This window comes from Numida meleagris, chromosome 3, assembly GCF_002078875.1.
Source record: "Numida meleagris isolate 19003 breed g44 Domestic line chromosome 3, NumMel1.0, whole genome shotgun sequence".
Classification (NCBI taxonomy): Eukaryota; Metazoa; Chordata; class Aves; order Galliformes; family Numididae; genus Numida; species Numida meleagris.
Window position 1 is genome coordinate 101,249,824 of NC_034411.1, and position 55,785 is coordinate 101,305,608.

General features: G+C 38.5%; 1 long non-coding RNA gene across 1 annotated transcript; it reads right to left on the reverse strand.

Annotated features, from left to right (window-relative positions):
- LOC110397146 lies at nt 24,070-36,023 on the reverse strand. The gene is made up of 2 exons (XR_002437564.1): nt 35,423-36,023; nt 24,070-24,518 (listed from the first exon to the last, which is right to left on the reverse strand). It is a non-coding gene; the product is annotated as an uncharacterized LOC110397146 (long non-coding RNA).

The following is a 55,785-nucleotide window of genomic DNA, read 5'->3' on the forward strand; positions in this document are numbered from 1 at the left end:
GCTGCCCACCTTGCCCCTGCAAGGAGATGCAAGCAGTGAGCAGGCAACTGTTCTCCTCCCCAGCACAGAAGAGATGTCCATGAGCTCATTTTGAGAGACACATTTATTGGGAGATCTGCTCCTTGGTGGTCCTGGCAGGGATCTGCTGCTCGCAGGGTCCATGTTCCCCACTGGGTCTTGCTGCAACTGACAAGGGGAAGAGCAGAGTCACACTGGGGTGGTGTTGTGATACAGGGAAGAGGGTGCAGCATATGTTTCAACTTCCAAGCAGCGGCACCCGGACTCTCTCCCCATGAGTCAGCGTCCCCCGGTGTCCGGTGCCCCTCCCACTCTGATTCAGTCCCTTGCTGTCCCCTTGCTTGCCTGGCACCTTGTCTTGATGTCACCTGATGCTCCTGCTGAGAAAGTCGCAGCCCAAAATACAACTAAGTCCTTCCCCATTCCCTCCTGAGATGGTTGCAGCCTTTCCCCAGGAGTCATGAGCAATCCCCTTTTCGCAAGGTGAGACTCTGTTTTCCATGGTTGGTCCTCTCCTCTTGGGGCTCCTCACCTCACTTCTACCATATTTTGGAATACCGGGCTTTGCCTGTGCCTAGGAGCTTGGCCCATGCCCTCTATAGGCTGAGGAGGATGGGGATGAGACAACCACAGAAGCAGCTTGGCAGTGATGTCTCACTGTGCATGGCTGATAAATGCGGACTCCTGTGCATGGCTGATAAATGTGGGCAGCCACCATGTTTGTGACGGCTGGGTCGTAGCAGGGGCCTGCTGGGACAGAAGCCTCCTCTGCTTGACTGCAGGGATTGCTGCTGAATATTGGTACATACGGACTGCCTCTGGCTGCTGCAGCACAGCAGCAGTCTGTTTCTGGCCTTGCCAGGCACACTGTGCCATGGGTCTTTGCTGCACTTGGGGCAGCACCTCCTGGAGACAGCTCTGTCCTGCCTGAGTCCCTTGCCCTTCTGTGCTGCTTTCTGTGCTCTGCACAGTGTTGCAGTGGGATGCGCTGCAGCCAACCTTGGGTGCCCCGCATTGTCCTGAGATTGCTCCAGCCACGAAGCCATCAGCTGGTTCTGCAGGTGCTCAGCCATTGTGCTGATCCTGTAGAAGTCTGTGAGTGCTCTGAGCATCTCTTCCAGGCTGGGCATCTGAATGCTGGTCCCTGCAGGTCTTGAAGGTTATGAGAGTGTCCTTACTGGAAGAATCTTCTAATGTGCTGGGAATTATTTCGTGAAGGAGCTGTCCTGCCTTGTGACAGCTCCGGGACCCCTGTGTTGCCCGTGGTGGACACACTGGTGGTCTCATCATGCTATCCTGCTTTCTGCTGAGGAGCTCCCTCACTCTGTGGCACTGTCTGCTCTTCCTGGATGAAAGGGCTGGGACCAGGATCACCCCCTTGTGTCCCAGGGCCCTGCTCCTTTGTGGCTGCCAGGTGGGGTCTTCTTTCCGGCCTGGCTGCTGCTGCTGGCTGTTCTCCTGTACTTCCTTTTCCACTGGGGTCTCTCCAAATCTTCACGAGGTTCCTCTTTTCCTACTCTCACAAAAGCTGCTGGCTCAGAGTGGACAGACATCTGTGTTCCTCGTGTGCGTGTTTCCACAGGGGCTGTGGAAATGGCCCATAAACCATCACACCCCCTCCATCCCTTTTTTGGGCCGGTGGGTCTGTGGGCCTACTGCCCCCCTGTCATGGAGACAGATAGATGTAGAGATAACTCCGTGACACCAGGCACTTGTTGATGAACATTGCATGAACTTATCAGAAGAGGGTCCGTGTCCTCCCCTGGGTTTTCCTGCTTCCAAGTAGCAGTGCACACAAGTGGGAGTTGTTGCTCCAGGAGGACAGAGAGGCCCATGAGGAGCACCCAGCTCCCATTACCTCAACGGGAGTGAGGGACTCATCACTCCCAGAGGACTGGGAAGCCTTTGAGGAGCTGCTGGCTCCCACTGCCATGTTGGAAGTGAGAGTTGTAAAAATCTGCATGGCCATCCAGAATGTGGATTGTCTTTCACATCACTTTTGCCTCTGCAGAAACACACCACCCACTGCCTCATTGTGCTCACACCCACTGTTTGATCTCCATACATGTTCAGCAAGCACTGATGAATGTGAGTGGGTGCCGTTTTTTTTCTGTATGGAGGAATTCAGTAACACGTTTTTGCTTCATATGCACTTCAGTGTCAGATGCCATTTTTTCAGACTGCATCACTGTTGCCATCTGTCACACACAATGAAATGTAATGTAATATTGGTGGGAATGTTCAGCCTCTACTACCTTACCACCACCATCAGCTTCTAATGTCCTGCACCACCAAAAAAAAAAAAAAAATAGGAGGTGTTGCTTTCAGAAGAACCCTTGTAGTAAGTATAAAATCAAATATAGATGTATGTGTGACCATTCGGAAAAGTATCACTTACTTTCTTATGTTGAGGGACATAAAATTTTAATGAAGGCTCAAGTTTTCTAAATGTTGGCTGGGAGACTGAGAAAATTACATTCCAGAACAGGACAGATTTGTCAGATATGCTCAAATATTGAACCATATTTTGAAGATGTGAAAAGGTGAGTGCTGAGTTTCTAGCTTTGTGCTCAGATTGATGACTATCTGGTAATTGCTAGGAATTAATCTATACCATATGGTAAAATCAAGGTCACAGTGCATTATTGTTAAGCATTAATTCAATACTTAGCATTGTGAATGCAGCTGTATTTAGCTTGTTCTATAAATATTACCCTTAGATAACTTTCTGCAGAGTTTACTTTAGCGATGCCTTGAGATATATATGATTTGAAAAGTAATCCACAAATCAGGGAAGAAACTAAGCTATTTTTGTCATTAATAGAGAACTTTAATGAAATCTTTCTGGATAAGTTACCAGGATGTTAACATCTTTGATTGCATAATACAGAGAATATAAGACATCAATTTGACATTGTCAGTAATTGTCCTCTGATTTCTTTACTGTTACTACCTGATGAAGACACAAAAATGCATTCTCTACGTAAGTGAGTGAAATTTGCTTTTCTGGTCAAGACTTACGCTTAGTTTACAGAAATATGTGTTATCTAGAAAGAGCATCTGCTATAGATTAATGGATGCACCCAGATATTAGTGAACCAAAAGACTGGGCAGATGTTTTGTTTCTCAAGAGAGAACATTGCTGCAGTAATTTCACAGCAAAAAAATTATTTAGGAAAAAAAAATGAATCCATTAATGATATAGGCTTTTAAAAACTTACGAATTTTTCTGCACCAGCTCTTATGGCTTTCTAAGTTAATAATCTGAAAGCAATGAAGAGTAGAAATAAATGCTGTAATGCTTTATAGTCTTTCTCTTAGCAGGTCGTAATTATGTTCCTTCATTACTTCAAGTAAATTCTGAACACTTTCTATGGCTAATACAAAGGCACCATTTTTTTCCTCACATAAAACTCTAAACTAAAGCTAATTCAATTCACTTTGGAAAGCAAAGACCATAAAATTAAATAATTGGATGAAAAATCAGGGACTGATGAGTGATGAGTTCCTCCTTGCATTAGCATCCATTTTCTGGCTTGTAAATTCTTTCCTCTTTCAATCTTGTAATTTTATTGGAGTTATTCAGATTTGGTAATCAGGTTTTTGAATATCACTTTATATATTGATCTTCAAACCAAAATAGATTTTTAGCATGTTAGCTACCCAGTGTGATCTCTGAGTGATTTTTGGATACAAGTATTTGTAAAAAGCTGCCACTTAAAAAGCTAATGTGGGAGTATTAGCTCTAAATTCTGTTAGAATTTTTTATTCTCATCAATTCAGTGAAACATAAAAGTAAACGTGAATTTTGACAATCATAAAAATTAAAAATGATCAAAATTTTGCTAATGAAGGAGTGTTCTTGAGTCAGAAGTTGATCCAGAATTACAATATTCTGTTTTCCCAGAAGTTTCCTTAGGACACCCTCTTAAGAGAGAGTATGTGGAGGAGGGTTGAGAATAGGATTAAAATATGTGAGATTTAATTTATATATTAAAATATAGTGAGATTTAGATACATGTATTGTAGATTCATTTTAGAATATCATGCAAGTCACTCAGCCAGTCTTTTTATGAGCACAAAGTACTGTTTGTTTTTTTTGGTAAAAGATGCATTTCACTGCTGTATATTTACGATGGTGTCGATACATTGAGTTTCCATACCATCTGTGATGTGGTCACTCTTCCATATATTCATTTTGCATACCTTCATGAGGAAAACCTAATGAATAATAATTTTTTTCAAAGGATCCTTACAACGTTTTGATTATTTCACAGATGCTTCAATAAATAAAGCGTCTTAATTCTTACTCCTTTTTGCTCAGATTCTTTGCTATACGTAGACAATTCCTTCACCATTTTTGAGTCTGCTTTACAAAAGTTTGTTTTTCTGATTCTGAGACATAATGCAATGGAGTACAATATTAATTAGAAACAGGGATGCTGTACTATTCCTTGGCACAGGAAGATCTTTTTTAATGTAGTGATGATATCATCAGTATGTTTCAGTACCAAAACTGATTATTGCTTCCCTGTTTCTTATTGTAAAAAACTTTTTTCTTATATCCTGTCTAAATCTCCCCCATTTACATTTGAAACCATTTCCCCTTGTCCTGTCCCAGCAGACTCTTTATATTAAAGAGTCTGTCCCCTTCTTTCTCGTAGCCCCCCTTTATATACTGAAAGCCTCTATCCGGTCTCCCCGGAGCCTTCTCTTCTCCAGGCTGAACAGCCCCAGCTCTCTCAGCCTGTCCTCACAGGGGAGGTGTTCCATCCCATGGATCATTTCTCTGGATGTGCTCCAGCAGGTCCGCATCTCTCCTGTACTGGAGTCTCCACATACGGATGGATTACTTGAGGTGAAGTATCACCAGCGCAGAGTAGAGGGGCAGGATCACCTCCCTCGAGGGATTCTGAAGAAGAGAATACTCAGGGAAGACCTTCTTGCTCTCTCCAACTACCTGAGAGAAGGTTGTAGTGAGGTGGGGGTCTGCCTCTTCTCCCACATAATAGGACAAGAGGGGTGGCCTTATGTTAGCTGGGGGAGGTTCAGGTTGGATATTGGGAAACATTTCTTCTCAGAAAGAGTGGTGAGGCATTGGCACAGGCTGCCCAGGGAACTGGTGGAGTCAGCATGCCCTATCTCATCGGATATCTGGTATCTGTTTCTCCAACGTATCATCACTATTTGAGGGGTTTTACTCATAATGCAGCTAAACCTCTTTAGCTGCCACTTTAAATACAATTTTGTATGACATTTTTTTATTTATGAATTTTTTAAATAACTTCTTTTAATAGATTTCTAATATTTTGTTTATTTATTACAGTATTTTTCTACAATCTGAATTTATAATTCTCCTATTAGGTATCATTTTAAAATCAGGCACTGTATTCACTTCGTTTAAGGTGTATGAAACCTTGTTTATTACCTAGGACCTTCAAAAACAACCATTAATATCACAGAGATCCATTTGTTGTGTACTAAGTACTGTGCTAAAACAGTATCAAGTCTAACCATGAACTGCACTAAAACAGTTGTGAGAGTGCAGATACCAAATACTTTTGTGAGATGTTAATATCACTTAATTATTTCATCACAAATTAGACTTGATCAGGTGTTAACAAAAAATATGTATAAGACATAAAATATACCTTAATGAGACGTAAGTAGCAGCAGGGAAGCACATGACTAGCCTTAAGAAGAAAACCTGTCATAAACTGTATTAACCACTGCTTTGTGGTTGTAGGCTGCTAAAGAAAATTACATATTCCAGTAATGTATGTAATGCAAAATGATTTCATGTGTGGCTTACGCTTGCCATTGGTCTTCTTTTATTTTACCACTATAAGCCTTTAATGGTGCCTTATTCTTGGCCAGAAGTTAAATAAGAACAAATACAAATTATCTGATTTTTTTTCTGTTTTATTATTTTTATTTTGTAACTGTTATTTTGTTTGGAAAATAGAACGAAAAGAGAGATCATTTCACATCAGTATTTACAGGCAATTTTTTTGATCAGCCAGTTTTACATAAAGTTGCAATGCAGGCTTGACAGGTGCGTATTTTACTCCAAAATTCCATGGGGAATTGAGATTGGGATTTTCCAGACGCTGCTGCAAGCTTTGTAACATTTGTAGCATAATGAAATTAAATGACCTTTGCTAATTGCACTCTGTGGAGCACACCTGGGATTTATAGGACTGAACAAGCACTGCTGATGAACTGCTTTTGGCATTACAGCATGGAATCTGGAATAATGGAAAGCTCTTTCATGAACTCAGAAGAAGCTGTGAGATGATTCCTACTCCTTCCTTCAACTTCCACTGAATCTCCTGTTGCTGAGCTCAGTGTTCTCTTGTCTAATTGTCTAATACGTCTAATTACTTAATACTTCATTAAATAAAGGAAGGACGCCCTCTTTTCCTTCTGGAGCCTTTTGGAGATTTTTGTTTGCTTGTTTGTTTGCTGTGTTTTTTGTTTATTTTGTTTTGCTTTTGATTTATTTTCTTTGTATGTGTGCATGTATGTGTTTGTGTTTAGGAACAGATGCAATCAAAGATTCTTTCGACAAGAATCAAATTTAGAAACAAACAGCACTAACATACTAGGAGCAAACATGAAAAATAAAGCAAATGAAAGAGCCAACAAATAAATAACAAACATCAAAATAGCTGAGAAAGAAATGTTCAGATATCAGAAGGACAGAATCTGGGAAAACAAGTATTTTTACCAGCTAGTAATTAAGTTACTTTCTAAACTTTTCCAAGCTGGTCTAATCTTTGCCTTCCACCATAAGAAATTCTTCAGCATTTGGGAGTATTTTGTGAGCAATCTGTTTCAAAGGGACTGTAGCGGTCTATGGAAAAAGATTTTAAGAGAGATATAAATATATTTTCAAACTTAACTCTTTACAAAGTAAGATTAAATATTTTGAGTTTGCCTGAGCAAGATGGAAGTATTATTTCAAATATGGGCAGGAAGTCTTGTTTATTCTCAGGAAACAAATTTCATGGAAGGATCAAGACAGTACAGATACTGAATATTAGAAAGTAATGAAATCTGTCATAGAGGAAGTTCTCAAGTCAAGGGCAAGTGATAGAAAAAAGGCATTGTTTGAAATTTGGAATTCAAATTTCCTAATATTTACCCTTATATCACTGATCAGAAAGAGGACTTCCACCTGAAAGATTAATTAAGTTGTAGTCTCAATAAAATGTTTCTTAAATTGCTTAATACTTATTAGCATGAAAAACTCCTATGCCAGAAAATGGGTTTTATAATAGTGCTTGAAGTGCTGAATTCTGAGAGGACCCCACTGGGCCAATCCCAACACAAGTTCATGGATGAAGACAGTCCTTGCTTTCATGTATCCAGCAAGGTTTCATCATAGGAGATGATACAGTGCTTAGACACATACTTTAGCTGAATTCAATCTCAGATTGTTCCCACTTCAAACTACTTGGAGAGCACGGCTCTCCAAAGATACTGCATTTGTTCTTGCTCCCCTAGGCAGTGCAGGCAGTACAAACACATTTTATGGTACAAATACATTTCATGGAATCGTAGAATGATAGAATGGTTTAGGTTGGAAGGGACCTTTCAGATCATCTGTTTCCAACCCCCTGCTATAGGTAGGAACACCTCTCTCTAGACCAGGTTGCTCACAGCCCCATCCAGCCTGGCCTTGAATGCTTCCAGGGAGGGGGCATCCACAACCTTGCTGGGCAACCTGTTCCAGTGTCTCACCACCCTCACAGTAAAGAGTTTCTTCCTAATGTCTTGTCTAACTCTACCCTCTTCCTCTTTCTTATCTTAATTTTTAATAAACATGTACATTTCAGATGGCTGGAAAGTACCATCTTTATTTGAATATTCTGAAGGGACAGGAATCATGACCCAGCTTACTTCAGTCATGTCACCCTGGTATCACTAAGGAGGGAACCAGCAAAAATGAGAGAGCTCAATCAGTAAAGATTCAAATGACAAGATACTTCTTGAAAAGTTCTATAGCCTAAAAAGAAAGAACAACAATTAGTAACAGTGTTTTTAAAATTATTTCATTTCATGGGATTAAATCATACACATTTATTGGAAAACAGTCAGAAATGAAAATATCAGTGCAAAAATGTATTTCCAATCTATTGGACTTCATCAGTTATAGGAGCTGAAGAACTGGGAAAGCAGAAAAGGCAGAGAGTCTAGATCATTGATTTAACCTATTTACAAGATCCTATTAGGGCCAGCGTTGTGCAGGATTGCCAGGAATTGCATCCAGTTGGCCTGTATTTTTTCTGTCCACTTTGTTTGAAAGGATTCAAACTTTCACATCACTTTGTGAGTCTGTTTTTTTTCTTCAGAGGGGATTTTAGCATTTAATCAGCATAGGCATTTTAATGTCCAATATCAATATATAAATTATTGTTTTATAGTAACTTTTTAAAATTATATGGATTCGAAGGAATTAAATTGCAGATGAAATGCATATGGTTTTGTGAAGTCTTGTTATGGATTTTTAAAAACGTACTTTTCCTCCTCTTGCTAAAGGTCAGAGAAAAATAAAGTTACAGATGTTTGTTTTCTGTTTCCCGTTCATTGTCACAGAAAGGAACACAATTTCTTCTCCACATTCAAAAGAGGCTCAGTCAGTGGATTGAGGGATTCCCCAGTGGAATGAGCACGTGGTTTCTGTGCATCAGGCACAAAGAGCACATGACTGCATGTGGTTCCAAATTTTACACTCGCGTTTTTATGGCTGCTGTACATTATATTTGATTGGTTATTGCATCTCAAGGCCAATTTGTCAACCAGACATTTCTGGTTGACTGGAGTTTGAAGTACTCAGCCTTCCTTGAAGTCCTGGTCATGCCATTTTCCTTAGGGCATAGGAGAGGAGCTGACTGCGTCATGTTGACTCAACCCAATTGGAAAATCTCCCTGGCTAGAGAGGGTAATGAGATTTCCTTCTCCATTGTGGGCTCCAGACTGAAGGTTAGACTTTGACTAAGGCATCCTATAGAGCCAGATTTCAAGCTGTAAAAAAAAACAATATAAAACAAAGCAACAACAACAAGAAAGAGAAAGAATAAAAAGGAAATGGTGTCTTTAGTATCTTTCTTGAAAGATCTGAACCAAAAAACATTGCTGTTTTAAAAACAAAAATGTGTATTAAATCCCTTGCCATCAGTCATTCATACTGGAATATTACTGAGATACCCTAGAAAGTAAACAGCAATTACACATGTGAAGAGATGCAGAGATCAAGTAACATTCAAATTAACAAAATATTTTTAACTCTCTGAGGACAATTTACCCAGTGATATTGTACATATTTCACATATTATCCCACTTGCTAAATTTGGTTCATTTCAGATGTGAATAAAGGAGAAATCACACATTTATGCTTGTATGAAAAATCTTTTTCATGTCCTAAAGCTTTGAGGTGCAACAGCCTTCACCACTTGGGCTAGGTGCCAACTGAACTTTGCAATGACAGATGTTTTCCAATTTGCTGACCTGTGAACTCTGAGGTTTCCGATGTCCATTTAGGAAGGAGATACAGTGAAAGTTATTATCGCTCTGTTGAAAATTGTGGTTGTTTATTGTGTTTGCAGATTTTTAGCAGGGAAAAAATGAGATCTCTACTCAGTAGAATATAAATGAATTCTGAGTCTTTTCGGTTTCTTTCTTTCTTTGTTTTTGAAGAGTATCTAGTTTTTGGATAGAGAAAGAAAGATTGTGTTTATAAAAAAATTATGCTAATTTACCCAAGTACACATTCCTGGCTCCATTGTCTTAGTGTCTGCTGCAAGTAATAGCGGTGTATATGAAGGTAAAAACTTTATGCTGTTTGAAGGAACATTATATGTCATTCATAATTCAGTAAACTTCTATCTATGCTTTCCAAATGCTGTAATCTCTTCCACTGTTAAAACTGTGCCCATTAGTGCCTCAAGCTCATCAAGCTATCAATATTATGCCCCTTTAATATAATTCACTTATATGCAAACATATATACATGCAATTATTATATATATTATGATATATATTATTATTATTGAAGTATAATAGTGCTGTTTATGTGATAACTGATTTCCTTTTGTGTGCTTATATTCCCTAACCTACTAAAGGAACAGAACAATTGTTTCCAAATACTCCAAACTTGAGCAGTCTTTTTTTTTTCCTTCTTCAAAATTGGTACATAAAAACCAAATAACCCTTCTTCTATCAAAAAAAAAAAAATGTCTAAAATTTATGTTTCCTGAAGTTTTTGAGAGTACTGAAATTCCTGAGTAGTATCTTTCATGTAATGAGAACAGCTGGGTTATTTCCAAGGCTGAAAATAGAAAGACAGAAAAATAGCTTGCTGCTGAGCTTTTGGAATGGTTAGGCATCACAAGTGAATGTGACCATAGCTGCTTAAAGAAGTGTGTGAAGAACTCTCTGTTAAAATATGGAAGGACAATTTGTACGTGTGTGTGAGCATGTGACTGCAGCAGGTTGGACACTCTGAAGTCCCCAGACTTCTTCTGTTGAAGTAGAACTGGAGAAAATAAAATTCTCTTAATCTTGGCAGTCATTTTGATTACTTGATTATAGAGTCCAAAGAAAGAAAAAGGCAGCAGTATGACCCTTTCTACAATGTTTGCTGGAAATGAATGTGAACTTGGGTTAGAAATACCGTAAATGCCACAGGTTGAATTCACAGTTTTGTGAAAAATTAGAAGAGTAGTTACTTTTGTGAATGACAGTGGCAAACACTAAAATCTTAATAACAGTTTGTCGTTGTTGTTATTGCTTTTTTTTCTAGCTAGCTGTCATTTGGACCAAGACTTCCTGAAGAAGTGTTTCTCATACAAATCACTGAAGTCAGCCATACTTGCTACCATCTCCATGCAAATGAAGAAAATGAAGAAAACAAATGAAGAAGTCAAACTAATATTGTGCATTAGTTGCTACAGATATTCACATGGTATATTGAGTACACTTTAGTATCTGTTTTATCTGAGGCTGTGAGTAACATCACCTCACTCTTCCTAGTATTATCTGTGGCCAGCTGTGAAATCTCAAGGCTGTTACCTTCCTGCTTGTACACCTAACTCACTTCAGAGTCACTGCGTTCTGGGGAAGAGCACTGCATCCAATAGCTGTGACTGCATCGTTTTCTTAGCTGCATGCCTTTCAACTGACATAGACAAAAATGCATCCTCTTATTGTTCACAATCTAAAATCCTTTTCTTTTTTCCTCATATTTTATGTCAAGTTTATTTATAGCTGGCTCATCAGGATTGACGTACAAATTGCAGAGCATCAACGCACTTTGAACATTTTGTTATATTCCCAAAATTGTAGGGATTATCAAAACTAAACATGAAAGGTCAGACATTCTCAAGTATTCTGTTACAACTTCTGAATACAATTTGTTTGAGACATTAAAATCTGAAAATAGTTTAAATGTAGCAGATTATGCCAAAAATATTAATGATGTTCTTAAAATATTTGTATTACAGTTATATGTATTTTTTTCTATTTGTTTTTTATTCTTCTAAAATAGAACAAAGAGCATCATAGAACTCCCTTCCCTCCTAGCAGCTTTACCATATTTAATTAACAAAAAGCTATGATTATTAGAATATATACTTTTTGCCTTTTCATTTCCTCCTGCACTTCTGCTCTTTTTCCTTACTCTTTTAAGACAAAGCAGTATGGAATTCCATGCATTTTCTATAGATACCTTCAGCTTGCTGTTTTTTTTATGTATTCTGACTACTTTTTCCAAACCCTTTTCACTGTAACTGAAATATGTTGTATATCTGTTTATTTCAAATTTTCACTTTCATTTTCTTTTTAAAGATGTTTGCATTTTAGGTACACTTTATTTTCTAAAACCCTGACATTTTTTCTTCCTAACTTAACTCCACTTAATACGTTCAATTTTGGCTGACATTTCTATATCCATTGTTTCCCTTTCATTAAATTTTACTTGTAATACTCATTAGCTTTTGAGATATATACATGTAGGACAATTGCATTCATTATAGTTTATAATATATATAATATGTACAATATAAATTATAATATTGTCTCTCCCTCAAGCAAACAACTACTATTAGTTTTATAAGATACAATATTTCGTATTTCTGTTGTTCTTATCTTTTTTAGCAGTTATTAGCTCCCAGAAGATATTTGAAAGAGGATGTCTGATCTGGACCGGCTTAAATTTCATGACTTAGGGCTAAAAAGGCAATTTAATGACAAAGCAGCCATGTGGTGTCTGAGTGGAGATACACATTGCATGCATTTAACACCAGTTTTTTTGCATACAGACTTCGATGTGTTTATTGTTTTCATAATCACGATAAGAGCTTTCTTGCAAGCTGTGTTAAACACTCATGTTTTCTCAATAGATACCATGGCCAGAGGATAATGATGGGGTCACCAAGCCCTTCTGTCATACTTGTACTCTGAACTAGATAACTAGATATACAGATAAAAACAAAATCAATAAAACCATCTTTATGTTTTAGGAGGAAGTCCATATCTTTGGTCTGGTGATACAAGTCTGTTGGTTTTGGGAGATGTGTAAGTGCCTCGGAACACCAGCCCTGAGATTCCTCAGAACAGAACTGTTTGTAGATGCAGAACTCAGCCAAGTCAATAGTACTGCAGAGATGTTCAAACAGCTTCTGAGTTGCATGAATTTTTCAGATAGCATGATTCTTGCCTCCCTGGCACTATCTGTATGATTAATTTCATCAAAAAATGAGACAGCTAGTCTAGATAATAAGTTTCTGAGATGGGGGAAATCTGCACACAGGGAAATTTATCTCATCTTTATGTATTCACCTTCCCTTTTCAGTGGTGTTTGCTTTATGCAGTTCTCAGTAATTGGAAAGCTCTTGGTGTTTAGAGCAGAAAAGAAATCAAAACAAAATACAAAACCACAAAGCCACAAAGACCTCAGACAACTGAAGCACAGACTCCTGATTTTTGGCCAGTTCAGATGTCTCTTTAGGCAAGGAAGTTCTGCCAGAATGAACAACAAATAAATTAATCATGTCAGAAGTTCTTAAGTCAAGAGTAATTTTGAAAACATAATCTAACGAATCAGATCTTCAAACTTAATTTGCAATTATATATCTCTCAAGCAGAAAGCTCTACACTCATTATTTGTCAGATTCCAGGAGTGAGTAGAGGTGCAATTTGGCCTAAAAAGCCGTTGGCTGGCAAACTGAGCAAGAAAGTAAACAAATATGCTGGTCTTGGCTTTGGGAGTTATAGGCACATTTTAAATAGAATTGCCTCTAAACACAGCTGTGGAACTGAATCTCTGATGTAATAAAGCTGTCTGGTTTATGGCAGACATACATCAGCGCTGCTCTGATGGCTCAATCCGTTAGAATCACAGAATGACAATAACTTCTTTGTGTATTACAAATAAATCATTGCTATCACTCAGCGTGTTTAGATAAATTATAAATCATCTGTGTGAGTTTTGCTTGATAAATATAAAGCTATTTGAGTTCAAGAGAATTTAGAATTAACTGAGAAAAAATGTGAAGATTTTATCTATTTCCTCCATCAACATATTTATTTCACTCGAGGGACTTCAATAACCACATGCATTTAGAAAATTAAAGTCAGAAAACTAATACTTTAATAATTTTCTCCTCCTACATCCAAACTCATGAGCAAACCAGTGAACTGTAAGAGACTTTTAAAAGGAGAAAAATATCTCATTTAAAAAGTTTATGCAAGACCCATTTACTGCTGTTTGAATCCAAACAGCCTTACTCCAGGATAGAGTTGAAAACATGAGATTTTTCAAGGCAACAGTTCACCTGCATTTATATTTTTTCAGATATAAAAGTGGAGAATCATTTTACTTCAGTTTGCCAATGCAATTTAGTTCATTTAAATGGCTGTGTCCGTAGTTATTCTCTGAAACTGTCAAAACGGATTTGATGGATGTACTTTTAAGGGCAAAACTTCACTTGGATCCACAGCTCCTGTTCATTCCCTGTTGATATATCTATTGCTATTGATGTATCACTTCCATGTGGTAAACACAAGACAGGAGGCAAAATACGGGGAAAAAAAAAAACTGGAATGGGCTGCCCAGGGAAGTAGTTGAGTCACCGTCCCTGGAGGTGTTCAAGAAACGTTTAGATGTTGTGTTGAGAGACATGGTTTCGTGGGGTTATTGGTTGTAGGTGGATGGTTGGACTGGATGATCTTGTAGGTCTTTTCCAACCTAGCTAATTCTATGATTCTATGATTCTATATGTGATAGATCCAAATATACAGATGCAATAATATGTACATACACAAAAACAGTCTTCTGTCAACTTGCTGGCAAGTAAGAATGGTGGAAGGGGTTCTTGTCATTAGAAATTTAACAACTTCTGCATATTCAAACAAATATAGAGTTTTTATTTGATCATTAGGGCATTCTGTAGCTCCCTGTATGCTATAAAAGCAGAGTCTGAACTGGATGAGATGACTTGAAAGACTCCTCTCAGGTATCTCAAAATACTTAGGGTGGCCGGCAGGGACAGGAAGGTGATTGTCCCTCTCTGCTCTGCCCTCGTGAGTTTCCATCTGGAGTACTGCATCCACGTTTGGAGCCCTCAGTACAGGAAAGGTGTGGAGCTGTTGGAGAGGGTCCAGAAGAGGGTCATGAAGATGACCAGAGGGCTGGAGCACCTCCCAAACGAAGTCAGGCTGAGGGAGCTGGGCTTGTTCAGCCTGGAGAAGAGAAGGCTTCAAGAAGACCTCATTGCAGCCTTCCAGTATTTAAAAGGGGATTATAAACAGGAAGAGAATCAACTTTTTACTCAGGTAGATAGTGATAGGACAAGGGGGAATGATTTTAAGCTCAAGGAGGGAAGGTTTAGATTGGATGTCAGGGGGAAGTTCTTCACAGAGAGAGTGGTAAGGTGCTGGAACAGGCTGCCCAGAGAGGTTGTGGATACTCCGTCCCTGGAGGTGTTCAGGACCAGGTTGGATGAGGCCCTGGGCAGCCTGGTCTAGTACCAGATCTGGAGGTTGCTGGCCCTACCTGTGGCAGGGGGGTTGGAACTTGATGATCTTTGGGGTCCCTTCCAACCCAAGCCATTCTGTGATTCTATGATTTACTGCACCAATGAATCAGATAATATTTTGGGATACCTGTGAACCTTTTTTTTTCTTAAAAACATAGCTATGCCAATTAGATGTTATGCTTACATGATGTGAATTTCTTAGACTGCTAATAATGTAACCAATGGAACTAAGTTAAAGGTACAAAAGTACCAAAACAGGAATTTTATTTCAGAAGTTAGGACTAGATTATGTCAGACAGCACTGAATTAGTGCGTGCTGCAAGTCTATTCCTTTCATCACTGTTTTCTGTCAAAAAACAAGGGTAAAAGCAGCAGGTCAGCATGTGCCTGGTCGCAACTTTAAATGGGCAGAGCTTCCATTCTAGCTGAGAACAGCCAGTAAACAGTTGAAAGTTGTCGTATCAAAGTGGAACTCTCAGCTGGGTAAGTGTGGCTGGTTTCCAGATTAATTTCAATTTGCTTCTCAGAGATTCTGAGATCAAACTGGAGAAGGAGTTGGTGTTGTCAGCATGTTCTGACTTGGACAAGTATGGAAAATTGGTTTAATCAGTTAAAACTTGACTAGAGCCCTCCAAAATTCTTGATACAATCCTGTTGAGCTCCTGTTCCCCAGAAAACAATTACAGGTCGATGAGAACAAAATTCTCAGGAGGCCTACTGAGTGGTGAGCAAAATAAAACTCAATGGTTATCTCCCATTACAGCTGCAGTATCTTACTCACCCCTGAATACTGAAAAAAAAAAGTTTGTATTTATTTATTTGTATTTATGTTAATATTTATTTATTTTTGTATTTACTTATTTATTTATTTTTGGGATGTTGCTGGAGATATTGAGCCCTGTCTTGCATCATTCAATGCTGGATCACCCTGGGCCGTACAAATTCCAGGTAGCAGCCAGGAAAAGTGGAAAGGGATAAATTCCAGCTTCAATTCAAGTGACAGTTGCTGCATTTTACCGATCTGTGGTGGTCAGGACTGGCATCACTACAGTAGCTGCTCTGGAAAGAGTTTTATAGGGACCGATTAGCATCTGTACAACATATATATAGGGACTAATTAGCATCTGTACAACAACTAGATTGTTACTTTCTAGGCTACATCTACTGTCCTGGTCTCAGGCTTTAGGAATAGTGTCTGTAGTGCCATCTGCTGTCCTAATAATGGTCAAAATATTAATGGGAAAGAGAGTTAAACCATGTGGATGTGAATTCTGCTATATCAGCTGGCTGTGGGCCCATGAATGGTACATAGACTGTATTCTAAACAAGTCCAGAACACAATCTGTTCATTTATTTATTTATTTATTAAAATTGGGACTGTGAATATTCCTCATGCTGAGAAATAACTGTCCATGACAGATTCACATTGAAAGAAAATAAAAAGAATGGAAATAACTTTGTGACTATTCGTGTTGTCTTCTGAGTTTCTCTTGATGATCTCAAAATGACAATATTAAAAAAAAAAAAAAAGCAAAAAAAAAACAGCCAACCAGCAGCATTTTCATGACATCCAGCACATATAATTCAGAGACAATTCTTTGACGATAAAAAGGAATACAGATATGGAAAGTATTCAAGTTATTCACTGAAATTTAAGCTAAGATGCTAATTAGTGAACAAGACAGTTTATCTACAGTTATATTCTTGAAAAAATACTTTTGCTGCTGTCAGTTTAGTTTGCTCACTTGGTGTCATAATTTTATGCTCTCTAGTACTGTCTACTCTAACAGCTCATGACAAGGATAATTAGATAAGCAATCATTGCTGGGCTCCATTTCATGCAGTACACCAGTATAGGCTTTATATCCAACATCCAGGACTAAATTGCAGCAGAAATAGAATACCAGATAGCTTTAAAGAAACTAACTAAAAGTGAAAGTCTCTCTGGTGTTACTCGCTGTTTGGGGATTCGGGCAATGCCGCATTACATTGGGTTTTGTATTCTTTTCTGCCCATCCCCAGCTTGCCTCACTTTGAAAAAAACTCTCATTTAGAAGTTTGTTTGTTTTCCTTTTTGTTGTTGTTGCTGGTTTTTATTTTTATTTTTATTTCTTTGTTTAATGATTACATCTAATAGACCTGAATAACATATGGAAACAACATAGGGTACTCACTTTTCCAGTACTAGTTGACAATATTGCAGTTTTTTTTCTGAAGGTCTGTTATTCTGTAGACTCAAGTAAGGCTTCAGATCCCATCTGGTTTTGGGGTAGATAAAAAGGGACTCATAGTTAGGCTGTATTGTAGAAATCCAGGGTAGGCTGTTTGCAACTAGCTGGATAGCTGGATGGATGGTTGCCTTGACCTTTCTTAAGCAGAAACTTAAACTTGAATTCTCCTCTTCAGTATTTATTGAATGTACCCTCTAGAGAGCCTAGAAAGCATGACTCTGTGTCCATAAAATGCAGATAAGATATGACTGTGGACTAAAATTAAGTTCAGGCTTGTAGTGGGAAAATGATGTTGACAGTCTCACTTTTCTTGATGCCTATAAAATGTGCACTTCATTTTTCAAGATTTTCTAGTCTTATTTACTAATGTTATATTTTTGGAGGTTTCGATTACTGTTTATTTATTGGATGTTAATGGTCTTGCCAAGGTTATGAGTGCCTTGGCAGGGGGACTCATAAATTTTGTTCTTGCTATTGCTAGCTTAATGTGGCTTAGTCAAATAAATTTAATCATGATGGTGACATCCGGCAATTTTGCAAAATAGAGCCCATTAGAAGTCACTTGTTTTTATACTCTGTCTCTCCAGTACAAACAATTGTTCTATTTAGATCTTTTTAGCATATTCATAAACAAGATTCATAATAATATTGTAATAATTTATCATAAAATCAGGTGGCATATACATGAATGCATATAGAATATGCATACATTCATAATTTTGTTTGAGGAGTTAGGGTACTTTATTATCTTCTATTTGTGCTGCAAATACTACTTATTATTTCTTGATTTCAGATTTTCAAGACTGGTAAGATCAATGTTATATATTATTTGGATAGATTAATATTTCAAACATCTCTCATCCAGTGTCATATTAAAACAAGACATTCTCCATTCTATCGTAAGTGACGAATAATGCTTGTATTAAACCAACAATAAAAAGAGGAACTTCACAGCTGGTGACATGTATGTGCTATAAACTATGAATTAATATTTTATATAAGGAAATTCATAAGATGCATCAAAACTGGCAAGACACAATCTGAGTATTATGCCAGTATTACTTCTATTTACTTTTATTGATGACATGCTGTTTTGTTTGTTTGTTTGTCTTTTTGTGTGTGTGTGTGTGTGGGCGGGTGAGGTTGGTCTTTTTTATAATTCTATTTTATGATTATTTTTAATTTATTTTTACATCCTGAAATCATCTGTCAGATCTTCCTGTCCCTTGTAATCAGCAGGGCTTCTGTCTTCTCAGAATTTGGCATGTAGTCACTCATCAACATCCTCTGAATATCTTTAGGGTTCTTGACCATGCTGTCTCTTCCAGTGTGAAAGAGGATTGTATCACAGTATATCCAAAACTTTCTTTTTCAAGCATACAATAATGCAGTCAGTACTAAAGAAATGCATAATGGAAGTGTTTGTTACAAGCAGTTCCCGACCAAAGTGAATGATTTTCCTGATCTTGGTAATTCTTACACAGGACCTACTCTATTATCATCTATAAGTTCAAAAAAATTGGTACTTGTTCTGTCCTATTGATAATTGTTCTGTTCTTTATTGATAATGTGGATGAGGGGATTGATTGCACCTTCAGTAAGTTTGCAGATGACACCGAGCTGGGAGGAAGTGTTGATCTGACTGGGGGTTGAAAGGACCTAGAGAGAGATCTGGACAGGCTGAATCTCTGGGCTGAGTCCAATGATGAAGTCAACAAGACCAAGTGCTGAGTCTTGCACTTTGGCTTGGGGCTACAGGTTTGAGGCAGAGTGGCTGGAAGACTGTGCAGGAAACAGATGAGGGGTATTGGTCAGTGCTTGGCTGAACACGAGCCAGCAGTGTACCCAGGTGGCCAAGAAGGCCAGTGGCATCCTGGCTTATATCAGAAATAGTGTAGCTATCAGGAGCAGGGAGGTGATCATCCCCCTGTACTCAGCACTGGTGAGATCGCACTTCAAGTACTGTGTCCAGTTTTGGGCTTCTCATTACAAGAAAGACATTGAGGCCCTGGAGTGTGTCCAGAGAAGGGCAGCGAAGCTGGTGAGGGGTCTGGAGCACAGGCCTTATGAGGAGCGGCTGAGGGATTGTTCAGTCTGGAGAAGAGGAGGCTCAGCGGAGACCTTATCGCTCTCTACAACTGCCTGAAAGGATGTTGTGACAAGATGGAGGTCAGCCTCTTCTCCTGTGTAACTAGTGACAGGACTAGAGGGAATGGCATCAAGTTGCACCAGGGGAGGTTCAGGTTGGATGTTAGGAAAAACTTCTCCAAAAGAGTGGTCAGGCACTGGAACAGGCTGCCCACCACCTCCCAGGTAGTGGAGTCACCATCCCTGGAGGTGTAAGAAATGTTTAGATGTTGTACTGAGGTACACTGGGACATGAGGTACAGTGGTACATGGTTTAGTGGGAAATATTGGTGATAGGTAGACGGTTGGACTGCATGATCTTGGAGGTCTTTTCCAACTTTGGTGATTCTATGATTCTATGTGGTGTTTAGCTGCCTACTTTGAAGCTATAATATCCTTTGGGTCTGTGCATGATAAGAATAATCTCTAAAGTATATAGATATGCTATAAATTAGATATTAGTGCTAGAACTCTATGTTCGCATGAATGCTGTAGATTATCACTTGTCCTCTAATAATATTGACCATAGAACACTGCAGTACCTCTTAGTGAGCTAGCTTTAAAAGTTGTATAGGAGGAAGTGTGCCATGAAATTCTGACCGTGAAAACTAAAACTATCAAAGATAATTGCCCACAGGTTCTAGGCTGTTTTCACAGCATCCCAATGGCTAACTGGAAAGATAGATTTTTCTATATACCTTATGTTAAAATCTTCTCAAAATTCTTAAATGCACTTCCTGATCAAAATGATTCAGCTGCAATTCTCATCTCTTTCTCCTCTCTTCTTGACACTAAAATATGGGAAACAGCACCCAAAATAAAAATTGGCTGGAAATTCTATGCTATTTCTTTTTTAGCAGAAAAATAAAAACTACTTAAAATGCAAAATGTCATGAATTTGAGTGAAACACTGCAATTTTGTGTAAAATTGCAACTTTTCCGGAAATGTATGTAAAACTGTTCAGTCAGATTGATACATCTACTTGTTCTTTTCACTGAGACAAAAATAAATGTTGAAATGCTAGATTTACCACATAATAAAAATAATTTCTGAACAACTGTACTTGTAAATGATTTTTAGCATGAGATTAACAATGCTAACAGCGCTTCCTATAAAGAGCTTATATATTCTCTATGTGCTAGCATGAATTTGTCCACTAGATAAGATAAATGCAAGGAAATATCATAAAAAATAGTATTACTTAGGAGAAAATGAAACTTTTTATAGGAATCCGCATATTAGTTCAACAAAAACAGAGTCATGACCCAAAAGTCTATCAAGAGGAATACTGCCACACAGTAACCAATGCCACAAAAGCTAGATATTCCTTTCAAATAGAATGTTAGGCCTTTGTTCGCTTCATTCAAGTAACATTTTTGACTCTTCATTCTTCTGTCTTTTGGTGGTGTGTAACAGTATGTAAAGAGTTTTGTTTCTGTTAATTCCAGCTGGAAATGCGGCACTAGGTGGTGCTTGGCTTGACCCTATTGCCAGCCAAGCTTGAAACAGTAACCTAAGACAGATTTTTCCTAAGTTCATTTAGTGCTAGATTTTATAACAAGCTGTAACCTGTCTTTTAAAGATTGTCTGCTGTTTCAAACTCAGAATGTATTTGAGTTTATGGCTTAATAAGACACTGGAAAAAGTTGTCTTTAAAAATCATTTTCCTAGGATGCTGATGTAACACTGCAGGTTACCACCTCCAAAAATAATCTTTCAACACAAAAAATTTTCTAGAAATCATCCCACTTCACCAAAGGGATGTGAATCCTCCTTAGGGTGGTGTTATGGTTCCAATAGTGTATTATTATACAAGCACAGCTTGCTGTCATAACCTGAGACAGAAGATGCAGAGCCTGATGTAGAATCATTTTACACTTGGAGTAACTTTACACGGGTTTTCAATATTATTATTAGTGCATACATGAATGTCAGTCTCTGTGGCTCTTTTCAGTTGTGTTTTAGGGACTGATATACTGCTCTGCTATAGTTTTTGAATTATGTAAGAAAGCATTTCAAGAACAAATATAAAAATATTCCTAGGCAGCATTCTGCTAAGCAAGGTTGGAGTTAGTAGAAATGGTGCAAATCACATGATGGCAGGTGAAATCCTACAGTCCTCAAATCTTATGGACAACATATATAGATAGAAGCTAATGCTAAATATGGAATTACTCAGTACAGAACTTTCTTGAAGGACTATGCTATACACAATGTGTATCAGCCTTTATTCGATAGCTTAAATCTAGGCCCTGGAAATCTCTGATGTCCATGCAACAAGAATGAAAAAGTTCCAAATAACATTTCTTCTGTAGATTATAAAACACCCTTTCCATCATTGTGCTTTAAGAGAAAATGGAAGCCATAACAAAAATCCAAAAGTCAGAACTGTAACGTGGTGAAAAAGAATCTCAAAATAAGTGATCATTGTATGTTTTCCTTGTGTTATTGCTAGGTAGCTGCCCTTAACTAATGTCACTGCCCATTCTAAATAATTTCATTCATCCTCCTAAAATCTTATTGAGCCCATTACTACACTCGTAAAATCTTGTTGAGCCTCAGCAATCTGTTTCATCCTTTAAATTCACAGAATGTGGAGTTTTCTTAATGCACTGCAGAGCGTATGGATGACCTTTCTATGTATTCTCTTAGCGTTAGTGGCACACCTTTAATTTTTATTTGAGTACTCTCCTGGGATGAACTGCCTCAAGCCTGCATCTTCATTTAGGCTTTCTGTAAAATGTCACTAGAGAAATATTTGCTTATAGAGACAATCCATATTTCTTGACTTACTCTGAAAGAAGAAGATGAATATAAATTGAGAGGCTTTGACACCTGCATGCTTTCATTTGCAGACCACCATTAGTTCAGAGATTTCCTCAGAATACAGGCATCAGTCACTTCCAAAACCCACTTCCAATAACTATACCTCAAAAAGAAATGTGAAATCCGCAGAAACGGAAAGTCATTTCCAAGTCTGGAAATATATAGTTTAGATTAAAATCATATCTCTAAAATATGTTCTACATATATATGTCCTTCGTATGATTGTGGATGGCACTGCGTGATTACATATGGCATATTTTATCCTACTGGTTAGGTAAAGCCTCATCGCTTTTTGCTCTATGCCTTAAATCCCTCAGACTAGGACTTTTTTTCCCAACAATTGAAGAATTAAATGAACAATTTTAAAATGCTAAAGACAATGGTTTTCTTTTTGTTGCTGTTTTTTTTTCTTTTTGTTATTGCTGTCATTTGCTTATTTGTTGGTTAAGTTTCTTGTTTCCAAATGTGAATCAGAAGAAATTAAAACTGCAGTATCATACCAGATAGCCCATGTTGTGGGGGAAGGAATCTTACATCAGAATTAGAAAGGTAAAATTTCTTTTCAGCAGGAAGTAACAGCTAGCCTGTGCTACCAGCCATGCCAGGAAAATGTCCTACACACAAGTCCATGAGAGGCCCAGATCTAACTTGAGCTTTTCAGTGATAAATGAGATACATGACTTCAATCTGGATCACTCTCAATCCAAGCAATTGCCTTCATCACTTCTTAACTAGGGTCACCCATGAGAAACATTCTTCATTCCATTGCAAAGAAGAAAAATAATGATGCTTCAGAGGATGGGAAAGCCATTTTCTTACAGATCTGCTTTTACAAAGGCTTGATTCTTAATGTTTTTGATAACATTTATTCAAGCTTTGCATTTCTATACAAATACAAATGCAGATACTGTGCTTTTATACAATTTAATCATAGTATTCCTTCTGCTAACCTGCAATCATATATGTGTAAGTGTATCTTTGAACAGAAACGCACCTTCCTCCGGACTAAAGAATGAATGCACACATCTTTCAAATTCACTGTAAACTGGATAATGAAAGAATGTAAACTCAGCAGTTTTCCGTACTAAGATTAATTAAACAAATCTTGAACAGACATTTTCTGGGTTTTTATTAGCCAAGCTATCAAGTCACTGCCTAAAAATGTGTTTTGGAATGTTTCTCAAGAGTTTGCCAGCCAGAATCACATCCGTACAAAAAGTTCAGTCAACGGGTAGCTAAGCAGTTGCTGTAATAAGTATTTATAATGTCATGGAGCTGCATCAGGGGAGATTTAGATTAGACATGAGGAAAAAGTTCTTCACCAGAGGGTGGCAGGCATGGAACAGTCTCCTCAGGGCAGTGGGCACAGCCCCCAGCTGCTGGAGTTCAGGGAGCATTTGGACAATGCTCTCAGTCATAGGGTTTGATTTTTGTGTGGTCCTTTGTGGGCCCAGGAGTTGTGCTCAGTGATCCTTGTGGGTCCCTTCCAGCTCAGGCTATTCTATGACTCTATGATTCTTTGATTCTACGTTTCCCATAATCAGCCTTTTCAAAGGTACTTCAAAGCATTCAGAAACAGTTCAGCAGCCAAAGATTTGCCAGTGTTTTACACTGAATTTATCACTTTCTAATTTTATGACTATTTTGTTTCTCAGGTGAGTCTTGGAATGATAACAAAGGAAAATGTGTCAGCTGGAGTTACAGCATCCGTTCATGCTCCGTATTGTTCTGGTTCATATCCTGGTGCTCCTTTGCTGTTCAGTACCAGGGAGTTAGATTTATGTAGAGAAAAACAAAACAAAAAGAAATGGAGGATACTAAGCACTTTTGAAACTATACCACATTGAATTAATTACCAGATAATTTATTTCCAATGCCAAACTTTTAATATCCAAGTACAAAGCATCTCTCTTTACATACTGACATAAGAAACATTGTCATGGGTAAAATAGACTTGGCTTGGAGAATTTAGCTTAATTTATTGCCAGTTAACATAAATACTAACATAACTGCTGATTCAGATATTGAGAAACAAAGAAGACAGACTCTTATACACATGGGGGAAACACCTTTCCTCTCCCTTCCCCAGGCTCTGCATCACTCTGGACACTCCTCCTCTCCCCTTCCTTGTCTTCACTTCCCTTGTCCTCTCCATAGGCTATGTTCAGGCCCACCAGTGGAGAAGGAGGTGCAGAAAGCTGTAGTCAGTACATATTTCTTCCCCTTTTCTTCCTCTGCTCCTTTCTTCATCCTTCTGCTTTCTAAGTGAATCTCCTTAAATGGGAGAAAATGGGAAGGATTGTTAAGAAGTTGATAACTACAGACTATTTCCAATCTGAAGCTTCTCTTTTAATCCCAGAGAAGCTGCAGGTTAGATATTAGAAATTATCACATTTATATGCCCAAAACTGCACTTGCTAGTCAATATCTTTTGTTGTGCACTTAGAACATTTAACTTACGGTGAACAGGAAAACAAATGATTTTAATAGACTACAGAAGAAGATATCAGATAAGTTACAGTTTGGTCATATTGGAGTGGGAAATAATACTAATATGGTATGCAATGAAGATACTGCTTAGAGGTTAAAGGTTATCTTGAAGTTGTCCTATTGTTAACTGATACCTATTACAAAATATATAATAATTATGAACATTCAAGTTCTGTTCAACTTTTCCCTTTACAAAAAAGAGGTGGAGGGGAAGCAAAACCAACAGGATAATTCTATACAAATCTGAAAATCTGATCATTTTTATTGGTTACATGAATTGGCTAAATACAAGAGAAGAAGAATTTCCCCACTGAGAACTTTAAACTCTCTGAAGTTCCATAAGCAATTTCACAACGTAGTGCATCCTCATGACCCATGAAATAAATTCCCTAACAGCTGATCTGTGGTAGACTGGATGTATGCTTTAGATAAGAAAGGCCAAAGTTTTTATGACAAATCTCAAGTTTTCCAATTGTGGAATAAAAAATACCAAGTTCCCGTGCTTCTAATTAACGACCAATCAAATAATCACCAGTGTTTGCATAGAAAATTCTGAAATGCCAGAAAGTATTAGAAATAAAGCATTCTTTAGCCAAACAGTTTATGCTCTCTGTGGAACTTGCTTTGGCACAGAGTAAACAAGGCTCGCTCCAGTGTAAGCGGTCAAAGTGCTTGTTTGTGCGACTGAGACAGGAGCTGAGGGGGGGCTGCTCCTCCGCCAGAGCAGAGCGGGCAACAGCAGGAGTGAAGGTTTCCTTTGTGTAACGGCAAAGTGCGCAGCCCTTAGCCATGTCAGCTTGCTTTTTATTGTGTTTATTTCCTTATCTTGAGACCACGGGTCCCCTCTAGCAATGATTAGCTGGTTTTTGCCCTCAGAAGTTTTCCCTGCGCACACCAAGAATTAATAAATGGGAAAGTTCTGCTGAGTAGTCACCTAGTAAAGATTTCCGTGAAGACACTTGAGCTGAGGTCATCATGTGTCAAAAGGGACACCACTCAAATGAAGCTTTTTTTCCCCTGGTTAAACTATTCACAGAAAGATTACTTGCAGACATATTTCAGTATTTTCCATCAGCAGCAGCCCAGTGCTGCAGTTTCAGACAGTATTCTTTATGTATATTGCTTGACTTTATTGTACTTCAAGAAGCATTTAAGCTTACGAATGGAGTTTTATTTTATGATGTTCATCATAAAAAGGTGAAAAGTGTGTTGGATAAAGGCATCAAGCAGAACAGAAAGAGAGGAGGAGTAAGAACATATAGCAAGGTATAATCAGGATCATTGCTCAAGCTGATGATGCTTATGAGAAGGTATAATATAATTGCTCAGCAGGCTAAATGTAATAATGTAATAACTCAGCAGACCTAAGCATGGAGATCATAAACTCTTAACCTGCCTGTTTTATATAGCTAATTGTATTCATAGTGCTATCCGCTGTGCCTATTAATGCATCCTGGACTCCACTGATAGACATCTAGCAGCTGTCCAGACGTCCAGGCATAAAGTGTGTATCTTGAATATCATCCATATACAGATGTCCAGGGAAGAGTAAGAACAGAGCAGGCATATATGATATTTCCTGCTATACTTTTCCAACAAAAAATAATTTTAAGCTCAGGTCACTTGTGTGTTTAGGACCTGATTCAAAGACCATCAAGATAAAAAATTTCCACTAATTGGAAATAATACTGCTGAGACTTATGGAGAATTTTAGTCTCCATTTAATTCTCAGATTCCATTAAAGGTGATTTAGTAAGAAATTGTTCATTGCTGAGTAGTTCTTGATAACTGTTTTTGTCCCTGTAGGTCCTGATCCTGTAAGTACTTTGAAGGTCAACATACTTTAAAAGGCTATTTCAAAGTCCTTTCTTTTGAGAAAGGTATTGTTTAAAGAGCGATCCATTCTGTTAGGCTCAGAGACAATTTCATTAGATCCTCTGGCAAAGCAGTCACAGAAATGTAAACTTAAAAATGCAGTGTATCATAATTATCTTTTTATGGGAAACATTTAATTTCGTGTCATTTCAATGTATCTATCACATCATTAGGACAGCTAGTTCCAAAGCCAGCCACATCTAAGCCAAAGGTTTTTAAATCTTCACATACAGTTTAAAGCCATTCCCCTTGCCCTATCACTATCAGACCATGTGAAAAGTTGATCTCTGTCCTCTTTATGAGTTCCTAGGTACTGGAAGGCTGCAATGAGGTATCCCCCGAGCCGAGCCTTCTCTTCCCGAGACTGAATAAGTCCAACCTCCTCAACCTTTCTTCATAGGAGAGGTGCGCCAGCTCTCAGGACATCTCTGTGGCACTCCTCTGGACTCACTCCATCAGCACCGATGCAATAAATGAGAGCCACACATCATCACAGTTCTAGTTTTAGAATCCAGGAATTTAACCAGATGCTTTACAGGACATTCTGGTGGTGTGAAATATGGAGCTGGCTTGGAAGAGGAATTGTCTTGGGCCGCATATAAAATTTATAATATAATTAATGTATATAATTAATGTATATAATTAATGTATATGTATATGTATATGCATATGCATATGCATATATACATTTTATTTTATAATGATTTTATATATATATAATTTATATATATATTATATATATAATATATATATATTTTATAATAATTTATATATACATTTTATTTTATAAATATTTTTTATGAAAACATAAAAAAAGAGGGCAACAGAACATAAAACTAACAGCTTGGACATGTATGCACTACACAGTGTGGCAGACGTAATTATTTTGTATTTATAAAACACTAGCTGTGCATTTAAGTGTTGGTTATTAAGAGCATTATGTTACTTGGTTAAGCATTAAAGCTTTGTTTTTACTTTTGTAAATGCAAAGGAAATTAAAACTCCAAAATATTAAGTATTTCCTTGTACAAAACTTATAACATACCCTTCAGTCATTGCCTTGATAGAAAACATAGATAACACTTGATATAAAGCAGTTGAGAACACTACCAGTCACAGGAAGCAGCAGCAACCTGTGCCATCAATTCTGATATGCTGTCATATTATTATTCCTGTCTGTTTTAGTAACAAAGCTCTCAGATTATAATTTTTTCTTTTGTCCTGTAAGTGCTGTCTTGCAACAAAAATAATTAAGCAGCAGTCTTGTTTGGAACCACTTGTATTATGCTGATTCATTTTCTTCTCAGTATCAATGAAAAGTGAAGATCAGCTGTTATCTTTGTTCTGCAATAGCAACCAGCCAGCTCTGCCATCTTCACCTTAATAATAAAACTTATCTGCCTCCAGGTACTTTTTCACAATGAGAAAAATTCAATTGTGGACTTTTACTGTGTGATATCTAAGTCAGGAAGACTATGACCTCAGACTGGCTTTGAAGGTGCTATTACAATTAAATAACAAATACCATCTTACATCCCCAGTGTACATTTTGCTCAGTAAAACTCAGCCCGATTAGATGGGGCCACAGGCTCTGCCCTGAAGAATTTTCTATCTAGAGACATAAAGTAATCATAGATAAGAAAGATGACAGAAAACTTGAACAGAAATAAGGAAGTGCTGCTGGGATATGATTTCTTTGGATTTTTTCACTTTGATATTTAAATGCAAATACCCTGTGTTTAGTCTCTGCGCTCACCAGATCTAGTCTAACCCACCTGAATGGAATTTCTTAAGGGTAATGGTTCTGGTGCTGGTGGCCGCATAACAGAGTACTTTCCCTTCATTGTCAATCTTCTTTAACATTTCTAGGAAATGTCCTTTGTACAATTTTAGCATTAATGAAGTGGTGGAAAAGAGCAAACATCAAGATTTATATTACTAATTCCATAGGAATGGGATGCTTTTTATACAGTAGGATCAGACGGCTGGTAAGTTATACCAGAATGTCACTAAAATTCACAATTTCAGAAAGAAACAAAATACAAAGAAATACCTCCTCCATTTCTCCACTATGAAGGAGCTGAATTCTTCATGCTACAGATGCATAATAACAAAATTCCAATGTGTAAATGCATGATAATTTTGTTTAGCCAGCTAATGTTTTTTTTTAGTTCATAAATCAAGTGACAGCAGGAGGCAACAACAAATCCCAGAGAAAATGCAGTTGCCATAGACAAATGTTCTCTTGAGAAACTGCCCTTTACCTGTAATGCCAAGACTATATTTGTAAATAGTGACAGCTTAATTAGAAAGGTTGGAGTTGAAATCCTTTGCAAACTTGCATTTTTTCATGTTAACTCAAGCGTGTCTTCAATAGAAATCAATGCACGTTACAAGTCTAAAAAGTGTTTCAGGATACAAATCCAAGTCTCAAACACCATAGAAACTAAACTTTTTCCATTGCCTACTGAATGCTTTCATTTTCACTCCTCTGGCCTAGATGTAATCACACCTACATTTTATATCCCTCCTCTAAAGAAAACTTGTGACAGAACAACCCTGACATGGTCTGCGTGGACAATTTCAGGCTTCTTTTTGCCTCAGCAGTGATAGAGTGCTATTAAGGAAAACGGAAATCTCTAATATCAAGGAAAACACATACTTCTCCTTTGGAACCACCATTTTGTCCGTTCAAATGATCTGTGGATACTGAGGAATAGTTTTTTTTTTTTTTGGTCCTGAGAAGTTTTAAATTTGCTTGTCTTCCGATCGGGTGTTAACAAGACTTAAATAATTTGCTGCTTAAAGTTAGAGCAGAGATGCTCATTTTTTCCCTCAAATGATTTTCCCATGTTCTTGCAACCTTGATCGCTCCTTTTTTTAATAGCTCTGAGATGTAGCTTTCAGCTTTCACTAAGTCCTGTAAAATCATTTATAGCTGGACTATAAGGAACCAGAAAAACATGTATCTAAAAGGTACAGCAGCATAAACCACAGATCTTCAAGACAGGAAATCTACAGGAGTGAAAACAGGTTAAAAGTGCTTTGGTTTCCTTAGCTACTTAAAAGCACAGAATATTTTGTGCTTCCAAGGAACTTCAGAAGTCATCTCATCCAACCTCTCTGCTCAAATGAAGAATAATATTAGACCAGGTTTTTGGGTGTCCTCTCTCTGCTTCTCCCCATTGGCCCTCTAGCCCTTGGACCATATTGTTCTCTATTGGAATCACTCCAGCACACTGATAGGCTTTTTGCACTTCAGAGCCCAGAAATGCTGGGGTTATTTTAACCTCAGTGCTAATCTATGCATCAGATGTTAAGTAATAAATTACTTTCATCGTCTTCTATTAAAAAAATAAATAATTTTATGCCAATTTCTATTATTTGAACAACATATTCATAACATATTCAAAACATATTCATATAACATATTCATAGTTCAAGGAACGTTTAGACATTGTGTTGAGGGACATGGTTTAGTGAGAACTATTGGTGATAGGTGGTTGGTTGGACTGGATGGTCTTGTAGGTCTTTTTCAATCTTGGTGATTCTATGATTCTATGATAAGGAAAATACCCATTTTATTCCATGAAATAGATCCTCTTCGTAGGTGGGAAATGTTCTGTTATCAGTTTTTCCCTCTCTGTGTAAACTACATAGCAGTGGAAATCTGAAGTATTGTTCTAAACAGATATTAGAATTCAAAAGACAAGATTACTAATGAAATAGAAAGACACATAGCATGAGTTAATTTGTAGAACAAATTTTATAGATAGATCACAACAGATGCCAAATTCCTACACGTCTTATAAATCATTCAAGGAGCATTCTTAGACAAATCCAATTACTTTCTAGAAAACAGAAGAAGCATCACTTTTATAAATGCAAATTAGTAAGATTCCTGTAAGCTGAGATCAAATAAAATAATCCCAGTGTAGGAGGTTTCATAAGAAAATCCCACCTAGCAACTGCTTTAAAAAGCATGAATGCAGTACTGGTGAAAGACAGACTGTGCAATGCTGCGCTGCCTACTTGGGTTAACTTCCTTGTTAGCCTCAATTCAAACTATTGTCATGTTCCAAGGCAGCAGTAATCCAAGTAGCTCACCTGGTAATATTTTGCCCACAGATCATTGGATGTGAAACTGTGCTTCAAAAATCTTTCCTTCAAACGTTGTTGAAAGCTATGCACAAAGTGAACAGCGCTGCATATAATGGCATGCAATTCATTCCAATACAGGTAGTCTCAGTGTAGAGACTTTTGTAGTTATCTTAAACAAAATGATCTCTGAAAACTGAAAATTTTGTAACTTGGATTGGTCAACACACTAACTTATCACAGTATGTTGCTGTCACGGAATCTCTTGGTGCATCAATCTAGCTAAGACATACTACATTATTTTATTTATTTATAATCAGTGACAGAACTACTGTCACTTAGTACATTTGGAATTTCTCTGTGCTATTTTATTTGTCCTATCTAGCAGCTTCTCTTAGAATATCCACTGATTATTTTTACTGTTTCAGCCATTTCTTCAGTACTACAACAATTGCTCTGGTTTTGCAGTATTGTAAAATGCTCGTGTTTCCCACAATGTCTTTTCCCCTTGCAATATTCTTTTTCACTACTAGCTCAGACTTGTAAATGACTATATCTAACACATAATTTATCTAGTCTAGCACTATATACTCCCCACTCCCAGAGAAAAGTAATTAATGAAGCGAAAACTAGTGTTTAATTGAGCTGTTGAACCTACATTTGCAAGTGCTGAAATAAACTGTTCTGTACATGGTATGTAGCTAATGCTGTTTTCTACACTTTTATTCCTCCCAGTCTCACTTTCATTGTTGATAATGTGGACAGGGCTCATGAAGAGAACAAGTCCTCTGGAGGGGCTGCTACTGAGGAAATGAGCATGAGGCATTAAAGGCGGGGAGGGAGGGAAGGAGACAAGGAAAGGATGGACATTTGAAAATAAGCTGTGAGACTGAAGGAAGAACTGAGGTTACACACAATGGAGTTCAGCTGAGTTGATGTGGATTCTGGATTTATGCTGGATAATTTGTCTTGCTTCTCTTTTTTGACAAGAGGTTTAAGCTATACATTGAAAATTACGTCACGAGTGGCTGAGATGTTCAAGAAACCAGAAAGTAGACTCATCTTCTGCCAGGATGTTCCCTTCTAATGCTGGAAAGGGAAAACATACTAATTAATAGTGTAATAGGGATCATGTCTGCTAATATATTATTTCCTCTAGTGCTTGTTTGTGTTAAAAATGCTTTGGCAGTCTTTTCTTCAGACTATGAAATTACCTTGGTGATATCCAAGATATCAAGACACAGACAAAATGCATACTGTTCATAAATGTCAGCCAGTAGTCAAGTACTGGTTTTCACTTAAAAATTTCCTTCCTAAATTCACCTGGAACAAATGTGTACCATTGGGAACTGAAAGCTGAACCACCAATACAATTTATATCTTAAAATATATTCTCTGACAAGCTGGAGCAAAATTCACTACCAGTTAAGTCTTTCCATGGGGAGACATAAAAGTCTAGTTCTTCTTTTTACACAACTGGCACCTATTACTATTGCAGATTACTGCGAACTACTGTACCCTTGTCCAATACCAGTAATTTGTGACCACCTCCCGTTGGTCCAAAGACTTTGAAAATGTTGGTTCTTCAAATATCATAAATTAATTCTTCACGATGTAAGGAAAAAAAATCAACAATCCATTCTAGGAAACAAGAACAACAACCAAACCAAACATCAGAAAAATGCATTCAATGCATTCATCTTTCCTTTTCAGACAAACCTGCACAAAATTCGAAGCTTCCATTAATATTGCATTGTTCTTGACTGATTCCACTTAAAATCATAGAATCATAGAATCATAGAATTAGCTAGGTTGGAAAAGACCTAAAGATCACCTAGTCCAACCATCCACCTACCACCAATAACCCCACTAAACCATGTCTCTCAATGCTATATCTAAACGTTTCTTGAACACCTGCCTTGGAACATACTGAATATTTTGTTTTCAGAATAAGCGTTGAGACTATTCTTCAGAAATATTTTTCAATGTTCTTCTTAAAAGTGAGAAAGACATACAGGCAGAGATCATTCTCTCTTTTCTCAGTTTTCTGTTGCTCTTAGAGAACAAACACCCAGGAGAATAATGGGTGTGGACATGATGACTTGAAGCAAAATTGCAATTAAAGCAGCAATGAACTGAGTGCTCTGTTAAGAACCTGAATTTTTTGTTTGCTTGTTGCTTTGTGGATTTGTTTTATTGGTTTTGATTTTTTTTAATTGATATCAAAGGACCAGAAATACACAGTTCTATAAAGTAATTTGAACAGAACAGAGGGTTGGCCTCTTCTCCCTAGTAACTAGAGACAGGACAAGAGGGAATGGCCTCAAGTTGTGCCAGGGGAAGTTCAGGTTGGATATTAGAAAGAATTTATTCTCAGAAAGAGAGGTTGTCTACTGTCTAGACATTAGCCTATCACTCTCTTTGTATTGCGTTTTGCCCAATTCAGTGACAAAAGTCAGAAAAATTATTTGTACCAGGATTTGGTAAAATTCCTTCAATGAAATTTCAATTGAATATTAGACTCTACTTTTCACTTCTGACAAAATAACATTTAAACTAAGTAATATATCATGATACAATAAATTCAAAGGATCAGACATTCTGCTTTTAGGAATTAGAACTATACAAGTTAAAATGTGCATGTAATTGGTAACATCACCTAGATTCTCTTTATTCTCTATGCCCAGTGCCAAATTTTTTTAAAACTAAATTTTTCGAGCACGTAAGTGTTCCATGTAGTGAAGAAAATACCTCACAAGTACCGTATATTGTAAGAAGTTCGATACTAAAATTTCATTTTATTTTAGAAATTTCCATAATAACATCTCTGCATCTCAGAATATCTCTAGTCTGTTTCTCAGATATTTGATGCCTTTATACTCAGCCTTAGCATGGATCTCGTCTTCTCATTCCTCTGGTTTCCCTTCCAGGGACATGGTAAAAGGAGTTAGAGCCCGTGTTTCTCCATTTTTCCAACTGGTCAGATAGGCTTTTTCCTTTTCTGTTTTAAGAGTTTTGCACATTTATTATGTTATCATAAGTTAGTAAAGTAGAAAGGAACTTTCCTGAAGACAAGTGCAAGTTAGATTTATCAATAAGGCAAATAGACTTTTATCCTGTTTGCTTTGAAAATGGCAATCATTAATTCTAGTTATCATAAAATTATATTGCTGAAAATTGATGTCAAGTAATTCCTTAATTGGAACCATAAAGCATCCTCATAAATCTCAGAGAAAATCAAATTGCAGTCATTGATTTCCATCTCTCTGAAACATTATATTGTAATTTAGCAGATCATTTTTTATTGTAGAACAATAGTTAATTTAAATACTATTAAATCTAGGAGTCTTTGTATAGTTAATGTTTCACAAAAGCAAAATCTACTCTAGCAAAGCCATTAACCTCAGAATCATTGTCATTAAGTGATCAAAGCATATAATTGCAAAATCTTTTTAGCTAATTGTAACATTTCTTTTCTATAGATGAAGGGGTACTATTTATAAGACTCCTAGCTGAGGTGAACATGCTATCTGGTTCGGGCTATCTTTTGTTATGTTCCTGTTAAGTCCTTCTAAATAACTGAGAAATATTAATGAATATCCACAATATTTTTCTTTTCTTTCACTGTTGCTTCACCATGTGAAGACTAAAGTAGACTGTAGATTAATGCCTAATTAATTAATGCCTAAATCACAACTGGGCCCATAATTTTGAGCACCTGGGTTAAAAAAAAAAACAACACAACAATAATGATCTGGTAGATCTTCTAGCAGAATTTAGCACTTCATGGAAGATGCATAGGAGAAGAGGGGACAGCATGACTAAATTTAAATCCCCCTGGTGCACAGACCACTGGAGGCTTCACATTGCACTGTGCAGTACTCACCTGCATAGTACAGTCATCTCCTTCCTTCACACTTTGGACATTGTGATGCTTATTTTTCTAGAAGTTTAGAGGTTTGTAGAACTGTAATTTGGCATTTGAGTAATTTTTCAGCCACACAAAAAAGATCCAAACACTTAGCTGACAGAGAGACGTGCTATTTGAGTGAGGTCACTGGTGCCCGTAAGTGGACACCAGCAGAGAACATCTGGACTATCAACAGGTTGAAAAGTTGATGAAAATTCCATCACTGTTTCAGAAGCCCAGCCAGAGTGATTTATGGAGTAACCCATACCTCTTCACCATGGTGATATCCATCACTGCAGCAGGTCACAAAGAGCCATCCAATGTAATTTGGTGAAATGTTGGCTTTGCAAACAACAGAATAAACTGAAAGGCAAATCTGCCTTTCTGCCTTTTTTTTTTTTTTTTTAATATACCAGGAACTAGCCTGCTTGTTTGCCCCATCCTCAGTTTGATAATGGACTGTGATCCACAAAAAGCTACAAATCTTTAGAAGTCATTTATGAAAACTAGAAAATCCCCATTTATCTCAGGTACTCCTGTATTTATGTTCCAGCCTCACTGCTGTTTCATGTTTCATGTTCCACTTGGAGCCTATCAACTGTTCATGAGAATAATTTATAACTGTTTTCTGTGCTTACACACAGCACCTGGATTCTGAAATGTAGTTGATGAACTAGAAATGAGAGAAAAGCAGTTTCAAAAGTACAAAGTAGATCTTACTAATAGTCATTCATGTAATGAACCAAAGAGCCAGGTGGATGGACAGCCTGAATTATTGTAAGAAAAAAGTAATATTTTTTCTTACCTCTTTTCACATTGAGGCCTTAAGTCTTCTATATTTTGCCACGTACTTCTCCATGTTATACCATTGCCAACCAGAAAAAGGAACAATGTTTATGTGACACAGGTAACTGTCATTAGAGGCAACACAGCAATCTGACTTTCAGTAATTTTTATCATTTACACAATTCTGCTGCCTTTTAGTAAGTTAATAACCTTGCGAGCTTTTTAAATTTACCTCTTGCTGTTACCATTGACAGTGAAATGATTCTTCTAACCAGATTTATGAAACTGGGAGCTGCTGCTTACCTATATGTCATTGAAATTCTGGTAGCAAGTTTGGCTGTGTGTCAGTTGGCACAAATAGCATAAGTCATTCATCAGTCAGCAGAGATTAAGAGAAGTGAAAACATAATTTAAATGCTTAGAAATACAGTAAGAGCAGAAAAATGGTCTGCTTTCATATTCCAGAAAAGTGAAAGGTTCAGCATTGTAGGATGGTTATTCATGTTACCCTCTGGTGATTCCCATGAATTCTCTTTCTGCTTCAGAAGCTTTGTGAACAAACCAGGTCCTGTAGGCACACCTGCATGTTCAATACATATAAAGGCTGAGGGGTCCAGTTACTACTCAGATGAGCTCATGTTGCCTTGGCTTCATTGGAGCAGAAAAAGGAGAACTCGTACCTCTATGACAGCCTATTGCAACAGCTTGTTCCCTTATAAATTCTTCTGTCAAGTTGCACAAACAACTATTTTGGCATCAGGGCATCTACTAAAGCTGAGTAAAGGAAACATTGAACTTTAGTGGAAGAAAAAAAGAATTTCTTCAACACAGCCTCTCTTTCTCATTAAAGTGGGATTACACTGGACAGTACTACAGGTAGTGATGCCTGAAAGACAGAGGTGTTTTCCAGCCCTTTGAAGTTTGTTTCTATACAGCTGAGAACCACAGTGAATGAAACTTAGACATAGAAGAAAAATTTCTATTTTGGACTCTTTTCAAAGTCTATCAGAGTTAAGGAAGTACACTGTTATGACACCAGTGAGATACGTTTTCCATAAGACTTTCACAGGGCTTACTCTGTCTACTGGCTGGCAGCTTTATTATTTCAGAAGAACACAGCTTTGATTCTTGTGTGGGAGTGACTAGCATCAGACCATGTTGCTCCCAGGCTCTAAAAATTCTGCTCAGCAGAGCCAGTGGAAATTCAGTGCTGCAAATCAAAGCAATTTGGCCTGAGGGAGTTGGGTAACATGCTGGCATATCTTACCTTTTGATGTAATTAAAAATCACACTTCTGAGAATCCATTAATGACACAACAGAGGTCCCAAAGGACGGAAGTCATTCTGTGTATGAATTATGCTCTGTCATCCTCAACTTCAGCTATCATTAACAAGACTTCTTGGATCTTCAGAAGATTCAGACCACAGTGGGAATCTTTAGTTGCAACCTGCTTCTTGAGCGTGTCCTAAGGAAGGACTTTTCTGCATTAGTCCAAACATAAGTGAACTATCAAGCAATTATTTTGTACTTGGAGAAGCCAAACATTGCCTTGATTTACATCTTATTGAACTAAACTAATTTCTCATTAATTTTCATTATCTCGGAAGAGATTCTTATGGCAAAAGTTGTTGCAGATATACAGTTGGAGAGTAAATAAAAAGGAAGGGAAAATAGGAAATCCTGACACAGCAGTTGAAAGATACATCAATGATTAGGAGAATAGCTCAAGATCAGAGTCCAAAAGTTTATTCTGCATACCTAGTCAAGATGATTGTTCTCAGTTTAAATACACAGAGTTAAATAATGAGCTGAGGAAATACTGCTTGTTGTGACAAAGGGAAAGAAACAACACCTCTGTTAAATATTTGTAGTGTTTTCTTTCTATCCGTATCCCTCTTCAAACAATTCTATATCTAGTAGACAGAAAACCCAAGCATGTATGCATGTTGTGGTTTACTTAACGGTTTTGGGAACTTCAGTAGAAGTTTAGACAAGATTATAAAACAGATTTGCACATAAGTAACAATGTATATAGAAACCACATTTGGCTCAGTAAGATCCTAAAGTGCAAATGTTTGGAGACTGAGTATGAAGAGTACTATATGTCCATCCTTACATTCTTTCTTAGGCAACCACTTTGACCATTATCATTTTTGAATTGACTGATTTTTGTCCTGATCTAATAGAACTCTCCTGTGATAACAGGGAACCCAAATTCACTTTATTAATAAAGCTGTGAACAGTAGTGAATGCCTAAATATTGCCATTTACAGACAGGCCTGTTTTAATCTGTTATCTCACTTCAGCTCCCTTTAAAAGTTGTCTTTGACTTAACACGTATTCAGGCACTGCCTGAGCATGGCCAGAAACTGTATTCCAAAAACATCAAGCAGGAATAATATTTGCCTTAAACTAACATTTACTTAATATCAACCTTTAAATCAAATTGCATTAATATAACATAAAAACATTCTTAAGTAAGCATACAGGCTATAATGCAATGCAACAAATTTAAAATGGCTTCTTCTACATTACTCATCAATAGTACCTGTTCTGGAGAGGCCACAGTAGAGCTATATTGGGAAGGAAAGGTAAAGCATTAGAAGAAGATATTTCACACAGCTCTCTCCCTCCTTATTTTCTTTTTAACTTGGGCTTCAGCTCATACAGACATAGGCTAGTACTGTGGCTGTTGTGTGAACACTGGATATAACCAGACCATACAGTTTCACATCTGCAATCAGCCTGCAGTTTGGTTGTATCTCTCAGACGTGGCAGCCAATGAACTGTGATATGCCAATGTATTCTGCACCATGCCTTTTGGCACTGGCTCTGCCATTCTTCTATGACCTTATGTGTCTTGTGTGACATGATCAGTTGAGGATCACTTTCATACAATTGCAGGAGAACTGTCGCTCCAATTTTACTAGTTACTCATGGTATTTTCCTAGTGTGCCTATTGAATAGCCAAAACCTATTAGCTCATGAGTCCTTTGGTCACCTCCTTTTCACTTCTGTACAAAGGCTTGCATAGCTTCAGACATGTTATGCCTTAATCTTTGCATTTTCAGTCTGTGTAAAGTCATACGTGTAATCTGGATTTACCTCCTTGGCAGCAACAACCTACTATGACAGCCGTCACAACAAGGAAAAGGACCCTTGGTTATTACTTTTGCATTTTTTTAGCCTTAAAATACACTCATGTTTGCTCAGTCCTCTGTTTACAGATCACCTGCTTGTGGACAGATACAATATTGGCTTTAGAAGACTGAACAAAGTGCCAAAGGATGCCACAACATTTCAGGAAATTGATTTTTGCGCTTCTACACCAATTTTTCTCATTCCATCTTGAGTATATGGGCCGACTGATTAATAACGAAGATGTATTGTTTATTTGATTACAACTGTGAATTGTCAGTGACATGCAGTAGAAAAGCTGTTTGTTGTGAAAGCATAACCCTCACTAAGTGGCACCATGATGAGGTAGGAAAGCTGAGTTTGTTGTGAAAGCACAACCTTCACTTACAGGCACCATGACAAGCATAACTGGAGCTGATCACTTTAGCAGTGAGGCCAAGAGATTAATGGATGGAAAAGATTCCCCTTCGGCCCTTGCCATGGTCCACAAGGCTCATTGCAGAAGACCGCACTCACACAACTGCTGCTTCCACTTCCCTCATTTTGAGAACATGCAGAGAATTTCTGTCTCCAGAGATACCCAGCTGACACTAAAAATCAGGACTAAGATAAACAAACTGTACATGCTCTCCAGGAATCCAAATTGAGTGATTCAATCTATTGAGAATCTGGACGGACTGTAGATTTGATGGCGGATTTGGGGTTTCAAGGTGATTCAAATAGCAGTGGTCTCAGTAGAACTTGGAAGAGGAGCTGACCAGAAAGAACAATTTATTGTTTTGCTAACTTGAGATCTTGAAGAATAAATCCAAACACACAACACTGAGTTGTTGGCTCATCAATATATGTAATAAATCTGGAATAGTTCAGATTCCAGAGTTTACAGGGGAAATTTATTAGCCATTTCTCTGCAGTAAATACGTCAGTGGCACAACAGTGAGAGTTAAAAAAGATTCAGTATTTGTCTCAAATAGTAATGATGCTGCCCAAACTCAGAGCAGCACGCATCACTCCTCCCGCATGACCAGACCTCACATTATCATTCTGGAGTACCTCAGAGACCCTTGTTTCATTATTATTATTATTCTTTTGAAAGGAGAGGAAGCACAGGAATACAGCCATCTCTCATGAATAAGAAATGGCATTTAGAATAAAGCTTAAATGATTTACTTCAATGGTAGTTTTAAAATATTCTCCTACCCCCCCCAAAACAAACAAACAAACAAAAAAACGCATTCTTCATATGGTGAGTAAATGCAGAATAAGGATTTAGTACTACTTATGTGAGCCAGAGCCCATGTCTTTTTTTTTTTTTTTTTTTTCCGGTTAAGTGAAACAGAAGGTAAATGTAAAATTAGTAGAATTTTCTTATCATGTTTTGAATTCAGATTTCTACACTGAGGGCAGTATCTCCCATAGCTTTCTATTCAAAAGTTACTAACTGCAGTTTAACACGTTTTTCCCCTCATCCATGGAAGTTGGAATGAAAAAGAATACTGAAAACACATCAAGTGCTCAGAGCGTGTTTGAAAAGCACGGTTGATAGAGCTCTGGAGTGAGAACTGTATTCTGCTGCCCTCTCCTGTCATTGTGTATAATTACATTATAGGCTAATGGATAAATGCATAAATGCATAAAACATGTCTCTGTTTATGGCACTGTTCAGCTTCTTTCAAAAGGCCTTGTGAAATTAGACCTTTCACAAGGTTACTTTGCTTTAAATAGTAGATTAATTAAAGCTATGACTCTGTGTGTGGTTCTATGCTTCTATATTTTGAAAAAGAGCATTTAGATTATGAAGTCTTTGAAATATTTCCGGTTAAAAGCCTCTAGATATAAAGACTCTTCATGAAAATAAATGGGAGCTCTCCTGAAGACTCCAAGGAGTCCACAATTTAACCTTCTCTGTAAATAGCATTTTAATTACATTAAAAAATGATAAAGTATTCCCATTGATTCTTAAAGAAGCAATGAGAGTCTATGAATATTGGAAACCTAAAATATATCACCACCTTAAAATCCTTTCAAGATCCTTTTACCTTGCAGTCTTCAGAAGCTAAGCATGTTTTTCTGCTAACAACATGAAAAAACTCAAAACCTCACCCCCCAAAATCCTACCAATATACTTATTCGGGAGTTTTAGGTAAAATAACACAACTTAGACTCTGATAAGGTCTTGGATATGTCTCTCGGGGAAGAAAAACTCAGGAATCACTCTGTTAAGAAACAATCAGTTATGCTGTACAACTATATTTCTGCCTTCCACCTCCAATCATAGAAGGTTTGGATTGGAAGGGACCTTTAAGATCATCAGTTCCAACCCCCTGCTATAGGCACGGACACCTCCCTCTAGACCAGGTTGCTTACAGCCCCATTCAGCCTGGCCTTGAATGCTTCCAGGGAGGGGGCATCCACAACCTTGCTGGCCAACTTGTTCCAGTGTCTCACCACCCTCACAGCAAAGAATTTCTTCCTAATATCTAGTCTAAATGTACCCTCTTCCAGGTTAAAACCATTTCCCCTTGTCCTGTCACTCCATGCCCTTATAAAAAGTCCCTCCCCAGCTTTCCTGTAGGCCCCTTTCAGGTACTGGAAGGCTGCTATAAGGTCTCCTTGGAGCCTTCTCTTCTCCAGGCTGAAGAGCCCCAGCTCTCTCAGCTGGGTGGTGAGAGCCCCAGCTCTCTCAGGGTAGGTGCTCCAGCCCCCTGATCATCTTTGTGGCCCTCCTCTGGAGCTGCTCCAACAGCTCGATGACCTTCTTGTGCTGGGGGCTCCAGAATTAGATGCAGTATACCAGGTGGGGTCTCACAAGAGCAGAGTAGAGGGGCAGAATCACCTCACTTGGCTTGCTGGTCACACTTCTGTTGATGCAACCCAGGATACAGTTGGCCTTCTGGGCTGCAAGCATGCATTTCCAGATCATGATGAGTCTTTCATTAACCAACACCCCCAAATCCTTCTTCTCAGGGCTGCTCTCAAGCCATTCTCCACCCAATCTGTATCTGTGTTTTGGATTTTTCTGACCCAGATGCAGAACCTTGCACTTGGCTTAGTTGAACTTCATGAGGTTGGCATGGGCCCACCTCTCAGCCTGTCTAGGTCCCTCTGGATGGCATCCCTTCCCTCTAGTGTGTCAGCTGCACCACTCAGGTTGGTGTCATCTGCAAACTTGTTGAGGGTGTGCTCAGTCCCACTGTCCATGTTGCCTATAAAGATGTTAAATAACACCGGTCCCAGCACTGATCCCTGAAGAATGTCACTTGTCACCGGTCTCCACTTGGACATTGAGCTGTTGATCGCAACTCTCTGAGCGGGACCATCCAGCCAATTCATTATCCAGCAAGTGGTCCATCCATCAAATCCATCACCAATCTCCAATTTGGTGACCAGGATGTCATGCGGGACAATGTCAAATGCTTTGCGCAAGTCCAGGTACATGACGTCAGTTGCTCTTCCTTTATCCACTGACGCTTATGATGGAACTGTAAATCCATCATAAAAGTTTGTCAGGCATGACTTGCTCTTGGTGAAGCCATGTTGGTTACCAGTCTGCCTGCTTTGAAACTTTGGTAGTTTGGGCATAAACAGCAAATGAACTCCACTTGAAACAGCTTTCTGGTGCATGATTATAGTTAACCTGACTTTGCCCAGAGTGGATCACATGCACAATTTGGCAGTTACCTATTCTCCAGTGTATATGAGAAAAGAAACTCAGACTGCTTAAGTTTATTAACTTTGGGACACTGTTCCAGAAGCATAGTAGATAATGACTCAGAGTTCAGATTCTGGATCTCACAAGGTTTGTGCTCAGACTATTGGATTGCATTGACTAATAAAATTATTTCCCATGCAAAATTAGGATAAGAAAGCTCTTCCCCTCATGATCATCAAATATGCTAATATAGGCAATGTCTGTATTACTGCATGGAATTCATGGGTTTAGGAAAATAATTCCAGTTTACATATGTGGGTTATTTATCTGTAATGTAAGCTTTTGGAAAGCATACACTCTTCAGAGCCATGAATTTAATCCATTGATAATCTTTGAGTTTATAAATACTCCTCCTGAAAGTAGACCCCATCATAAGCTGTGTATATTGAACGAAAAATCACATGAATAATTAATCCAGAGAGGCTAAAAAAAAAAACAAGAAAAGAACAGAATTCATCAAGCTTTTACATAATTATTTTTAATCCTGCAAAGGGAATTATTCAGAAACAGTAAGTACTGAAAGTATCTACAAACTGAAATGGAAGGAGTGTGGGAGGAGTTACACAGAGTAAGATTACCTTTGCCTCTGGATGTCTTTCTGGACTGAGACTTATTCTGACTTTAAGAAACCCTCCTCTTTTTATTTTGCACCTCAGTTTATGAATTTTATTAGTGCTCTCATACTGTGGAATTGAGATGACTTCACAATTTGCTTGATTTTCTCCACTACAGTTTATGAAGGTTTGTTTACATCTGAAATAGATAATTCTTTTTCCCTGCATGTGAAGAGGTAATATATTTATATTTGTGTAACTGTGGTGGAAGGAGACTAAAGCACTGCACACTTCTCTCATAAGAGGAAGGCAGAAAGATATTTATTGATATAAAATAGATATAAGATTGTAATTTGAACAATGATGACAGTGACTTAACAAGATTCAAAATCCCTAGATATCCTTGGCCATTTGCTACACAGAGGGTGGGGGTGCATAATGAATCTAAGATTGAATCTTAGCAAAGCTGGTATGGCTTAAAAACAATAAATCACTTACTGAGGATCTGTCGGCAAGGCATCACCATGTCCCAGGTGAATCTCTACACAGGCATTAAGTAACCTCGAGAGGTGTCCCTACTCAAGGGGAGATTCTGGTGTGCAGCCAGCTGCTTGCAAGGAGAACTCTCAAAGGGGCTCTGAGGCTGCTTGCTATTTATGGGGTAAGATGACTGACTCATCATCATAAAACTTAGAAGTGGATCTATTGAACCAGCTGTCTGAGCACACAGTTTGAGACAATATGGTGGTTGTTAACTGTCTCTGGTTAAACCCTGATTGTTGTCAGTCCCAAGGACAAGGTCTTGTGCACCTGCTTATATGCACTATGCCTTGGGCATAACAGCAAGGCTGGGTGTGGGGGCAAGGAGTGCTCTGTCACAGTAACCAGGATAACTTCTGGTAGCAAAGGATAAATGTTGGTCCCACTTACCTTATGGAAAAATCCAATGGAATTATGTTGGTGATGTTATCTGTATGCCAACTCATCTGTAAAGAAATGCAGAGAATAGTTCCTCCTGTTCATATTGGCTTCCTATTGTAGAAAAACAGCCGGAGACCTGCATGCGAGATAAATGTGCTTACTTGATTTAAGGAAATGAAACCCATCCTCTCGTCTCAAGTCTGGTTTCTGGACTCCAGAAATACCCACACTACTGAACTTTGTCGCTTTCCAAGCATCCCGCCTAATAGGGAATGTCTCCAGCTTATACTGACTTCCAAAATGTGAAGAGTCTAGCCCTATGGCTCAGAGGATGCTATCAAATATGTGTAAGCCCATGTGCAGAATAACAGAGCTCTCATTCCTACTATGATCTTCAGATCAAGGGAAGCCACATAATATGTTGCATCTTCCTTTAATTCTTCTTATATTTATAATTTGTGCCTTCTAAATAAGACACTGTACAACTTATTCTGATTAAACCAGATTTAATCAGATGCTGAGTTCCTACACATTGATACCAGTGTAAATGAAAGAAGAGGCCAGTTTCCCAAATGCTTACGTTTCTGGGGAAAATTGCCAGACTTTCCTCAGTGGACTGAAATCAGGATGAAGTCTGTTGAAGGTAATCCAAACACTTCAGTGTGACAGCAGTGGAACATGAGAATTCAGTTTGTTAAATTTGTTTTGTTTGTACCTGCAGGGATGCACCTTAATGAGCAGTTTTAGAATGTGAGTTTTCAATTCTTTGAAATGGATTTTGCTTATGCAAGAAAATCTTACCAGTTGTGCCAGAACGTTTATGCTACTGCTAATGCTGTCTAACTCATTTTGTTGTTTTGCTGAATTAGAGATACAAAAATTTGAGGACTGGCCTATATACAACCATGGTTTCCAGTCCCTAGCAGACATGGCACTTGTGTTCAGTACTAAGTATCTGTAGAGATCTTCAACATTGTGATATGAGAGGATTCCCTGAGCTAGAGGCAGTCTGTGTGACAAGATCAATGCTGCAAAGTGTGAACAGCCCAATTCCTACAGAAACCCTTCTGCTGGCTTGTGGATCTCATAGGAAAAGAGGAGTTTCTGGCACCTCCAGACCCATGCCTTAAAACTGCTCTGCTGTGGCTGTCTAAACGTGCTTTGTACACCGTTAAGATCTCTTTGGTAAGAGAGCAACCACTAGCAAACACCACTAGATGGAGATGTTTTCTCACGTTGTTCTCATTTGCTGGCACTACCTGGGGCTCTGCAATTTCTTAGTGCATTTTCATTTTTAAGGACTGCATATTAAGAAAGGGAAACGAGTTCAAGTAACTGTCATATACAAGAAAGCCTCATGTGTTTGAAGTGTTTGCACATCACATTGCACATAGGAATTAATGACGTCTAGAGTTTAGTTGTTTAGACTGAAAGGACTGAATTGATGTTGTTACACAAGTAGGAAAAATATAAATGTCAAACTACAAGTTTCTAAAGCTTTACATTTTCTTTTCAGCAATTAGAAACAGAAACAGGTAATACATGAAATACATAGGCATACTTGTATCTTTGTGACAGAAAATCAGAGAACGTGTTATTCTGTCTTTTCTACAATTTTTATGTCTCCTCTATACCCATTAATGTAAATGTACATCCGAAACTTCACTGTCAGGGCTTATTTGTGCCAGTAATGAGAAAGAAGCATGTGTATCTAACCCTAGGTGGAGAAATCATCTGCAAAACGTTGCTGGCTCAGAAGCAAATTGGAAGTGTAGACAGTGAATTTGTTTAAATACCGATGGAAAAAAGCTTTATTCGGTAGCAGAGGTAAAAAGTAGCATTTTACAGTGTAGATGATTCCACTTTCTTTCCAAGAGAACTAGAAACACTTTTACTACAATGCTGTGGTTAATTTTACTGTTTGAAATTCGCTAATTCTCATTATGACTTTTAAAATATATTCCATTACATTAAAGGCTATGAAACAAGAAAACAAAAATAGGGACAAAGACTGTATTTTACATTTGCTCATTTGCAATTCCTCTGAAATCAGTTAAATATTAAGCTACTAAAAACTTATTTATAACGTGTTGTCCTAAGTCAGTGATTCCTGCTGAGTCAGAGGCACACGGCTTATAAATCAGAGCCTAAGCACAGGTAAGTGAATCTGGGCAATATATAAAAACTCTGGAGTTAGCACATTTGAAACAGAAGCTCTAAAAGTAAACCTTTATAAATCAGCTCTCTAAGTCAAAGCAAGAACAATGATTTTTATTTGTCTTATAGATCAGGGAAAGTTACTCCCCAAGCAACTTGTGCAGATAAAGACTCTGTTTTTAATATAGCTTGATGTATTTATGTACGGAGAAACTGCAGACCAAAGTTAAGCAAGTAACATAAAAACTCTTAAGTACCAATCCAGAAACACTTTGACATCAAATAGTTTAACAGTTGGATAATTCAGAAGAATGTTTGGACAAACACAAGGTAGGGAATGACCACACAACAAATGACAACCAGCCAGGGGATTTTCATCTGCTATAAATTATGCACAATTTAATTAGAGGAAAATTATGAGGCCTAAAATGAATGTTTCCTACCAGTTTATACAATGCTTATTAAGCTTTCAGCATCAAAGACTGCACATTCATCTCTGGCTGGGAAACTCATCTTGTTTGTAAGCATTTATTTAGGCATACATCTGTGCTGTGATTAAACTCTAGCTTCACTGAGTCTGTTATGGCTTGTATTGCATTTGAGTTCAGGTAAAAATGCAGGGACTGTCCTGGCAAATGAGGTGTTAGTGTTCAGATGATACATAAAGGTAAGCAACTGACATGTCACCACCTTATTATTTTGCAAATAATTTTCTCCAATTTTGAATTTTTTTTTAAACTCTCAGTTCTTTGAGGCCAGAAATTTCTTCTTCAAGTAACCAGATTTCCACCTCTTGTTAGCATCAGTATCTGAGGAGAATAATTGCAAAGGAAGTATAGAGGTATTGTGGTAAAATGATATAGCTGATAGTTAGCAACAGGGTAGAACATGTTATTGTAAAAGGTCTCAGAAAAGAAAATCTTTCAAAAGTTCCTTACATTTAGTAGTAGCAAGCTGGACGAATACACTTCTTTTAAATTTGAGTTTAGCTTCCAGGATTGGCTCTGTCACTGTAAGAACTGCAATATTTGTAAGGAGTGTATGTATATATATGTCTATCTAGGTGAGTACATGAGTATATATATTTATATATATCTGGCTACACCAGGCCATATATTAATAGGCCAATCTGTTGAAACAACACAAACATTTCAATTCTATTTATACTATACATCAAACTTTATCTTCGGTGTGAATTACTGCCTTTCTGCAATTTCCAGATGTAACCTTCTTTCTTTCAAAACCAGTGATGGACCAGGTCTAAGCTTCATTTAAGATTGCATTTCCATCAAGGACCTGTTGTGCTTGTCAGAGACCAGGCATATAACGGAGCCCAGAAGGAACCATAAGAGACCAGAGGACGCAGTATACTCATTTGAGTGTATCTGGCTACAGCATGAACTTTCAGAGAAGATTAATTGAATCTGGAATCTGCCTGTCTTTTAGAGGAAAAAAACAACTGCAAACCTTTCCTCTGTGATTAAGACTTTGCTGTAACTGGTGTTATACATACAATATAAATCACAACTCCACTATACGTCTTTTTTTTATCCCATTCCAACAGAATGTTCCATATCCTAGTAAGGGAGAAGAGCAAATGTCCAAGAAATTCTGTAGATGTTTTGGTATTACCCTGTTTTATATGGCAATTTCTGAGTAGAAGGTAGACATCCATATTATAGAAACTTTATTTTGTCGGTGTTTGAAAGCATGCATTCGTTGCATATACAAAGGTTTATGTGAGTCACGATTAAAGCTGTGTATCTGAATTTTATGTAGAATAATTTGGTATGTTCATTGCTTTGGGAGAAATACTAAATGTCTTATTAAATCAGTGAGTGATTTGATAACATAGATATGTACTTGTATATCCCTAATCTGTAGCACATGAAATACAGACTTTGGAATAAAGGTACAAGATGAAACATGAAAGTGCATTTATAAAATTATAAAAACAGAAATACAGAAATAATGAACTGTTTTTTTCTTGTTATTTTTAAACCCCACCTATGTTTGAACTGTACAATCTATGTAGAAATGATCAGCTCAATTGTTCCTCTTTGTACAGAAGGTCACAAAACTTTGGCTGATTGTTTCAAATTGTTTTTCTTATTATGATCCCATCAAGATACTGAGAATTTGGCAAGGGCCCAGGTATTAGAGTTCATTTTGGTGAAACTGCCTTTCCTTCTGTCTTGTTCCTTCCCTTGTAATGGATTTGCCCACATTGGTCAACCATAGCAGAGGTTCAGGGCATTAGCTTACCTGCTGGCATGTGATGCATCAGAACAGCTAGCTCTTTAATGCCTCCTACCAATGTGGGTGATTTTACCATTCCTGCTTCATTCTTTATTCCATTCAATTTATATACACTGTTTTCTACCTTTTCTTTGGACCATGGTTCATTTTCTCTTCTGATTAAAAATGTGCATAGCACATTATATTTCATGTTTGACCGAAGATTTTTGATTTCTTCATACAAACAACACTGATCAATTAATTGCTCGTCATGCAAGATTACCAGATTGCAAATTAACATTTGATTGCTGTTTCTGCTTGTTCTGTTTCTCCCATGTAAACTTATTCTCACAGCTAGGTAAGAAGTTTCCTTTTTTGTGCTTATTCTGAATAAATATAAAAGTAGATAAATTTTAATCTCTAAGTAAAGAATATTTGATGACCCTTGAGAAATAGAAAGAAAACATCCTTGACACCAGGACCTGAGTCTATGTCATTGAATGATTTATGGCATAGGGAATTCACTTCTGGAAACTTTGAATCCATTTCAGTTTTCTAAATTTCCACTATCCCATTGGAACTGACCTATTAACTTTCCTGCTCTTCTGAAATACTTCGGTGCAATCATTCTACTCACCCAGCCAGAGGGAGTCTGGAAGGCTCTTCGTTCACCCGGGTACGGCCCTTCTCTACAACTGCAGGATTCTTGTTACGTGTCAGAAAAAAATTACTGGATGGTGGGTGGAAAGAAGACATCAAGCTAAAGCAGTAGAATGATGTAGAAAATTTTCTCATACTAATGAACTAAACAGGAACATTTTTTTTCATCTGAAGTCTGTTTTGGACTTGTCTTAGCAACAACTAAATGCCCAACTAGGGTTACTCTATTTGAAAATTAGTATATTAATATGCCATCTCAAAATAAATTGACAAGATACCAAGGAATTACATTGATGAGTTTCTGAAGAAAAGTGTTGCTGAATGGTTAATTTCTCTTCTGAATAGGATGCATAAAATGGGATTAGGAAGATGGGATTCTCTTCATCAAGTGTTTAAAGCCACAACCTGGCCCAAGATGTAAAGGTTTGACACTAGAAAGATGCCTCTTCCTCTATCAGTCTTGATCCAAAAAGAAGCTACAAAGGAGGGGAAAGCAGGAACTGTATAAATCCAGCTAGAATTGCAATGAACCAGAGATCTCATGTATGTCTTGTCCACATTAAATTTCCACTTTTATAAACTGACGACTCAGCAGGTATGTGAGGCAGACAGATTTCTGAGTGTTTATCAGAGATGAACATTCAGACGTTTGGGGATCCACCCTTCATCACCCAATATACAAAACCTGCTGGATGCTATTGCAACCAGAGAAATATATTTTCTACCACTGAAAACAATGCAACTGAAATTAAACCCAGACATCTCTGCTTAGTTAATTTATCTTTATGAAGGACAATCAATTTGATGGAATCCAGTGGAAAAAAATATCAGTTATATGCACAGACCAGGCCCTTCCAATCATTTTTGCAGCTGAAACATGATACAGAGTATGAAAATCCTAATCATTTCTAGAAATTGAGATAGAATACAATACAGCAGAATAAGATGCAAAAAGATACTCAATATCCTAAAATTTTCCTATACTCTTCGGCACAAAGAAAAGCTGCCAAAAATGAGTAGAAGAGTTCATAAAATATTCAGGTTGCTAAAAGCGCATATGTTATCGATGAATACTCAGAAGTGCCAAAAGGAAGGTAACAAAGCAAGCTCCCAAGAGAAGACTGGCACAGTGATGATGGCGCATACAACTGAAATATAATTTTCTCTTCTAGTCAGTTTTCTCCCAGTGTTTTATTCCATGGTGGGTTTTCTTCCTCAGGTTTTGCTTTATCAGGCAAAGGTTCTTTTTATAAAAATACTTACACTATTAAATGTATCCGATCAGGTAAAAAAAAATATATATATTTTTTATTCTGAGGAACATTTCACAGAATCACAGACTAGTAGGGATTGGAAGTGACCTCTGGAGATCATCAAGTCCAGCCCCCTACTAAAACATGTTCTCTACAGCAGGTCACACAGGAGAGCATTCAGATGGGTCTTGAACATTTCCAGAGAAGGAGACTCCACAGTCTCTCTGGGCATACTGTTGCAGTGTTGTGTCACTCTCACAGTAAAGAAGTTCTTTCTTGTGTTTATGAGGAGCTTCTGGAAGGGTGAGCGGTAGGGCAGCACAGTGTGCCTCTGTGGAGGAGGCTAGCAGTCTTGTATTTCCCAGACAGGCTCTGAGAGCTTCTTGTAGGAAGCCAGAACCTTCTCTGGTAGCCCAAAGCACCGCTGTATCTGTGTTTTTACCATGTGCCGCTCCAGCTGCCTTTTCACAGCTTCATCCAGGATCAGTGGCTTCTGCGCCCTGGGCACCACCTCCACATCGAGCTCTGATGGTCGCTGAGGCATCTGAGGAGCTGCGCTGTCCTGCAGAGGCCCCACTCTACAAACTGGCAGGCCCGCTTCCTCCTCTGGTTTCCTTTGTGGGACGACGTGGGCCAAGGTCTCCTGGACTTTTTGGGGCTCAAGAGCATCTGAAAGCATGAGGTCAGGCTGGGCCACGGCAGCATGACCCAAGTCTGCTCCATGCAGAGGAGTGATGAGTGACAGCTGTGAAATGCAGCTGCCATCATCTGCCTTGACGTAAGTGCAGGAGCCATCCTTGGGAGGGGGCAGAGGGGCCCTCGAATAGCACCCGGCTTCTGTTGCTACAACAGCAGCAAGGGAGTTGTTGCTCCAGGAGGACAGAGAGGCCCTTGAAGAGCACCCAGCTCCTATTTCCTCGATGGGTGTGAGGGTCACATTGCTCCTCGAGGACAGAGAAGCCATCGGAGAGATGCAGGCTACCACTGTCATGTTGGAAGTGAGGAACTTGTTGCTTCTAGGATCAAGAGATGCTCTCAACGAGGGACACTTTTCCACTGCCTCACTGGAATTGAGGGAGTCATTGGTGTCCTCTGACATATCCATGATTGACCAGTGGAAGAAGGGGATGAGGGAATGCTTTGGTTAAGCAGCAAGTGAGAGGGGAACATCCCCAGCAGCCTCAGCAGCATCCACCAACCCAGGGCACAGCCAGGCCCAGGCCCGTGCCTGCCCCGGGACTCCTGGCCGAGCCTGGCCAGGCCCTGCTGGGACATGGCCTCTCATCCCAGGCAGGCTCAGCACCAGCCTTGACTCCTACCTTCTACTTCCAGAAGGCCATAATGATTTTGCAAAACAATATAATCAGCACATTCCAGAGGATAAGGTAGAAGATACTGTCATCTTCCAGGTTGGGGAAGAAGCTCATTCCCCAGAAATCAGCCATGCCTGTGATGTGAGAGAGAGCCAGGCAGTCAAGCTCCTCTCTCCAGTCAGCTCAAGTGGCACCCAGCCTCGCTCTGCCCCAAATTTGTGGTTGTCCCTCATGTGATGCGGGTTGCCGTGTCACCAGCTGGAGGCTATGCCAACACTGGTAATACAGGGACAGTGGGATGTGGCACAGCCCGGCCAGCTCAGCACAGCAGGGCCATGGCCAGCCTGTCCCAGTGCCCAGCCCTGGCCCTGTGCAGGGCCACACAAAGCCTCCGGCCTCTCACCAGGAAGGACTGTATCCCAGGCCCTGTGTCACGCTCCCACTTTCGAGAGCCCACAAAGCTCTTGTTGGCCCTCATGAGTCCAGCAAGGCAGTGATGGCCGTGCTGCTGCTGCTTGCTGTTCCCTGATATTTCATTTTCCAGTGAGGTCTCTCCCCATCTCCAGTAGATAGGACCATCTTTGCTTAATTTATACATTTTTTTGAACCAAGGAGAACATTTTCCCCTTTTTAAAAATTGATTATTTTATTTTATTGACTACCAGAGGCTTGGAAAACTAATGTGGACTTAGATGTATAGTTTGTAGATGTCTAAATTTGAGTAAATTATTCCCATATTCTTGTCTTAAAATAATTTCCTACTGACCTTGAGATATTCACAGTATCACCATATAAAGGTTTAATCAGGCTCGCAAAAGCAGTGACACTGGTGAAGGTACAAGGAGCCCATTTGGACCTCCCCATCTGCAGGGACAACTGCTCCCTAAAATGTGACCATTCAGTGATCCTTTAGTGAAACTATGGCATGGTTGCCTGGCTCTGGCTGGTCAGCTTTGCACCTACACAGCCTCTGGCTCATCCCCCTTTATCTTACTCCAGCTGGGGGTGTGGGAGAGAATGGGAATGAATAGAGTGAGAAAATTCATGGGCTGAAATCACAGAATTAAAGAACTGTGGGGGTTGGAAGAAACCTCTGGGGATCATGAAGTTCCCTGCAGTTGCTGATCCAGACATGAGAGGTGGGGAAGAAAGGAAGGTGATCTCACGCTTTTCTTTGTAGACTGGTGTATGTGGAACCAGAGTGCTGTAGTAGTGCTGGCACTGGTGATTTTACTCTGGAATCAGTAGGCAATTATTTTTTGGGGTATTCTCTGCCAAGAAGCCCTGATATCTAGGGCTATATTATTCTCTGTTATTAGGCAGGGGAAGTTTAGATATCAGCTCCATATCAGCTACTTTCTTCTGTAGAGTAGGAAGCCAGGGTGGGACTGAAAACAATGACTTGCTCTTCATCTCAGAAAAAAAAAGGGGGACATCTAGATGATTGTCAACGGTTTACGGGCGTTCAGCCCGGTTCCGTGACGAAGGGGACGGGGGATCCACAGGTCCACACCCCATGAAAAAGGAAAAGGGGAAAAGGGGTAAGGAGATGGCCCTGAGAGCAAAGAACAGCGGCAACAATCTGAGGAGAAACAAACTAATTTACTAAATAAGATATCGGAATGCAAAACAACACACTGTAATACAATATAATTACAATTTAAGCTGATAAATCCAATACAGAGAGAGAGAATGTCCCAAAATCAAGGTAGGCCTTACTCTATTACCGACAATAAGACGGCTGGAGAGCGAGGTGCTGCCAAGATGAGAGATGGCAGAAAAAAGGGATGAGGTCTCGTGATCTGCAAGTTTTTATACTGCGAGCTTTTATCTTTTCCCTCCGGCTGGAAAACGGTAACAGAGGAGAAAAGTACCGTGGGGACTGTAGTAGTCCTTCTCTTCTGAGAACCAGGTACATCCACTACTTGATGTTATGATGTGGAATACCAATAACCAAAAATCACAAAACCATGACAATGATCTAAACATGTTCTTATATTCTTTGGAGTATTGTGTCCAGTTCTAGGCTCCCCAGTACAAAAAAAGACAGGGATCTCCTGGAAAGAGTCCAGCTGAGGGCCATGAAGATGATAAAGGGCCTGGAGCACCTCTCTTATGAGAAAAGGCTGACCGACTGGGTCTGTTCAGCCTTGAGAAAAGAAGACCCAGAAGGGATCTGATTCATGTCTATAAATATCTAAGGTGCAGGAGGCAAAGGGATGAGGCCAGACTCTTTCAGTGGTGTGTGGCAACAGGACAAGGGGAAATGGCCACAAACCAGAGCATAAGAAGTTCCACACCAATGTGTGTAAGAACTTCTTCACAGTGAGGATGATGGAGCACTGGAACAGGCTGCCCAGAGAGGTTGTGGAGTCTCCATCTCTGAAGACGTTCAAGACCTGCCTGGAAACCGAGCTGTGCAACCTGGTCTAGGGAGCCTACTTTGCAGGGGGGTTGGACTTGATGGTCTCTAGAGGTCCCTTCCAACCCCTACAACTCTGTGATTCTGTGACTGGTGTTATTTGTCTTGGGGTCTACAACAGCAGGCTAATGCTGCGTCAGTTTATTAATGATGCTGGAAGGCAGTGACCAGAAGTGGAGAGGATATTTAACGATAAGCCATGGAAGGACAAAATGCAGGGTGATACGTATACTACATATACTAGATAGTATATATATACTTTCTAATACTGATGAGGAAATCTGAAAAGATTTGAATAAACATTATCAAAAAGTTTGGATTGTCATCCTGATCTTATCTGAGTCTTAAGACTTAACCGGAAATCTCACAAGAATGGGTTTTCTCACAGTATTTCATAACCTTCCAGACAGATCGTAAATACTTATGGTATATCAGCAATTCTAGTTACAGCTCTGACTTTAACCTGGTAGTGTAGAGAGGCACAACATGAAAATTGAGGGGATAGAGGGAGGAAAAGTTATTTTTCATAAGATTAAGAATTCTAACATATCTAACTCAAGGAAACAGTGGCAGAAAGCATATTCTAAGGATGAATACAGTTCATTAAAATGGAGTAATCTAGTGGAATCAGTAGGTAAAAAAGACTAGATTAAGAAAAACAAATTTCAAGAGAAAAATGAGTGCAAGGAAAATAATTTCCTGATAACATTTTCTGTTTAGTGGAAGGGTTTTCTCTCAGAGGAAATAGCAAAGGTTTTACAGATTAGGACTTTCAGGGCATAAACCCAAATCCTTTGATGTTAACAAGGGTCCCATGATATGTAAATGCAATATATACTGGTTGCTGAATGTAATCAGTGTTGCTTAGTCCTAGAGAAACTAGACAGATGGCTTCCTTTAGAGAACAGACATAATTGTATTGCATATTTCTTCCCTTGCTTTTAGCAACCAAAGGTATGGTTTTAATGGTTTCCATTCTAACTCCTTGCTTGGAGTCACTGACAGCTGTTTTGGGCTGAAATTTACTGTGTTAGCTTCTTGTGGAATAAGGTTACTTGCTTGATAGCTGTTAGTTAGAAACTTCCTAGCATTTGAATACAAAAATGGTGGGAAGAGGTTTTTTTTCTAAATCTCTAGTACAGGAATGACTTGAACAATATACAGGACTGGAGAGACTCTGAAGCTTTCAACTTAAGGCCCGTGAAACACTGTGGCTTCGACCTCTGTGATTTGTGAGCCTCTAATCCTGTGGAGTTCAAGAGCCCATCAGGATTTACTCTTCAGTTCTGAAGAGCTCTGATCAAGCTGGACCTAGATTTGCCAGCAAGAACAAATGCGATGGCTAGCACTAAAATTGTGCAGATGTCTGTAAATACTACTGCAGACTCATGCTCATGCTTTTCTTGACCCTTAGAAAAGTTAATTTCTGATCAGAGTTGACTGTGATAAAGGCATCACACAATTTCAGTAGTTTATTTCCTTTACTCTTTCAAAGCTCCTGTAGGCAAGTAACAGCTCAACAGCGTGTGTGTGCTATCCAAGAATATTCATTCAGTTAAAGGTATAGATGAATGGCAACTGATTTACTGCTTTTGTTTCTTCATCACGCACCTCACCTCTAACTCATCATAAGTCAAATGAATGGCTTGTGGTATGTTCTGCAGATGAATCAGCACTGGTGATCTTACAGCTGGTTCGTGTTTGACATACAGGTACAGCATGTTTGCGTGTAATTACTAGCTGGCCAGCCAACAATGCATTTTTGGCGGGAACCTTATGCAGATGTTTTACAGTCAGATAGTGGTCTTCATACATTTAGCTGTCCATATTGCCTTCCAGGTCATTCTTATCTGCTATGTCTAGCTATAAGGGACAGAGACATATTTAAGATTCTATGAGCATATAACAAGAAAGGGAAAGGGAAAAGGGAAAAGAGAAAGAGAAAGGGAAAGGGAAAGGGAAAGGGAAAGGGAAAGGGAAAGGGAAAGGGAAAGGGAAAGGGAAAGGGAAAGG